The sequence below is a fragment of the Salvelinus sp. IW2-2015 genome, unplaced genomic scaffold, assembly GCF_002910315.2.
Source record: "Salvelinus sp. IW2-2015 unplaced genomic scaffold, ASM291031v2 Un_scaffold358, whole genome shotgun sequence".
In the NCBI taxonomy this organism is placed as follows: Eukaryota; Metazoa; Chordata; class Actinopteri; order Salmoniformes; family Salmonidae; genus Salvelinus; species Salvelinus sp. IW2-2015.
Genome location: NW_019942548.1, coordinates 278849 through 350937, shown reverse-complemented (window position 1 = coordinate 350937; position 72089 = coordinate 278849). Strand labels below are relative to the sequence as shown.

At 43.0% G+C, this 72089-nt stretch overlaps 2 protein-coding genes across 2 annotated transcripts; one reads left to right on the top strand and one right to left on the bottom strand.

Moving 5' to 3' along the window:
- The first annotated feature begins 15506 nt into the window (after positions 1 to 15506).
- On the top strand, positions 15507 to 20854 carry LOC112068300 (transcriptional repressor protein YY1). Its single transcript, XM_024135401.2, has 5 exons — positions 15507 to 16109; positions 17120 to 17282; positions 17706 to 17766; positions 18945 to 19103; positions 20094 to 20854. The coding sequence occupies exons 1-5, from the start codon at positions 15608 to 15610 to the stop codon at positions 20274 to 20276; spliced, it is 1068 nt and encodes a 355-aa protein (XP_023991169.1). The 5' UTR covers positions 15507 to 15607; the 3' UTR covers positions 20277 to 20854.
- A 16649-nt stretch (positions 20855 to 37503) lies between these two features.
- Positions 37504 to 47024, bottom strand: tpp1 (tripeptidyl peptidase I). The gene is made up of 13 exons (XM_024135400.2): positions 46908 to 47024; positions 46430 to 46501; positions 46181 to 46320; positions 45888 to 46038; positions 44285 to 44406; positions 43960 to 44138; positions 43424 to 43622; positions 41372 to 41560; positions 40786 to 40858; positions 40300 to 40420; positions 39817 to 39975; positions 39231 to 39356; positions 37504 to 38451 (listed from the first exon to the last, which is right to left on the bottom strand). The coding sequence occupies exons 1-13, from the start codon at positions 46931 to 46933 to the stop codon at positions 38308 to 38310; spliced, it is 1701 nt and encodes a 566-aa protein (XP_023991168.1). The 5' UTR covers positions 46934 to 47024; the 3' UTR covers positions 37504 to 38307.
- Between the last annotated feature and the right edge of the window lie 25065 nt (positions 47025 to 72089).

Genomic DNA, 72089 nt, shown 5'->3' with positions numbered 1-72089 from the left:
GTCCAGAGTAGTGATGCTAGTCGGGCGGCCGGGTGCGGGCAGCGAACGGTTGAAAAGCATGCATTTGGTTTTGCTAGCGTTTAAGAGCAGTTGGAGGCCACAGAAGGAGTGTTGTATGGCATTGAAGCTCGTTTGGAGGTTAGTTAACACAGTGACCAAAGGGCCACAGAATGGTGTCGTCTGCGTAGAGGTGGATCGGGGAATCACCCGCAGCAAGAGCGACATCATTGATATATACAGAGAAAAGAGTCGGCAAGAGAATTGAAACCTGAAATCCCCATAGAAACTGCCAGAGGTCCGGACAACAGGCCCTCCGATTTTACACTGAACTCTATCTGCGAARTAGTTGGTGAACCAGGGAAGTSYTTACTTACAAGCCCTTAACCAACAATGCTTTAAGAAGTTAAGAAAATAAAAAAGTGTTAAGTAAAAAATTGAAAATAACAAATAATTAGACAGCAGCAGTAAAATAACAAACAAGGCTATATACAGGGGGTACCGGTACAAAGTCAATGTGAGGGGGCACCGGTTAGTTGAGAGTAGCAGCAGCGTAAAAGAGGGGTCTGGGTAGCCCTTTGATTAGCTGTTCAGGAGTATTATGGCTTGGGGGTAGAAGCTGTTTAGAAGCGCTTTGGACCTCGACTTGGCACTCCGGTACCACTTGCTGTGCGGTAGCAGAGAGAACAGTCTATGACTAGGGTGTCTGGAGTCTTTGACCGTTTTTAGGGCCTTCCTCTGACACCGCCTGATATAGAGGTCCTGGGTGGCAGAAAGCTTGGCCCCACTGATGTACTGGGATGTACGCACTACCCTCTGTAGTGCCTTGCGGTCGGAGGCCGAGCAGTTGCCATACCAGGCAGTGATGCAACCAGTCAGGATGCTCTTGATGGTGCAGCTGTAGAACCTTTTGAGGATCTGAGGACCCATGCCAAATCTTTTCAGTCTCCTGAGGGGGAATAGGCTTTGTCGTGCCTCTTCACGACTGTCTTCGTGTGTTTGGACCATGATAGTTTGTTGGTGATGTGGACACCAAGGAACTTGAAGCTCTCAACCTGTTCCACTACAGCCCCGTCAATGAGAATGGGGACGTGCTCGGTCCTCCTTTTCCTGTAGTCCACAATCATCTCTTTTGTCTTGATCACGTTGAGGGAGAGGTTGTTGTCCTGGCACCACATGACCAGGTCTCTGACCTCCTCCCTATAGGCTGTCTCATCGTTGTCAGTGATTAGGCCTACCACTGTTGTGTCATCGGCAAACTTGATGATGGTGTTGGAGTTGTGCCTGGCCATGCAGTCATGAGTGAACAGGGAGTACAGGAGGGGAATGAGTACACACCTCTGAGGTCCCCAGTGTTGAGGATCAGCGTGGCGGATGTGTTGTTCCCAACCCTTACCACCTGTGGGGCGGCCCATCAGTAAGTCCAGGATCCAGTTGCAGAGGGAGGTGTTTAGTCCCAGGGTCCTTAGCTTAGTGATGAGCTTTGAGGGCACTATGGTGTTCAATGCTGAGCTGTAGTCAATGAATAGCATTCTCACATAGGTGTTCCTTTTGTCCAGGGGGGAAAGGGCAGTGTTACCTACCAGAGATTTACCCCAATGCTTCCAATGGCTTGCGGCTATCAAGAATGATGCGCCTTACGGTGACCAAAGATTATCAGAGTGATTTTCAGGCTGAACTAATGTGATGGGGAATCCATTTAGACAAGAAGGGATCTGATRCCATAATTTTTTTCCCCTTCACAACAAAACAGAAGATTCTTGATTACAGGTAACCTAACATTAGGTAGCATGCTGGACTAGCTACTAGGTAAGTTAGCTAGCTAGCTAACGTTACAGTCCTGTCTTGAACTCTGAAAGCCATCAGCTAAATCATATAGCATTCTTTTTTTATTTACACACTGTCAATCAATTTCACCTATGCCATAGTAGTCACAGCTAGACTGGTAGCTAGCAGCCTTCAGCAGCAGAGTCAACATATTTGTCCATTCCATCTTTGACTGACATTAGTTATTGTAAGCTAGCTAATGTTAGCAAAGAAGAGCAGCTCAATCTGGTAGCCACCTATTCCACCCGCCTTGTCTGGAAAACAGTCCGTTAGTAAAAATAGAATTGTTGATTACAGATAACTCACTCTCTGTTTGTGTGTTGCTAGCAATGATGAGTGTGTATAAATCGACTATGGTTGGTTAGTTGGTTCTCAGCCAGTCTCAGCTGGCTAGCAATCTTGCTGCCGATTAGTGATGCTAGTTAGCTAACAGCAAGCTGAAAATATTGAAATGTCCATGTTAGGTGTGCTAAGCTAGCCAGTCTAATAGAGATCAATACAATTAGTGGGGTGTTTAAATTGTATATTGTTGTGTATTTTGTTGTAGATGGTACCAACATGTGCTTCCAGCCCCTAGCTCTGCACAAGATGAAGGTAAATTGTCAAAAATATTTACAAGATAGCTCAATTTACACTAAGCTTGGCATAAACATGAATTGGTTAGTGTTTGCATGGTTTTTGTTATGGGGTTACAGGTAGTTAAAGGTAGCCTGGGGACCACAGAGTACCTTCCAGACCATGCAATCAATTTAGTCTACCCCTCTTCTCTTTTTACCTTAGCCATCAAAACACAATATGGGTTTCAGTAGATAAACGAAAATTAGGTGGCTTGCAGGAAAAATAACTGACTCAACTAGGCAACGTATTTGTCATCTGCCCTGTTGGTGCTGGCATCGGCTTTGTGCTTCTAATGTCAGCTAAATCCAACTCTTTGTTTCAAATCCTCTTCGGTATATTCCGATTTAAACAAGTATGGCTGAATGTCATCATGTATCTAATAGAACATCAAAAAATTATCCATCGCCAAATTCGTGCTGATGAGAGGAAACACTTGAAGCCATTGCTTCTGGTCAGTACTTTCAGTTTTGCCTAAACGATTTAGTTGTTAGTGTCTGCCTCCTTTTCAAAAAAGCCTGCCTTGGGGGAGGAACATCGCTGAAAGATGCCCAATGGCTCTATCGAACAAGGACAACCATATCTAAACGTTCAAAAACAAAATTATGTGTGAAACACATCTCACTGCCCTTGAAATGCCTTGGACATGATGAAAATAAGCCCAGATTCCCCCAGGGTAAAATTCCCCTTAAAGAGCCCCCACGCTTGGTCTAAACTTTAACATGCATCGCTTGCGGTATGGTTTTGGAAGCGGTATGGTTTTCAAAAAACAAAAGGCTAAATTGGTACACACCTTTTGTAAAATCACTTGGAAAACCAAGCCAGGGGAAAAAAATGCATATTACAACCTATGTGTTTTGATAATTACGTTGTTTCTTCTATAACCTGTTAGTTCATATGCCTTGTCACCGTGAAACTGTATATACAGTTGAAGTCGGAAGTTTACATACACCTTAGCCAAATACATATAAACTCAGTTTTTCACAATTCATGACATTTAATCCTATTAAAAATTCCCTGTCTTTGGTCAGTTAGGATCACCACTTTATTTTAAGAGTGTGAAATGTCAGAATAATAGTAGAGAGAATGATTTATTTCAGCTTTTATTTCTTTCATCACATTCCCAGTAGGTCAGAAGTTTACATACACTCAATTCGTATTTGGTAGTATTGCCTTTAAATTGTTTAACTTGGGTCAAACGTTTTGGGTAGCCTTCCACAAGCTTCCCGCAAAACGTTGGGTGAATTTTGACCCATTCCTCCTGACAGAGCTAGTGTAACTGAGTCAGGTTTGTGGGCTCCTTGCTCGCACATGCTTTTTCAGTTCTGCCCACAGTTTTCTATAGGATTGAGGTCAGGGCTTTGTGATGGCCACTCCAATACCTTGACTGTGTTGTCCTTAAGCCATTTTGCCACAACTTTGGAGAATGCTTGGGGTCATTGTCCATTTGGAAGACATTTGCGACAAAGCTTTAACTTCTTGACTGATGTCTTGAGATGTTGCTTCAATATATCCACATAATTTTCCTCCCTCATGATGCATCTATTTTATGAGTGCACCAGTCCCTCCTGCAGCAAAGCACCCCCGTGCGTCACGGTTGGGATGGTGTTCTTCGGCTTGCAAGCCTCCCCCTTTTTCCTCCAAACATAACAATGGTCATTATGGCCAAACTGTTCTATTTGTGTTTCATCAGACCAGAGGACATTTCTCCAAAAGTACAATCTTTGTCCCCATGTGCCGTTGCAAACCGTAGTCTGGCTTTTTTATGGGGTTTTGGAGCAGTGGCTTCTTCCTTGCTGAGCGGCCTTTCAGGTTATGTCGATATAGGACTCATTTTACTGTGGATATAGATACTTTGGTAACTGTTTCCTCCAGCATCTTCACAAGGTCCTTTGCTGTTGTTCTGGGATTGATTTGCACTTTTCGCACCAAAGTACATTCATCTCTAGGAGACAGAACGCGTCTCCCTCCTTAGCAGTATGAGGGCTGCGTGGTCCATGGTGTTTTATACTTGTGTACTATTGTTTGTACAGATGAACATGGTACCTTCAGGCATTTGAAATTGCTCCCAAGGATGAACCAGACTTGTGGAGGTCTATACTTTTTCTTCTGAGGTCTTGGCTGATTTCCCCCTGATGTCAAGCAAAGAGGCACTGAGTTTGAAGCTAGGCCTTGAAATACATCCACGGGTACACCTCCAATTGACTCAAAATATGTCAATTAACCTATCAGAACCTTCTAAAGCCATAACATCATTTTCTGGAATTTTCCAAGCTGTTTAAAGGCACAGTCAACTTAGTGTATGTTAACTTCTTATCCACTGGAATTGTGATCCAGTGAATTATAAGTGAAATAATCTGTCTGTAAACAATTGTTGGAAAAATGACTTGTGTCATGCACAAAATAGATGTCCTAACCGACTTGCCAAAACTATAGTTTGTTTAACAAGAAATGTGTGGAGTGGTTGAAAAACGAGTTTTAATGACTCCAACCTGAGTGTATGTAAACTTCCGACTTCAACAATAGGCCTAAGGCCGAGACAATAAGAAGACACAGTTGCAGAATAAATTCAACCACACCTTATCACAAAACAAGTCACCTTGGTCTAATACAGTAACAACTAAAAGATGCCAGACACAATTTAGTCCAATCAACATAAGCTAAATATAATGTTGCTGTCTTTGGTTCTGATTTCTCTATGTGTGTGTGTGTGTGCGTGTGTGTGTGCGTGCGTGCGTGTGTGCAAATAGAAAAAACATGTTAACTCATCCTACACTACCAGTCAAAAGTTTGGACACACATACTCATTCAAGGGTTTTTGTTTATTCATGACATCAAAACTATGAAATAACACATATGGAATCATGTAGTAACCAAAAAAGTGTTAAACAAATTAAAATATATTTTATATTTCAGATTCTTCAAAGTAGCCACCCTTTGCCTTGATGGCAGCTTTGTACATTCTTGGAATTCTCTCAACCAGCTTTATGAGGTAGTCACCTGGAATGCTTTTCCAACAGAAGGAGCTCCCACATATGCTGAGCACTTGGTTGGCTGCTTTTCCTTCACTGCGGTCCAACTCATCCCAAACCATCTCAATTGGGTTGAGGTCGGGTGATTGTGAAGGCCAGGTCATCTGATGCAGCACTCCATCACTCTTCTTCTTGGTCAAATAGCCCTTACACAGCCTGGAGGTGTGTTGGGTCATTGTCCTGTTGAAAAACAAATGATAGTCCCATTAAGCGCAAACCAGCTTGGATGGCGTATCACTCCAGAATGCTGTGGTTGCCATGCTGGTTAAGTGTGCCTTGAATTCTAAATAAATCACAGACAGTGTCACCAGCAAAGCACCCACACACCATCACACGTCCATGCTTCACGGTAGAGACCACACACCCGTTCACCTACTCTGTGCCTCACCACGACACGTTGGTTGGAACAATGGACAGATTTCCACCAGTCTAATGTCCATTGCTCGTGTTTCTTGGCCCAAGCAAGTCTCTTCTTATTATTGGTGTCCTCTAGTAGTGGTTTCTTTGCAGCAATTCGACCATGAAGGCCTGATTCACGCAGTCTCCTCTGAACAGTTGATGTTGAGATTTGTCTGTTACTTGAACCCTGTGAAGCATTTATTTGGGCTGCAATCTGAGGTGCAGTTAATTGTCGATTTCTGAGGCTGGTAACTCCAATGAAGTTATCCTCTGCAGCAGAGGTAACTCTAGGTCTTCATTTCCTGTGGCAGTCCTTGTGAGAGCCAGTTTCATCATAGCGCTTGATGGATTTTGCAACTGCACTTGAAGAAACCTCCTTCAGTTCTAGATATGATAGAATATTGTTGCATTAACACAGGCCTAAGTAGGCCTATGTAAATTAATCTCAACCAGATGCATTGTTGAAAGAACCATGAGTTGATTATTAGAGTTTGATTTAAGTTTCATTGAATGCCTTTTCACAAATTCTTTATACAACAAACACAAAACTAGGCTACACAATATATTGACATTATCGATATTGTTACAATTAAACCATTGATTCTCAACTGGTGGGGCGCTAATYAGAGCATTGGTTCCCAAACTTTTTATAGTTCTGTACCCCTTCAAACATTCAACCTCCAGCTGCGTACCCCCTCTAGCACCAGGGTCAGCACACTCTCAAATGTTGTCTTTTGCCATCATTGTAAGCCTGCCTGCCACACACACATTTATGAAACATAAGAATGAGTGTGAGTTTTTGTCACAACACAGCTCGTGGGCACAAATAATAATATAATAGTAATCAATTATGTTGCTCTTTATTTAACCATTTTACATATAAAACCTTATTTGTTCATCAAAAATTKTGAATAACTCATCACAGATTAATGAGAAGGGTGTGCTTGAAAGGATGCACATACCTCTGCAATGTTGGGTTGTATTGGAGAGAGTCTCAGTCTAAAATAATTTTCCACACACAGTCTGTGCCTGTATTTAGTTTCCATGCTAGTGAGGGCCGAGAATCTACTCTCACATAGGTATGTGGTTTTAAAGGGCATCAGTGTCTTWACAGCTCGATTTCCCAAAGCAGGATACTCTGAGCGCAGCCCAATCCAGAAATCTGGCAGTGAATTCTGATTAAATTCAATTTTCACAGAACCACTTGTTGCAAATTCGATGAAGCTCTCTTGTTCTAATATCGGTAAGTGGACTGGAGGCAGGGCATGAAACGAATCCAGTTGTTTGTGTCATTCGTTTCGGGAAAGTACCTGCGTAACTGCGCACCCAGCTCACTCAGGTGCTTCCCTATATCACATTTGACATTGTCCGTAAGCTTGAGTTCATTTGCACACAAAAAATCATATAATAATGGAAAGACCTGTGTGTTGTCCTTGTTAATGCAGGCAGAGAAGAGCTCCAACTTCTTAATCATAGCCACAATTTTGTCCCACACATTGAATATAGTTGCGGAGAGTCCCTGTAATCCTAGATTCAGATCATTCATGCGAGAAAAAACATCACCCAGATAGGCCAGTCGTGTGAGAAACTCGTCATCATGCAAGTGGTCAGACAAGTGAAAATTATGGTCAGTAAAGAAAACTTTAAGCTCGTCTCTCAATTTTTTTTAAATTGTCAAAACTTTCCCCTTTGATAACCAGCGCACTTCTGTATGTTGTAAAAGCATTACATGGTCACTGCCCATATCATTGCATAGTGCAGAAAATAGACAAGAGTTCTGGTGCTTAGTTAACCATTTTCACTGGAGTGTCCAACATGTCTTTCAAGCTGTCAGGCATTCCCTTGGCAGCAAGAGCCTCTCGGTGGATGCTGCAGTGTACCCAAGTGGCGTCGGGATCAACTGCTTGCACGCGTGTTACCACTCCACCATGTCTCCCTGTCATGGCTTTTGCACCATCTGTACAGATACCAACACATCTTGACCACCAAAGTCCATTTGATGTCACAAAGCTGTCCAGTACTCTCCTGTTGTCCTGGTTTCCAGATGAGGATGTCTTCCTTAATTGACCCCCCATAAACATAATGGACATATACCATATACCACCACGTCTGTTGACTCATCCAGCTGTAACGCATAGAATTCACTGCCTTGTATGCGAAGCGGTAATTGTTTCAAAACATCTCCTGCTATGTCACTGATGCGTCGGGAAACAGTGTTGTTTGATGGAGGCATTGTCTGTATCGTTTTTTTTTTACCTATTCCCCCAGCATTGTCCCAGCCATATCAGCGGCAGCAGGAAGAATTAAGTCTTCCACAATAGTATGGRGCTTGCCTGTCCTAGCCACTCGGTAGCTCACCATATAAGACGCTTCTAGCCCCTTCATATTAATGGTATCTGTTGCTTTATACATTTCTTACTACTCAAAAGTCATGACCATCGTTATGTTTGGAGGAAAAAGGGGGAGGCTTGCAAGCCGAAGAACACCATCCCAACCGTGAAGCACGGGGGTGGCAGCATCATGTTGTGGGGGTGCTTTGCCTGCAGGAGGGACTGGTGCACTTCACAAAATAGATGGCATCATGAGGGAGGAAAATGATGTGGATATATTGAAGCAACATCTCAAGACATCAGTCAAGAAGTTTAAGCTTGTCGCAAATGGGTCTTCCAAATGGACAATGACCCCAAGCATACTTCCAAAGTTGTGGCAAAATGACTTAAGGACAACACAGTCAAGGTATTGGAGTGGCCATCACAAAGCCCTGACCTCAATCCTATAGAAAATGTGTGGGCAGAACTGAAAAAGCGGTGTGCGAGCAAGGAGGCCTACAAACCTGACTCAGTTACACCAGCTCTCAGGAGGAATGGGCCAGGAAATCACCCAACTTATTGTGGGAAGCTTGTGGAAGGCTACCCAAAACGTTTGACCCAAGTTAAACAATTTAAAGGCAATGCTACCAAATACTAATTGAGTGTATGTAAACTTCTGACCCACTGAATGTGATGAAAGAAATAAAAGCTGAAATAAATAATTCTCTCTACTATTATTCTGACATTTCACATTCTTAAAATAAAGTGGTGATCCTAACTGACCAAAGACAGGTAATGTTTACTTGGATTAAATGTCAGGAATTGTAAAAAACTGAGTTTAAAGGTATTTGGCTAAGGTGTATGTATGACTTCAACTGCATATAGCATTAAAGCATACTTTCCCAGATATTTTTGTGTTTTTTTTGCAATGCAAATATTGGGCCACGAGTAGCGACTGAGCCAACCAGTTTAATTTGGGTCGAGGGGCAAAACCAGTTGAGAACGACTGAATTAATAGCTATAATATAGCCTAGTGCAAGGGCCACTCACCAAAAMTGTATTGTTCTGTGACCCAGAAAACGGAACTGCAAAAATTCAGCAACAACTGTGTGATTCAAAACTGTGTGATTCAAAATTTTCATTATCTTATTTGTGCATTCTGTGTTCGTCCTTGTATCAGTTCAAATAACTGGTTACTGATCCATATGAACCTCAAAACGAGGAAATATGTTTCAACCATTATACTATGGTTTTCTCACTTAATATAAGACCTTTGGATTAAAACAGGACAACAAACAGCTCTCAAAACAAGCAAGGTCCTGCTGTTATGGCATCTGAGAAAAATCTGCAGTGCCTTCAGAAAGTATTCAGACCCCTTGACTTTTTACACATTTTGTTACGTTACAGCCTTATTCTAAAATKTATTAAATAAATAAAAATCCTCAGCAATCTACACACACAGGTTTTTGCAAACGTATTAAAAATAAAAAGCATTAAAAAAACAAATATTCAGACCCTCTGCTATGAGACTCGAAATTGAGCTCAGGTGCATCCTGTTTCCATTAACTGTCCTTGAGATGTTTCTACAACTTTATTGGAGTCCACCTGGGGTAAATTCAATTGATTGAACATGATTTTGGATATACGATCCCACAGTTAACAGTGCATGTCAGAGCAAAAACCAAGCCACTCMTCAGTAAAAGGCACCTAAAGACTCTCAGACCATGAGAAACAAGATTCTCTGGTCTGATGAAACCAAGATTGAACTTTTTGGCCTGAATGCCAAGTGTCACATCTGGAGGAAACTTGGCACCATCCCTACGGTGAAGCATGGTGGTGGCAGTATCATGCTGTGGGGATGTTTTTCAGCGGCAGGATCGAGGGAAAGATGAACAAAGTAAACTACAGAAAGATCCTTGATGAAAACCTGCTCGAGCGCTCAGGACCTCAGACTGGGGAGAAGGTTCACCTTCCAACACAACAACAACCCTAAGTACACTGTAATGAATACTCAGGGAGAAAAATGTGTAGATTCCCACGCAGAGTGCAGCAGGTGTTTATTTCGCCTTCACAGAAGGCAGGAATCGTGGTCACAGGTAGGCAAACAGGCAGGTGAAACAAAACTAGGACTGAAGACTATAACTGGTTCTCACAAACGATTTAGGAAAAGGCTGAGTAGAGTCAAAACGAACAATACCTCAAAAAGGCACAACATAATGAACTGAACTAAATAAGGAGCTGATGAGACCAGGTGAGGAACTAACACAGGTGAACTCAATGAACAAAAATGATAGACAGGGCTACGTTCAAGAACACAAAGAAACAGGGCTACATTCAAGAACACAATGAAACAGAACACAAGGTTGACTAAGAAAATAAATACAGAACCTTACACACACAGCCAAGATAACGCAGGAGTGGCTTTGGGACAAGTCTCTGAATGTCCTTTTTTCCTTCTTTTTTTTTAACCTTTATCCAACCTGACAAAGCTTGAGAGGATCTGCAGAGAAGAATGGGAGAAACTACCCAAATACAGGTGTGCCAAGCTTGTAGCGGCATACTCGAAGCTGTAATCGCTGCCAAAGGTGCTTCAACAAAGTACTGAGTAAAGGATCTGAATACTTGTGTAAATGTAATATTTCCGTTTTTTTTTAAATATACATTTGCTAACATTTCCAAAAACCTGTTTTTGCTTTGTTATTATGGGGTATTGTGTGTAGATTGCTGAGGGGGAAAAAACAACTTAATCCATTTTAGAATAAGGCTGTAATGTAACAAAATGTGGAAAAAGTAAAGCTGTCTGAATACTTTCCGAATGCACTGTAATTTAGCACGTTCCAACAGCTTCTTATCTTGTATTGTTTCGGGATTCCTTCAGTCCGGTAGCCTGCAGGGATGCTATAACTCTGGAAATTCCTTCTGTTTTTACTGAGTTAGGTAAATCAGTTTTAGTTTTTTTGTACCATATTTATGGAACAATCTAATAAATATTCTCGTATTGGATGTTTTGGTGCCTCTAGGGCAATTCAGAGAGCTGATCGGGGACCTTATTATGAATGTGTCTGTTTTTTATGTTTTCTTTCTGCTTGCATTTAGTAGGCCTATTTGTATTTTGATGTTTCTATTTCTGTAATTTCTTTAATTCAGGGCTCATCTGTAAAAGAGACCTTGGTCTTAGTATGACTCCCTAAAAATATGTAACATGGCAACCTCAATGTTGCTAATGGAAATTATCCAAAATGCCCCAAAAATGTGCAAAAGTTACGTTTTTACCTACACAGTATTCATATTCATAAATTATCTACATAATGATGTTGGAACGTTGCATTGTTGCCTGTTTTGGTGGGTGGCCCGTGTGTCTAGGTCACAGAGATAGGCTGCAATAAGAATGGTCTAAGCGCTGTCTCTTATACACATCTAGATGTGTATAAGAGACAGGTGTGTGTGTGTGTGTGTGTGTGTGTGTGTGTGTGTGTGTGTGTAAAACACAAGTTTTGCGAGACTACGTAGCCAAAGCGAGACCCATGAAATCAGCAACATTAACTGGGTCATGGCTAGAAGGGTTCCAGGGCTTCAAAATTGCTCAAAAAGCTTCAAGTTAAAAGTCCTACGTTTACTTGAACAAGATCACAAATCGTAGTATATTTTTCCTGTTTCAAGATACATTCTATTTCTCTTATCCTATCCACTCCCTTTGATGCCATGTTAGGAGGCATTGAGGCATATTGTTGAGTTCTAGTGGTTAGTTGTAGTCTGCTCCCAGTCAGGGGTCTGAGGATTCAGAAACCAAATAGTTTATGCTCTTGAAACATTTGTGCATTGCTAGATGTGCTGTACATTGTTATGAACAGTTATGTTACACTATTATTGACTGTTATAGACACGTATAACATTATACATTGGTATTATATTGTTAAAACAACAGACCTACAAAGACCTGTAAAGGTCTTTAACTTTCTCAAATGAATATCTGTGTGGAAAGTTTACATCAATTGGAAAGGCAGCACATGTACAGTGCCTTCAGAAAGTATTCACACTCCTTGACTTTTTCCACATTTTGTTGTGCTACCGCCTGAATTTAAAATGAATAAAATTTAGATTTTACAAATTAATTAAAAATGAAAAGAAGCTAGAAAGCTGAAATGTCTTGAGTCAATAAGTATTCAACCCCTTTGTTATGGATAGCCAAAATAAGTTCAGAGGTAAACATGTGTTTAATAAGTCACATACTAAGTTGTATGGACTCACTCTCTGTGCAATAATAGTGTGTAACATGATTTTATCTGTAAGGTCCCTCAGCCGAGCAGTGAATTTCAAACACACATTCAACAACAAAAAGATCATGGAGGTTTTCCAATGCCTCGCAAAGAAGGGCACCTGTTGGTAGATGGGTAAAAATTTAAAAAGCAGACATTGAATATCCCTTTGACCATGGTGAAGTTATTAATTACACTTTGGATGGTGTATCAATACACCCAGTCACTACAAAGACTAACTCAGTTGCCAGAGAGGAAGGAAATCCTTCAGGGATTTCACCATGAGGCCAATGGTCTCTTTGTGACCTGCACTTTTGGAGCTCGGAGCTTAAGAATTTTACTGTACCTTGCAATTACATCTGCGACCCTGTGCATGTGACTAATAAACAAATCTAATCTAACTTTAAAACAGTTACAGATTTAATGGCTGCGTTAGGAGAAAACAGAGGATGGTCAACAACATTGTAGTTACGCCACAATTCTAACCTAATTGATAGAGTGAAATGAAGGAAGCCTGTACAGAATAAAAAAATATCACAAAACATACATCCTGTTTGCAACAAGGCACTAAAGTAATACTGCAAAAAATGTGGCAAAGCAATTAACATTTTGTCCTGAATACAAAGTGTTTGGGGCAAATCCAATACAACACATTACTGAGTACCACTCTCCATATTTTCAAGCATAGTGGTGGCTGCATCATGTAATGGGTATAATCATTAAGTAATCATTAAGGACTGGGGAGTATTTCAGGATAAAAACAAACGTAATGGAACTAAGAACAGGCTAAATCATAGTGGGAAACCTGGTTCAGTCAGCTTTCCACCAGACACCGGTGTTACAGCTCTCGTTGGTGGTAGGAAGAGTGGACCAAAGCGCAGCGTGGAAAGTGTTCATGATTATTTTATTTCAAAAAACACTCAAACAAAATAACAAACATGAAAATGAACGCGCACAGTTCTGTCAGGCAGAAACATTAAACAGAAAACAAGATCCCACAAAACCCAAAAGGAAAATGACAACTTATATATGATCCCCAATCAGAGACAACAATAGACAGCTGCCTCTGATTGGGAACCACACGCGGCCAAAAACAAAGAAATAGAAAACATAGACTTTCCCACCCGAGTCACACCCTGACCTAACCAAACATAGAGAATAATAAGGATCTCTAAGGTCAGGGCGTGACAGTACCCCCCCACCCCCAAAGGTGCGGACTCCGGCCGCAAACCTGAACCTATAGGGGAGGGTCCGGGTGGGCATCTACTCTCGGTGGAGGCTTCGGTGCAGGACGCAGACCCCGCTCCACTTGAGGCTCCCCCCACTTCGGTGGCTCCTCTGGTGCAGGGATTGTCGCCGGGACCTCCGGATCGTAGATCATCGTCGGGGGCTCCAGGCTAGGAACCCCCCCTGTAAGCTCCGGACTGGGGACCCTCGCTGGAGGCTCCGGACTGGGGACCGTCGCTGCAGGCCCCGGACTGGGGACCGTCGCTGCAGGCTCCTTGCCATGGATCGTCACTACAGGCTCCGGGCCATGGATCATCACTGGAGGCTTTGTGCCCTGGATTTTCACTGCAGGCTCCGGGCCATGGATCATCACTGGAGGCTTCGTGCCATGGATTATTAGCGAACTTAATTAGCGAACTTAATTCATCAATTAAGTACAACGGAGGAGCGGAAATCCGCAGACACTCGGCACTCCGTGGAGTGAGTTTGACACGTGATTTAGAGGTTGAAACAGCAGGTCAGAGAGAGAGAGAGAGAGCAGCTGTTCTGGGACACGGTAGCACACCCATTGAATCAGGTCAGGGTTCCACAGCTGCAGAACTGTATCAGCATCACAACTGGGTAGACTGGGGACAGGGACAGTCAGGAGTCGTCAGGCGAAGTAGAGGCATGTTCCTAGGGCTCAGGTCCTCTGGGAGGGGAGACAAAGAGAGAAAGGGAGAGAGTGAAATTAGAGAGAGCATGCCTAAGATCACACAGTACACCAGATAAAACAGACTGACCGTAGCCTCCCGGCACGGGGCTGTGGGAGGACACTGTGCCCCATCCAAAGGAATGGACCAATTTGAAAATGTTATCTTCAAGGCATGATTAAATCATGTTCTGTTACGAGTTGACACCTCCGGCAACAGTGTTGGTATTGTGTGGTTATTGTTTTGTTTTTTTACAGGGGACTATAACGACCAACATCATCATTATATACTGAACAAAAATATAAATGCAACATGCAACAAATTCTCATCATGGTATTTTTCTGCAATGAAATTGCCATCAATAAAATGCAATTGTTTTCGTTGTCCGTAGCTTATGCCTGCCCATACCATAACCCCACCGCCACCATGTGGCATTCATGACATCAACAAACCGCTCGCCCACACGACATTGACATCAACAAACCACTCGCTCACACGAGACCATACACGTTGTCTGCGGTTGTGAGGCCGGTTGGACATACTGCCAAATTCTCTAAAACAACATTGGCGGCGGCTTATGGTCAAGAAATTAACATAATATTCTCTGGCAACAGCTCTGTTGGACATTCCGGCAGTCAGCATGTCAATTGCACGCTCCCTCAAAACTTGAGACATCTATGGCATTGTATTGTGTGGCTAACTACACATTTTAGAGTGGCCTTTTATCGTCCCCAGCACAAGGTGCACTTGTGTAATGATCTTGCTGTTTAATAAGATTCTTGAAATGCCACACCTGTCAGGTGGATGGATTATCTTGGCAATGGAGAAAGGTTCATTAACAGGATGTAAACAAATTTGTGCACAACATTTTAAAGAAATAACCTTTTTGTGCATATGGAAAATTTCTGGAATCTTTTATTTCAGCTCATGAAACATGGGACCAACACTTTACATGTTGCGTATATTTTTCAGTGTAGTTAAAATACAGTAAATAGATCTTTGATAATTGATTTCAAAAATCTATTGTTCGTTTTTTCAATAAATGTATGTTTAAGTAACTAAACTATATTTGTTGTGATTTTAATTTAGTAAAATTATTTCAGGGGGACTTTTATTTTGAAAAGTAGCCGTATAATCACGTGACTTTAAAGTCGCTAGTTACACAATGCTGTGGAGACGGTAGTAGAACAGAGTTGAGTAGGTTGAAGGCAGTAAAAAACATAACAAGTGTGAGGAATTCAGGGGTTTCCAACATGGCATCATGCGATACCCTGTACATCGAAACGGACGGCTCAGAGATGCCAGCTGAGATAGTGGAACTCCATGAAATCGAAGTGGAGACCATAGAGACAACAGTTGTTGGAGAGGACGACGATGAACAGCCCATGATCGCTTTACAGCCCCTTGACTCAGATGATCCACACTCAATGCATCACCATCATCAGGAGGTAATATTAGTGCAAACAAGAGAAGAGGTGGTTGGTGAAGATGATTCGGACATGCACGGGGATGATGATTACGAGGACCAAATTCTTATACCTCTCCCAGTCCCTGCCGCTGAAGAGGAATATATCGAACAAACTCTAGTGACTGTCGCCGGGAAGAGTTCGGGGCGGATGAAGAAGGGGGGAAGCGTGAAGAGAAATAAAAAGAGTTACTTGGGTGGACCTGAGGCCAGTGGTAGAAAATGGGAACAGAAACAAGTCCAGATAAAGACTTTGGAAGGAGAGTTTTCGGTGACCATGTGGGCATCGGGTAAGTTTAACGTTAGAGCTCTGTTGAAAGTGTGTTCTTTCAAATTTGCCAGCTGTGTTGTTCTTGCTTTGTGTGCGCTGTAACTGGGCCTCTTACGGGCGTTGTTCTCTGGCTAATTTTAGCAGAATTCTTAACTGTTTTTCAAGTCCGAATTGCATGCCGTGTATTTGAAATGTTTTTGTTTTTATGGGAAGCCATGTTTTATGTGTTGATGGGCGCCGCCATGTTCCCCTGGAACAGTATGGCGGACCGAAAAAATGGCGTTGATTTGGCCGGGGAAAGATGGCGGCGGTTGGGAGCGAGCGCGCTGTTGCTGGCTCCAGGAGTAGGCCGCTGTGGCGCAGTTCAGCACAGGTAGCCTCTGTTCGAAACTCGTGAAGAGCGGGGGAGGGTAGATGTCAGACTGGATGTGCTACAGCTAGCCACCGTGCTAACCGCCACAGTCGACAAGAATGGAATCTCAATTGTTTATATTTGTGTTTTTTTATTTTTTTACTAAATTGTGCAAAGTCTGCCTTGTTGGCTTTTTGAGACCGATTGACCTGAGTGAGACGTCGTTCGATTATTTGACTCTGGTCAGACAGTTCGCTAGCTAGCAAACTTTAATCCTAGTAACAAACTAATGTGTGTTTACAGACTTGAATCGGCAGCCAGTTAGCTAGCTACGTTGATTAGAGTTTTTCCAAATCCCGATGTTAGTCTGTCTGAATTGTTGCAAGTATAGCTATGTCTATTCACTAAGTCGTACCATTTAAAAACTAGGGCCATTCAAATGGAACTAAAATGTGCATTCACTTGCAGTTCAACTGTGCAGACCAAATACTGCTTTCAACTGTAAAATATGAGATTGTATATCATTTACACAATTATGCTCCCCAGTTTTTAGGCTATACATTTTCCAGGTGCTGGGAATAGTGATTGGTATTTTAATTGACCATTTGGGTCAGACATCAAATGCAAATCTCATCCCTGTGCACCTGTTTTAACTCTGCTCTTTTGCTCGGACTCAGATGACAAGAAGGAAATTGACCATGACACTATGGTGGAGGAGCATGTCATCGGGGAGAGTTCCCCTCCCGATTACTCCGAGTATATGACAGGGAAGAAGCTCCCGCCTGGGGGCATCCCAGGGATTGACCTGTCAGACCCTAAACAGCTGGCAGAGTTCGCCAGGTGAGCTAGTGACACAAGGACATGTTCATTAGGCACCTAACAGAGGGAAACTGGGAGGGACTTGAACATTTAGAAACCCTTGTTTTCATTTTCTGTTGCAAAACAGTTCCTGTTTTTATTTACCTCTATTTAACTAGGCTAGTCAGTTAAGAACAAATTCTTATTTTCAATGAGGGGTTAACTGCCTTGTTCAGGGGCAGAACGACAGATTTTTACCTTGACAGATTTGTACCATGTCAGCTCGGGGATTCGATCTTGCAACCTTTTGGTTACTAGTCTTAACRCTCTAACCACTAGGCTACCTGCCGCATGATATAATAAATAAAACCATATGTAGGCTTATGTACTGTTACAACGTTCCCCTCTTGAACTCTCCTCAAGTGTAGTGGATACAAGTTATTTGACCTATCATGTTTTTTGCAGGATGAAGCCACGGAAAATAAAGGAGGACGACTCTCCCAGGACGATAGCCTGCCCCCACAAAGTAAGCGTGCTCTACTAGTCTTAAGGACTAGATTCTATTAAATCAGAATTAGCCAAAATCTGCATAGCGGTTGTTTTGGTTAAAGTGAAACTGCGTTAGCGTTGTCAAATCCACAAGTGGTACCTTGCGTTACCTTATCGCAGACACTGCCATTGGATACAACAAAACCACACCCGACTTTATGTCTRACAAAATCCCCTGTAGCCACGTAAGTTCAAACATTCGAATGCGTGATGTTCTATTGTCTACAGCTCGATTAGACTGATAAGATATAGCCCCCCCCACCATCCAAATTTACATGAAAACATGCATATAAGCCTATCATTATTTCTATCATTGATAGAGCCTAGATTTTCTAGTGCCGTTTTTGAACTTCTAACTTGGTAGGGATAATAGGAAGAGAGTGGCGTTTGACACGCGCAGACGCTCACCGATTTTGTCAGCTCATACCGCAGTTGCGCCGTCAAAATATTGCTATGCCAATGTCGGCCTAACTAGTATTGGAGAATGGTAACGCAGCCACTAGAGCAGTGTTTGGGTAAATAATGGTAGTCACCTAGCCGGTATGCTCTGTGATTGCTCTATAAAATCCGCATTGCGGACGGGATCCAGAACTAATGCATCAGTTATTTGTATTTTTATGCAACTTTCTGAAACGCAGAGGAATGCCTTTGTGTGTGTGGTGCGCGCATGTGTACACGTTGTGTAGCCATTAGCGAGGATGCTAATGATAACTTTCGTCTGGTGGAGATGGAAAGGCGTTCCCAAAAAACCTTCTCAGTTAAATGTTAACTACAAAGTAGCCCATGGCTACCTGTCAGAATGATATGATTATTTGTATCTGTCCAGTGGCCATTTTGTTTAACAAACTCTGCAATCACATGAGCGCTACAGCAACACTGCTCAACCAAACCGTCTCTTCCTGGTGAGCACTTGCGTTAAAGGGTAACAACACCCTAAAATAAGTTTCTTACATTTTTCCCAGACGCCAAGAATAGTCTCCTGATGTGGTTTAAACATTGTTGAGGACATAGATGCATTTTTTAGTATCTATTAAAAAAGTATGCTTTTGGGAAACCAGAAACCTGGAGAAAGGTTTTAAGTGCTCTGATGTGGACCTTTTGGTCTTGTCATTTCTGAAGTTACACAATAATTAATTGCTACCTTTGCCTCTGCAGGGGTGCACTAAAATGTTCAGGGATAACTCGGCGATGAGGAAGCATTTGCACACCCACGGACCGCGTGTTCACGTCTGCGCCGAATGTGGAAAGGCCTTTGTTGAAAGCTCTAAACTGAAGAGGCATCAACTTGTTCATACCGGAGAGAAGCCTTTCCAGGTATGTTTCCCCCAGCCCCTTCAAAATGGCTTCATATTGAGAGATCTACTTCTTGTCTAACAATTACAGTTTCACAGGGATGCCATCTCTACACTTTTCGGCGATATTTGCCGTTTTGATCTCAATAGGTAATCCACATGAATAGTGTAGAGCTGTAAAAATCGGGCGGCGGTGCTAGAAAAGAGAGGCATGAACAGATCTCCCTGGAAGAATCTCAATTGCATACTCCTCGTGTCCTCTCTCAAAACTCATTGGATGAGAAAGCCAGAGGATGCGAGGAGTATGCAATTGAGTCTCACCCTGTGTGATCATGCACCCCACGCAACTGGGACATTTGGAATGCAACTGCAGGTAAGCAACCTGTGTTTGAAATAGTGCTGTGACTATAGTTGCAGTTTTGAAAGCACAAATTATTACACACAAAGTTATTACGTTAGCAAGCTGACCTTAGCGAGCTAGCTGACGTTAGCATCTTAAGTTGGCAAGCTAACATTACCGTATCTTTTCTTTTTGCATGTAAGAACAAGCAGGCCAGTCTGACTAATTTGCTGTCTCACTGCCATAGAGGAAAAATGGAGCACAGTGACAGTCATGCTTGCGCCTTTACATCACTGAAAACCGTCAGTTTCTAGCCCAAACCACTCAAAAGTTATGCCCCATATTACCGGAGCTACCTTCTCCGCTTTCTACTGCAATACTGCTCTGTGTCGTGATCCTTTTCCCGGTGTCATAATGTTAGTAAAATGTTGGTATTCTGAAAACCCCATTCTAGCAGTTTACACTTTTTTTCTTGTTTTCCATGCGCATTTTTTTTGTCTTTTTTGGGCCCTCACCAGTATGCATCCCTGTGTATGGTATACATTTAGTTTGATTTGCAACAGTTCCAACTTAACTTATACATGGCATGTATAGCCATACACCCATAGGTGCCCAGATTGTCAACCAGCATTGTAGCCTCATAATAAAATCTACTCTCTCCTTCTCTTTAAGTGCACGTTTGAGGGCTGCGGAAAGCGGTTCTCTTTGGACTTTAACTTACGCACGCACGTGCGGATTCACACTGGAGACCGACCCTACGTCTGTCCGTTCGACGGCTGCAACAAGAAGTTTGCCCAATCTACCAACCTCAAGTCTCACATCCTCACACATGCTAAAGCTAAAAACAATCAGTGACTGTGAATCAACCAACCACTGTGAGGATACGCCCCCCCCCCATATCTTCCCCTCGGCGGCAGCACCTTGTGCCACCTAGGAGCTAGAAAATGTACAGAGAAGAAAACAACAAACTCTAAAGATGATGCTTAACACCTACCCTGTCACCTTGGCACGATCTCGAAAGAAAAGCATAATGTTTCTTCTTGTGAAGATAGGAAGTTCTTGGACCTGCAACCGAAAAGACAAGTTATTTATACTGCAGTGCCCAAAGAGAAAGAATTGACATTTTAAAGTTATGTTCTCCATCAGCATAGCAAAATAATTGCTTTTAAATTTTGTATCYTTTTTTAAGTGTGCATATTGTACACTTTCTCTGGCTTAGTGGTATTATGCATGTTTGTTTTCCCTGAGAATTGAAATCTATGATAGCTCTTCTTGGAGGAGAATTTGCAGTTTATTCTACTTCCCTGCTTCCCCCCCCCCCCCCCCCCAGTAAAATGTTTATTTGGGTGGGTAGGGGTGTTCTTTACAGATTTTCATTTTGTATAATTGTAACGTACAGATATATTGGAATCATGTAAATAATAGCAATGTGATTTAAGTAGTGTTTTTTTCCCCCTGCACTGCCAGAGAGCAAAAACATGTCATATCCATCAAATCCTTTCTGTTTAGTTGAACACACAATACAACCAGAACTGGTGATCAGTTGTGTTATTGAATTCTTTTTTACAGGCACAATTAACTTTAGCTAATATTGACCTCCCCAATAAGCGGCCAATAACCTGTCCATAAGCAAGCAATTATTAGTTTGTTTCAGACAATTCCTACATTAGATTGTTTTTTTGTTTTTTTTACCAGGTAAGACCCATTGAGGTTAAACTTCTTTTGCGAGGGTGACCTGGCAAGAAGGCAAATAAGGAAATAGCAGCGTGTACATGAAATATTAATAAMAATTCTAAATACAAACAAGACAGTGTCAAAGCTGGATACAATTAAAGATTAGAAACAACTGAAGCTATTGCAAACAGTGTCGATCAGTCTTAAAAACAGGCAAGGACACGAAGTCCCCTAACTTTATCTTTAGGAGCATGTTCTAGGCTGRAGGGGCATTATGGGAGAAAAATCCCCATCTCAGTTCTAGCCTTAGGAACAGACAAGGACAGCAGTGACTGAACGAAGACTTTGAGTGACTGATCTGGTCAGTAAGGAACAGAGCTACAAAGGGAGTTGCCCTATCAATGTTTGTACGCAACTGTACCAGTGGTTTAGAGAGAGGTCCATTGCACCATAGCAAACAGATCACAGTGATGGGTGAGTGATCTAGCATTTGTAATGAATCTTAACACCATGATACACTGTGTCTAGAGTTTAAGGTACTTGCTGAGGCCTGCATATAGACTATCCCCATAATCCGGCACTGATAAAGTGCTTTGAACAAGATCCTTGCCTAACATTGAAAAGCAATATTTGTTCCTAAAATAGACAGCCAATTTCAGTTTCTCGATCAAGTTGTGTGCTGTTTAAAATTCAGCTTTTCATCTAACCACTTCCCAAGATACTTATAGGTGACCCTATCAATTTGCTGGCCTTTTATAGTTAAAATCTGCACGTGACTCCATCTGTTTACTTTCAGGGAAGAGAATCATAAGTTTCAATTCGAAAAGCTACCTTTGAATAACATCAAAAGCCAACTAAGTCCTGAAAAGCCTCAATGTTAGATGCGCTAGAATAAATAATTGTGTAATTAGCATACAGATGGAGATTTACATAGTCAACTTTCTTCCCTATATCATTTATATACAGTGTAAAAAGGATCCGACCTAAAATTGAGCCTTGGGGAACTCCTTTTGTAAGCCTTCGATACTCAGATTTCATCCTGTGCTACACACTGTTCTGTCAGGAAGGTAGTTTTGGAACCAATCCATCAGCGCTTTTAAACCAACATTTTTTAGTCTATACAACAGCAAGGCATAGTCAAGTGTCGAAGGCCTTCGATAAGTCAATAAAATGTGAAACACAGTGATTTTTCTTGTCATGAGTATCTAGAATATCACCTACAACCTTACCTACTGCAGTAATTGTACAATGCTTGGCTCTGAAACCCAACTGGAATTGAGATAACTGAGTTATTATGAACAAAGTAAGATCACCAGGTTTTCCATATCTTTTGCCAGTGCCAGCAGTTTAGATGTGGGATCTATTTATTTTATTTCACTTTTATTTAACCAGGTAGGCCAGTTGAGAACAAGTTCTCATTTACAACTGTGACCTGGCCAAGATAAAGCAAAGCAGGGCTACAAAAATAACACAGTTACACATAAACAAATAGTCAATAACACAAAAGAAAAATAGAAAAATCTATGTACAGTGTGTGCAAATGTAGAAGAGTAGGGAGGTAGGCAATAAATAGGCCCTAGAGGCGAAAAATAATTACAATTTAGCATTAATACTGGAGTAATAGATGTGCAGATGATGTGCAAGAGGGTAAGTAATAATATGGGGATGAGGTAGTCTGGTGTGCTATTTACAGATTGGCTGTGTACAGGTACAGTGATCGGTAAGCTGCTCAGACAGCTGATGCTTAAAGTTAGTGAGGGAGATATGACTCCAGCTTCAGAGATTTCTGCAATTCGTTCCAGTCATTGGCAGCAGAGAACTGGAAGGAAAGGCGGCCAGAGGAAGTGTTGGCTTTGGGGATGACCAGTGCAATACACCTGCTGGAGCATGTGCTATGGGTGGGTGTTGCTATGGTGACCAGTGAGCTGAGATAAGGTGGGGCTTTACCTAGCAAAGACTTATAGATGACCTGGAGCCAGTGGGTTTGGCGACGAATATGAAGTGAGGGCCAGCCAACAAGAGCATACAGGTCATGGTGGTGGGTAGTATATGGGGCTTTGGTGATAAAACGGATGGCGCTGTGATAGACTACATCCAGTTTGCTAAGTAGAGTGTTGGGGGCTATTTTGTAAATGACATCGCAGAAGTCAAGGATTTGTATGATAGTCAGTTTTACGAGGGTATGTTTGGCGGCATTGTTGCGAAATAGGAAGCCGATTCTAGATTTAATTTTGGATTGGAGATGCTTAATGTGAGTCTGGAAGGAGAGTTTACAGTCTAACCAGACACCTAGGTATTGCCAGAGGTCCGGACAACAGGCCCTCCGATTTGACACACTGAACTCTATCTGAGAAGTAGTTGGTGAACCAGGTGAGGCAGTCATTTGATAAGCCAAGGCTATTGAATCTGCCGATAAGAATGCAGTGATTGACAGTGTCGAAAGCCTTGGCCAGGTCGATGAAGACGGCTGCACAGTACTGTCTTTTATCGATGGTGGTTATGATATCGTTTAGGACCTTGAGCATGGCTGAGGTGCACCCATGACCAGCTCGGAAACCAGTTTGCATAGTGGAGAGGGTACGGTGGGATTCGAAATGGTCGGTGATCTGTTTATTAACTTGGCTTTCGAAGATTTTAGAGAGGCAGGGCAGGATGGATATAGGTCTATAACAGTTTGGGTCTAGAGTGTCTTCCCGTTTGAAGAGGGGGATGACCGCGGCAGCTTTCCAATCTTTGGGGATCTCAGACGATACGAAAGAGAGGTTGAATAGGCTATTAATAGGAGTTGCAACAATTTTTGCGGGTTGGGCAAGTTGCTGCAGGGGGTGTTGAGATGTTGGCAGTCAGGTGGAAAGCATGGCCAGCTGTGGGAAAATGCTTATTGAAATGATCGATTATCGTAGATTTATTGGTGGTGACAGTGTTTCCTGTCCTCAGTGCAGTGGGCAGCTGGGAGGAGGTGCGCTTATTCTCCATGGACTTTACAGTGTCCAAAAACTTTTTGGAATTAGTGCTACAGGAAGCAAATTTCTGTTTGAAAAAGCTAGCCTTAGCTTTCCTAACTGACTGAGTTAATTGGTTCCTGGCTTCCCTGAAAAGTTGCATATCGTGGGGGCTATTCGATGCTAATGCAGAACGCCACAGGATGTTTCTGTGCTAGCTAGTCAAGTCTGGGGTGAATCGAGGGCTATGTTCTTAGTTCTACATTTTTTAATGGGGCATGCTTATTTAAGATGGAAAGGAAAGCACTTTTGAAGAGCAACCAGTCATCCTCTCGTTCGGAACAGAGAGTAAAAGGAGCAGGTTTCTGGGTGCGGAAGAATAGATTCAAGGCATAATATACAGACAAGGGTATGGTAGGATGTGAATACAGTGGAGGTAAGCCTAGGCATTGAGGCACCCTTATGTAAAGTTGTGACAGGCTGCTATCCAGACTTTTTAAATAAAGTCTGGAAATATTTAATATGAAAGTGAGAGGGGCAGCAATGATATCCACACCAATTTTTAGAAAATAAAGGTTTAATTCATCCTGGCCAGCTGCTTTCTTAATATCAATAGATGTGAGTGCCTTTTACAACTTCTGAAAGCTCAATCTCGGTAAAATGGATTTAATGGTTTTCCATAATTTCGTCGGGTTATTGAGGTTTGCCATGGTAGATTTGTAATAGAAGCTAGATTTGYATTTCCGTGTTAACAAGGTGCACTAATTTCTCAGTGCCCTGAATAACTGCCATTCAGCCTGAGAATTACCCTTTCTGGCTTTGGCCCATTGTGTATTTTGTTTATGGATCAAGTCAGATAATTCTCCTGTAAACCAGGCTAACATATTATCTTGAATGAAGTGTCTGATCTGCAAATTGAGTACCAATTAAATCTGATTCCCTCCCTCTCGCAAAAATTTGAGGCCGACAACTGATTAAATATTTTTWAACATATCTTTGGGTTAATGTAAAAATACCTATCACATTTAGTAATGACAGAATGCATTTGAAACTTCACACGCGTTATAACTTGTTCGACTTAATACATTTCTTTATCGATAGTCGGCTGGAAAAGGTGCTTGTGCATTCATAAGCAGGTGGCAGGTAGCCTAGCAGTTAAGAGCGTTAGGCCAGTAACCAAAAGGTTGTTGGTTCAATTGCTGAGCCGGCAAGGTTGAAAAACCTGCAGTTCTGCCCATGAGCAACGCAGTTAACCCCCCCCCCCCCAACAACTGCTCCATGGGCGCCGATGACATCGATTAAAGCCTCGATCACATCAACTGTGAGTTGCATTTTGGTACACCAGAAGTACAATCATTTCCAATAGAACCCTGCATTTTCCTTGCAGCATTACGTTGCAGATGCAGTACGTTCTGTGGTGCATACGTTGGATTTAACAAACTATGCGTGGACGGTTTGACAGAAATGTTAGCAGAAGGTGAATGTTGGACTTTTGTTACACACAAATCCAGATGATGCTGTGTACTATTTTGCGTAAGACACTGTCGGTATGGTCAAGGCATAAGGCAGCCCCCGCACCTCTCTGATTCCACCCCATACAATCATATGATCGACAACTATCATCAGAAATCAAGCGATATGAATCAGACAGTGGGGCGCCGCCTGACCCACTTCATTCAAAATCAATGTTTCGTTTTGTGGTGTAGATGTACTGTGTTGACAATGACACAATAACGCGAGATCACGTTATAAAATGTTCATTAATAAATAAGTGCATTGCATTTGTAGCTCCTAAATTAATAGAAATATTTAAAACGTAGTTTTAAACTTCACCTCTGAACGAGCTCCGGCAACTCGTGACCCAGCTGGTTAGCTTAACTGACATTGCTAGCCCGTGGTCTCGTTGCTAGACCGCGGGAGCGTTCCAGGTTGCAGGTCGACACGGGTGCGTTCATTGCTAGGCTGTGGTTGCGTTGCTAGCCCACGGGTTGGTTCAAATTGCTGAGCCGGCAAGGGGGAAAAACCTACACGGGTGCGTTCCAGATGGTCTTAATTGCTTCATAATTTCTAGGTGTATTACGACGGATAGTTAACATAACAGATTCGAATTATTGGTTCAGATGATTTATTGGCCTCGTTTTTATTTTTTTCACAAATCCCAAATCCGAAAACCATATATCCTGAGGCTGCGTTTATTGTAGCTGGGGATTTTAACAAAGGTAATTTGAGAACAAGACCTCCTAAATTCTACCAGCATTGACTGTTGTACCCGCTCTAGCAGAAACAGTGGACCACTGCTACTCTTACTTCCGCGATGCATACAAGGCCCTTCCCCGCCATCCCTTCGGCAAATCCGACCACGACTCCATCTTGCTTGTGCCGTCCTATAGGCAGAAACTCAAACAGGATGTACCCGTGACAAGAACCATTCAACACTGGTCTGACCAATCGGAATCCACGCTTCAAGATTGTTTCGATCACGTGGACTGGAAAATGTTCCGGGAAGCATCAGACAATAACATCTAACCGTAGATAGAAGGCGACATTCGCGCAAAACTGAAAGAGCGAACCACCTCATTCAACCATGGAAAGAGGTTGGGGGAATATGGCCGATTATAAACAGTGTAGTTATTCCCTCCGCAAGGCAATCAAACAAGCGAAATGTTGGTATAGGAACAAAATGTCACAATTCAACGGCCCAGACACGAGATGTATGTGGCAGGGTCTACAGGCAATTATGGACTACAAAAAGAAAACCAGCCACATCACGGACACCAATGTCTTGCTTCCAGACAAGCTAAACACCTTCTTTGCCCGCTTTGAGGATAATACAGTGCCACCGACGCGGCCCGCTACGAAGGACTGCAGGCTCTCCTTCTCCGTGGCTGAAGTGAGTAAGACATTTAAATATGTTAACCCTTGCAAGGCTGCTGTCCCAGACGGCAGCTCATCCATATATTTATATGTACATATTCTTATTCCATCCCTTTACATTTGTGTGTGTATAAGGTAGTTGTTGTGAATTTGTTAGATTACTTGTTAGATATTACTGCACTGTCGGAACTAGCAGCACAAGCATTTCGCTACACTCGCATTAACATCTGCTAACCATGTGTATGTGACCAATAAAATATGATTTGATTTGAAGATCATCAAGGACATCAACCACCCGAGACATGGCCTGGTTACCCCGCTATCATCCAGAAGGGCGAGGTCAGTACAGGTGCATCAAAGCTGGGACCGAGAGACTGGAAAACAGCTTCTATCGCAAGGCCATCAGACTGTTAAATAGCCATCACTAGCCAGTACCCTGCCCTGAACTTAGTCACTTTCACTAGTTGGCTACCACCCGGTTCCTCATCCCTGCACCTTAGAGGCTGCTGCCCTAGGGTTTAAGTATCAGTGCTTGTGTCTGAATTACAGCTGTATTGACCCTTTGGGAAGAATTGAACTTAATTCAGCTTCTCTATGTATGTGGACATGGAACACTGGTCACTTTAATAATGRCTACATTTTGTTTTACTCATTTCATATGTATATACTGTATTCTAGTCAATGCCACTCTGACATTGCTCATCCTAATATTTATATGTTTCTTAATTCCATTCTTTTACTTTTAGATTTGTGTGTTGTGCGCTGTTGGAGCTAGTAACACAAGCTTTTCGCTACACTCGCAATAACATCTGCTAAATATGTGTATGCAACCAATACAATTTTATTTGAATATATCATAGAATCATGTAGACGTTAAATGTATCTTTACCAGTATAGTCTTGATAGTGTAGGAAATAGTTGGAATGGCTTTGTCCTAGCAGGTGGAACTGAGAAGCTGTGAACTGTCAGTGCTCTCTGAGTGGTGCTGGATCTTTCGTGTCTTTGAGGAGTAACATTATGGCTTCCTATCTACGTTCCGTTAAAGTCACCATCCATGGCCAAAAACGTGAGGGTAGAGCTGGGGAGCAGAGTGGCAAAATATACCCATCTGCATTGTACTCGCTTCAAGCTCCTTCTCTAGCTCTTTGGTGCTACTGACAAGCTGAACATCACCATACTCCAGCACAGCATACTTGAATACATGAGCCCTTGTAATATTTATGTACTGTATATCAGCACCATGTCACCAGGTCAAATTCCTGGTACATGTAAATGTTCTTGGTATAGCTTGTTCTGATTTTACAGCCCATTGTTACAAAATGATTTACAAACAGTAGCAAAATCATCATTACAATAACAACACAGTAACATAACAATAGTGTACCGGTTCAGCCAACATATAATGGAAACAACCTCGCTAGTGTTCTGACTTTATTTTCATTAATCTGATGACTGTTATTTATTTAATCCACTAACTGCTTAATTGTTACCTGATTAAATTAATCATGTAACAATTAACTCATTAGGATTTGGGACACCACGGAGGAGGTTGTTTAAAGAGTTACCATCTCCTGGATTAACCTCTATAAGGTATATATATATGTATTTCATCGATAAATAGTCATCTTATTAATCATTACCTCTTATCATATCATCATTCTGAACAGTCGTAACCTCATGCATCTGCAAAAAACCCAGCCGTGAGGTCATGGCAGCTTAAGGGAGAAATAAAAGTGTATGGCCCGTATCACTAGTGTCCTGCCTAGCAGTAAAGAACGATGTTTGTACAGATGGGTAGGAGAAGACTCAGCCTAGGAGAAAGGGTTTAAATATCAGTGCTTGTGTGAAATGTCTTTTGTCTGAATTACAGCTGTATTGACCCTTTGGGAAGAATTGAACTTAATTCAGCTTCTCTAGTGTCTGTGTTATTTACTCAAAATGATAACCTAACAATGGTATGGCAACTGCTCGGCCTCTGACTGAAAGGCACTACAGAGGGTAGTGCCTACGGCCCAGTACAAGTACAAGCTTCCTGCGATCCATGACCTCTATACCAGGCGGTGTCAGAGGAAGGCCCTAAAAATTGTCAAAGACTCCAGCCACCCTAGTCATAGACTGTTCTCTCTGCTACCGCATGGCAAGTGGTACCGTAGTGCCAAGTCTAGGTCCCAGAGGCTTCTAAACAGCTTCTACCCCCAAGCCATAAGACTTCTGAACAGCTAATCAAATGGCTACCCAGACTATTTGCATTGCCCCCACCCTCTTCTACACTGCTACTATTCTCTGTTATTATCTATGCATTGTCACTTTAATAACTCTACCTACATGTACACTACCATTCAAAGGTTTGGTGTCACTTAGAAATGTCCTAAAGAATAGCAATTTTTTTGTCCATTAAAATAACATCAAATTGATCAGCAATACAGTGTAGACATTATTAATGTTGTAAATGACTATTATAGCTGGAAACGGCAGATTTTTTTATGGAAAATCTACATAGGTGTACAGAGGCACTTCTGTGTTCCAATGTCACGTTGTGTTTGCTAATCCAAGTTTATAATTTTAAAAGGCTAATTGGTCATTAGAAAACCCTTTTGCAATTATCTTAGCACAGCTGAAAACTGTTGTCCTGATTAAAGAAGCAATAAACTGCCCTTCTTTAGACTAGTTGAGTATCTGGAGCATCAGCATTTGTGGGTTTGATTACAGGCTCAAAATGGCCAGAAACAAAGACCTTTCTTCTGAAACTCGTCAGTCTATTCTTGTTCTGAGAAATGAAGGCTATTCCATGCGAGAAATTGCCAAGAAACTGAACATCTCACACAACGCTGTGTACTACTCCCTTCACAGAACAGCGTAAACTGGCTCTAACCAGAATAGAAAGAGGAGTGGGAGGCCCCGGTGCACAACTGAGTAAGAGGACAAGTACATTAGAGTGTCTAGTTTGAGAAACAGATGCCTCACAAGTCCTCAACTGGCAGCTTCATTAAATAGTAACTGCAAAACACCAGTATCAATGTCAACAGTGAAGAGGCGACTCCGGGATGCTGGCCTTCCAGGCAGAGTTCCTCTGTCCAGTGTCTGTGTTCTTTTGCCCATCTTTTCTTTTTATTGGCCAGTCTGCGATATGGCTTTTTCTTTGCAACTCTGCGTAGAAGGCCAGCATCCCAGAGTCGCCTGTCAGAGAGTGATGGAGGTGAGGGTCATTCTGTTTTGTATTCTGTGAACATAAGAAATGGTTTTGTCTTTTTTGTAATATCTCCGTGGGTTCTGGGCAAAACATTTGGCTTAGGACTACTTCCTTTGGCCTCACCTTTTTAAATAAGACATTCATTGAAAGAATCCTAACGTTCTGCTTCCTTGGGTGGTATGGTTCGGCAGTGCCAAGTCTCAAAGCATCCCATCACTCTACAAATCAAGAACCATCCATAAATCCAGACAATTTTACTAAGACACACCCACTATATGACAGTACCAACTGCTGCTGTCAGGTCTCCATACCCCTGCCCCTTGGCTAGCTATCAGAGGGTTATGACTTCAAATTCATGAAAAAAGAACATTCAAATCCTGGATCCTATCCTCTGCTGTTGTGATAATAATGGTAATTCTCAAGTTRTTTAAACTTTTCCCATGGCTATTTGTGTTTTGCCTCTAGTTTATATAAGCGCTCCTTTTTCACATCATCTGCTCGGTAAAAAGCTGAGTTGGTGGAGCAATATTTTTGTCTACTCTTTTAATAAAGTATTATGTGCAATTGCTCTGATTTGAAAATGTGATTCAGTATTATTGACTATTGTGTTATCTTCCTATTGTTTCCTCTAGAATTGGTTAGGGAATGAAAGAAGAAAATTGGCCCAGAGTCTGTCCCTCAAATAAAACGAAGCTCTACACATGTAACGTGTCAGCTTACAACCTGTTTATGAGGGATCACCCTAAAGCAAAAGGTTTGTGCAGTCTTTATTTTATATTTTACCCCCTTTGTCGATCTTGTCTCATCGCTTCAACTCCCCAACGGGCTCGGGAGGCGAAGGTCAAGTCATGCGTCCTCCGAAACATGACCCGCCAAACCGCGTCTCTTAACACCTGGTACCCAGAGCAAATGGCAGGCATTGGCAGGCATTACCACCTGCCACAAAAGCCCATTACAGTGAGGAGGCCTGCAAGCTACAGGCAGGAGGTCAGGAGTTGCAGGGGAAGGCATTAAAAGTAAAATTTTATTTAAGACAGTTGAAATCAATGGTGGCAACATATAGGGTCACAATAGTAAGTCATGAAATGTTGACATTTTTACCTCAAAAGTATTTGGATTTGGTAGATGGAGTTAGATTTGAGACACAGATTTAAAATACCGAGAACAGGCATTTTTCTTATGGAAGGATTTCAGTCTTTTCAACAACACTTTTCCTATAAGGATTTTTAGGTATTGTATTTTTTGACATTAATTTCATTTATTATTTATCTTGTCTATTTCTACCTAATTTTTTGTTAGGTTATTGAGTTGGAAGGTATGGGGGTCGACACAGCATTCATTGTTCACAATCCCGACGACCCCATACCAGTCAGCACAGCCTCATCTGGAAGGGGAAAGGAATTTGTTCAGGGCCAGGATCTGATCGGCAAGTTTTCTGTACACTTTTTTGGTACACATTTAAAAAATCAGACTTGATTTTCCCTTGTGAAATATGTAGCAACCCTGACAAAAATGCCAATTTATTATTAGCCACATAACAATTCACATTTCCTGTTACTGCACGATTATTTTCCTGCCGTAGCAAACGGGGCGGCAGGGTAGCCTAGTGGTTAGAGCGTTGGACTAGTAACCGAAAGGTTGCAAGTTCAAATCCCCGAGCTGATAAGGTACAAATCTGTCGTTCTGCCCCTGAACAGGCAGTTAACCCACTGTTCCTAGGCCGTCATTGAAAATAAGAATTTGTTCTTAACTGACTTGCCTAGTTAAATAAAGGTTAAATTTTTTTTTTTTTAAATGACTCAAATTAAGATCCTACATCTAAATTATACATCTATAATGCCTTTAAACACACTCATACGGTACTGTGCCTCTTTTTGTTACATCTAGTCAAACCTGCAGCTTTACAGTCAAAGTTTAAGGGTTTGACAAGGCTAGGGTGCAAGGAGTACAAGCCTTATTCAACCAGAAGTATAGTATGTATAATTTTATTTGACTATTAAAATGTACTGTAGATCTGTGATTCATCAATTAAATAACGGTCCTGCTCCGCTTTTAAGCAAGCTTAAAAAAATTCTCAGGCAGAGAGGGCTGACATTTGATTTATAAAAACATATGTGGTAGCTGTGCCTTGTTGGTTTATATTGTTGATATTCAAGTAAGCAGATTTCTGGATCACTGGTAGAAGCTTGGAATAATGTGTACACTTGATTTTCCTTCACTAAAGCCTTATTTCTGTTTCTGTTTAGATGAAGYAAGTGGACATGGCAGAGTTCCATATGGCTGTGGCTGCCAAGAAGGTGGTCATTGAAGTAGAGGGCATGCCAGGTGGAATAGAGTTTTAAAAAAAGCCCTCCCACTATGGCATGGACCAACTATCTACCATTTTGGAGGCAGGCCGTGGCATCAAGTTCACAATAAGTAAGATGCAACACTCTCTACAATGTTTCAATGCAGAATTGTAATGTCTTGGTCATTGAGATGAACAACATTGACATGTACAGTACAGGCAGTGGCTTGACCCATTACTTTAGACAATCATGACATTCCCTTTGAACAGATACCCATTGTGGCCACTGCTCTCGCTAAAGGGCAACGGTGGGCTTTGCTATATATGGCCATCTACCACTTATTATTTTCTGGGCCAATATGTCTGCTGATTATGAAAAGATGGAGCAAATGTTTGATTTTTAGAATATCTGTTTTCAGCTGGGGGTGGTGCTGGGCCTAGAGCTGGAGATGGGAGTTGAGCTGGGCCTGGAGATGGGAGTGGAGCTGGGCCTGGAACAGGGAAAATGACATCCAGCCAACTTGACACAACTGTGGGAAGCATTGGAGTCGACATAGGCCAGCATCCCTGTTGAACGCTTTCAACACATTGTAGAGTCAAATCAAATTGTATTTTTCACATGTGCCGAATACAATAGGTGTAGACTTTACCGTGAAATGCTTACTGACAAGCCCTTAACCAACAATGCTGTTAATAAAATATTTACTAAATAAAGTAAAAAAAAGTAGCAATAAAATAACGAGGCTATATACAGGAGGTACTGGTATCGAGTCAATGTGCAGGGGTACAGGTCCATGCCCCGATGAATTGAGGCTGTTCTGAGGGCAGGTGTTCCTAATGTTTGGAATACTCAGTGTATAGTTTGTCCCTATAGAACTCACACGCAAACACAGACAGACATTAATTCCTCAATCTTCTGAATCACTGTCCTCCTCTACATCTGTGCTGACCGAGCCATCACTAGCCAACATTGAAAATGCTTGCTGGAGCTTTAATATGTTCTGCATTTTATTTCGGAGCAGCACAGAGTTACCCAGGTGAAAGCGTGTTGGCTCAGCCTCACACTGCCCAAGAGAAGCAAGGGCCTTTTCAAAAAGCCCCAACTCTCTCTGGCAATAAAAAAAAGGCAATTTTGTAGGTCTGCTTGTATAAGGTGCTTCTCCTTTGCTGCCCTAAGGCACATGTTATGCAGCATCACTGCACGCTGCTTTGCCCAGAGCAGACTGTCCCCCAAGTTGTTGGACACCTTGGACCAGACTGTATGGTCTTTCTGGAGAACATCCACGTACTCCAGTCTTGGGTGGAATTGAGGTGACTTGTTCCTTCAATTGTAGGCGTTGATCTGCTGTTTTATACTCTCATGTCCACTTGATTTTTCTGGAGAGCCACAGCAACGGTTTGTCCATCTGAAAAACAATTTTAAGAAATGTTAATAAAAATCTTGAATTATGATAGAAATCTTTCATATAGTTCAAAGCACCTGGGTGAATGAGATTTAGATAACAGCAGTGATATGCTAGGGTGTGATGCAGTGTTCAACAACACTGAATTGACTGCAGTACCTGCATACTTTCTGACCAGGCCACAATAGAAAGAGCGCTACAGGACCAGCCTATGGATTGCAGCCAGTAGACAGAGTCATCTTAGTCTGCAGACTTTCCAAAATCGCTGCACAGTGTTGAAAAAAACAGCGTACAATCCAGTTTCTCTTCTTCATGGCCTTCAACCTTTTCTCCAGGCTGAAAGGTGAACATTTATGTTTAAAACCTCCATTGACTAACCCCAATACAGTGGGACAAATATGATGGAGACATACTAAAAAAAGCGATTTACCTTTCAAGCCGAGTAGTCAACTGAGCGTTCCTATCATCAGTGATTGACGGGGACATAATGTCAGACCTAGAAAATATTATACAAATATATAAGCGAAAATATAACAGTATGAAAGCATCAACATAAAACTATCCAGTTAGGAAGGCTAAATCCATTTGAGTGGATTATGTAGTGTGAAGTGTTGGCACACAGGTCAGAAGACTTCATGTACAGTCGTGGCCAAAAAGTTTGAGAATGACACAAATATTAATTTTCACAAGGTCTGCTGCCTCAGTTTGTATTATGGCAATTTGCATATACTCCAGAATGTTATGAAGAGTGATCAGATGAATTGCAATTARTTGCCAAGTCCCTCTTTGCCATGCAAATGAACTGAATCCCCCAAAAACATTTCCACTGCATTTCAGCCCTGCCACAAAAGGACCAGCTGACATGTCAGTGATTCTCTCGTTAACACAGGTGTGAGTGTTGAAGAGGACAAGGCTGGAGATCACTCTGTCATGCTGATTGAGTTTGAATAACAGACTGGAAGCTTCAAAAGGAGGGTGGTGCTTGGAGTCATTGTTCTTCCTCTGTCAACCATGGTTACCTGCAAGGAAACACGTGCCGTCATCATTGCTTTGCACAAAAAGGGCTTCACAGGCAAGGATATTGCTGCCACTAAGATTGCACCTAAAATCAACCATTTGTCAGATCATCAAGAACTTCAAGGAGAGTGGTTCAATTGTTGTGAAGAAGGCTTCAGGGTGCCCAAGAAAGTCCAGCAAGCGCCAGGACCGTCTCCTAACGTTGATTCAGCTGCGGGATTGGGGCACCACCAGTACAGAGCTTGCTCAGGAATGGAAGCAGGCAGGTGTGAGTGCATCTGCACGCACAGTGAGGCGAAGACTTTTGGAGGATGGCCTGGTGTCAAGAAGGGCAGCAAAGAAGCCACTTCTCTCCAGGACAAATATCAGGGACAGACTGGTATTCTGCAAAAGGTACAGGGATTGGACTGCTGAGGACTGGGGTAAAGTAATTTTCTCTGATTCTCCCCTTTCCGATTGTTTGGGGCATCCAGAAAAAAGCTTGTCCGGAGAAGACAAGGTGAGCGCTACCATCAGTCCTGTGTCATGCCAACTGTAAAGCATCCTGAGACCATTCATGTGTGGGGTTGCTTCTCAGCCAAGGGAGTGGGCTCACTCACAATTTTGCCTAAGAACACAGCCATGAATAAAGAATGGTACCAACACATCCTCCGAGAGCAACTTCTCCCATACATCCAGGAACAGTTTGGTGACGAACAATGCCTCTTCCAGCATGATGGAGCACCTTGCCATAAGGCAAAACTAAGTGGCTCGGGGAACAAAACATCAATATTTTGGGTCCATGGCCCAAGGAAACTCCCCAGACCTTAATCCCATTGAGAACTTGTGGTCAATCCTCAAGAGGCGGGTGGACAAATAAAACCCCACAAATTCTGACAAACTCCAAGCATTGATTATGCAAGAATGGGCTGCCATCAGTCAGGATGTGGCCCAGAAGTTAATTGACAGCATGCCAGGGCAGATTGTAGAGGTCTTGAAAAAGAAGGGTCAACACTGCAAATATTGACTCTTTGCATCAACTTCATGTAATTGTCAATAAAATCCTTTGACACTCATGAAATGCTTGTAATTATACTTCAGTATTCCATAGTAACATCTGACAAATATCTAGACACTGACGCAGCAAACTTTTATATTTGTGTAATTCTCAAAACTTTTGGCCACAACTGTAGAATAGATTAAGCAGGGGAGGGGGAACTCATGTTTCTGGGATATGTAGTGGAAAGGGTCAGGTGACAGCAGGAGGTGGTGATAAGTGTATAAAGTAACAGGGAGTAGCTATGCAGAGCCAAGAGATTGAGGGACCAGGACACAGCAAGGTATAGGAACGTGGCAGTCATTACTGGTAGGGCTAAGCCAGACAGAAAGGGGTGTTTAGAGATGGGATAAAACCTTAGGTCAGAGATGCAGCAACTACTTACGCGACTTACTGTTGTTCTGCGAGAGTTTCCACGTATCTCTAGCAGGTATGGAACAACATCCTCTTGCCTGTGAGGGTCTCCTTTATCTGACAGGTCCAAACTTCCACGTCCAACTGTGCTGCCTACAACATAATTAAGGGCCTAATTAAATCTATTGCAGAACAAAATAAACCACACTGGCAGTTGTGCTAAGTTTTACATTTGCAATGCTCACAAGTTAGAGATCATCAAATCAAAWGTATTTTATAAAGCCCTTTTTACATCAGTTGTAAAACTGCATCACAAAGAGCTTTACAGACACCCTGCCTAAAACCCCAACGAGCAAGCAATGCAGAAGCACAATGAAAGCGGTTCATGGCGTGCATGTTTGTCAGACCAATGGATAAATCTGAACAGAAAAACACTTTCAAACGTTCTTAGATTTGGGTTTTTAAAGACCAAAATGGCTATAGAGGGTGCAAACATTTCAAGACGCTAGGGTCAGATGGCTTTCATGTTTAAGGGTGGGGTGGGTTGTCGGGGCTAGTACCTTTAAGACAGACAGGAGATGCAGCCAAATAAATTAAGACGCAGCCTAGCTCTGAAAACAGGAAATGACACCATGCCATGGTTCCCGTGAAATTTAAACCAAAAGGACTGCTATTGCAAATCCTTTTAAAATGGAGGTGTGTATATATATATATATATATATATATATACATACAGATTGAATTGCACTCAAGAAATCTTCTGCCCTACTATTGGTCATATTAGCAGGCTATCCCGTGGTAAAAAAAGTGTCAGGCAGCGCCCCACTGATTCATAGACTGATTGGTTCTGTACAGGGTGCTGATTCAGAGTGGTTGGGTTAAATACGGAAGACACATTTCAGTTGAATGCATTCAATTGACTTTCCCAAAGACTGCATTAACGATGAGTAATAAAATAAAGGCACTTCTTAAAGCCTATTTCACACCACAGCCTGCTGAATTTGCAAGAAAACCTTTAATTTCAATGTTTTACAATGTTAAAACGTATTTATAACATGTCTTTTCAATTAAATGGTCAGAATGCCACATTTAATTTTTTTTCCCTTTCTCTGCCACACATCTGATTTTGCGCTGCAGTTTGATACTCAGACAGTGACCTATGGATAGTCATCCTGTTCTTATATCCATTTGTGGTTGATTGTCACTATTCAGTCTAATTACAGATACACAGAATGAAATACAATTTCACCACCAGTAAGTACACAGTTTAATTCCTAAAGGCAAAAACTCAAGTTAACAAGCATGTTTACAATCAATGTGACATATGCAGTCTTTAATACATTGCATGGACCATTTCCCCCAAAATCTATTAAAAAGTAAAAACAAGTGCAACAATTCTGGTGGATAGAGATTAGCAGAATTAATTTGTTCAATGAGCACATCAAGATTTAAATCGGTAAGTATTTGGTATAGGCCTCTGTGTGCAAGCACAGCAGAACATATTTTAAAATCAGTAACGCCATGGTGGTAAATGTTGCTTCTCTCCTCATACAAAACTTTGTCCCAAGATTCAGATAAATGTATAGCATGGGCCTAACTTTACCMCCCTTTGAGCAGAAATATTTATCAGAACACGCATGCATAAACAAGATAAACAGGTGTTTGTTGTTTTATCCCCCCGGCCTACGTACCAAGTCATTGATTACCCCACCTGATCTGGTTACAATCATATGGCTGACTGATGAACTTGTAACAGTGAGAATGTACATTTTACATCACTGACCACATTAAATGAGTCCATCCTTCAAAAAATATCAAACAACCTGAGACGAAGGATACGCCAAAATTGCATTTTCCATTTAAAAATAAAGTATCTGTCCAGTGTAATTTACAATGGAAGGGGACATTGCTAGACACCATATAAGCAGGCAGCTGAAATAYTTCAAAATTGTCAGGGGTGTATTCTGAGGTGAAACGTTCAGAATGTTGCAGCTAGAAATGTAACAAATAAGTAGGATTGTATCAATCCCTACTCTACACCGCAGACAAAAGATTGTTCCACACACTACCTTCGTTACATTTCCACTTTCTGAACAGAGCCCCAGGCGTTCATTTCTCCAACACTAGCGCAGCCAGCAGAGCAGGGTAGTTGGGCGTTCCCCATCCGGTGACTGGGTCCCACGACGGTGCCGCGCAGAAACCCTGCCCCTGGACCTGCTCGTCCAGACAGCTCAGGTGACAACCATCAGTCACCTTGGGGGTAGGAACAGAAAGCAGTCAGTAAATGCAATGACAGGAGCAACGCAATGACTCTTCTCTACTGCCATCTTTTGGTGGTGTTCAGAATACAAAAAACACTAAATCAGAGGTTCTCAAATTATATACATTAATCTGGCTGCAGATCCCCTGCAGTACATCCGCAGAACTCTAGGACCCCTACACAAGATGCTCCATTGCTGTGAATCAGATGGTGTAAAGTACTTAAGTMGTTTTTTTGGGCATCTGTAGTTTACTATTTATGTTTGACAACTTTTCATTTACTACATTCCTCAAGAAAATAATGTACTTTTTACTCTATACATTTTCCCTGGCACCCAAAAGTACTCGTTACATTTTGAATGCTTAGTAGGACAGGAAAATTGTTAAATTCATCCACTTATCAAAAGAACATCACAGGTCATCCCTACTGCTTCTGATCTGGCGGACTCAMTAAACACAAATGCTTCATTTGTAAAGATGTCTAAGTGTTACAGTGTGCCCCTAGCTATCCATAAGTAAATGCTGTGTGGTTAGGAGTGATTAATACGCAAAGATATTTTAGAAATTACATTTATTTTTGATTCTTAAGTATATTTTAAACCAAATACTTTTACTCTAGTTTTGATTAGAGTATATTTACTTTAACTCAAGTATGACTATTGGGTAGTTTTTACACCACTGCTGTGAATATACACAAAGATAAATACATGACACTACCATACACAACAAGAAACTAGTCTTACTTTCTCCATATCTAATGATCAGTGACTTACATCAAAGAGTCCCTGGCCCTGCAGCTGATACAGGCGGGGATTGAGGAAGCCCAGAGAAGGCAGGCCTTTCAGAAAGCGCTGGTCATTGATCAGAGAGAGGATTCCTCCAACCACAGGGGTGGAGGCCTAAACAACAACATGGGAGTAAATATTAATTGTTAATACATTACATGATCAAGAGTCGACAGGTAGCTTAATGGTTAAGAGCATTGGGCCAGTAACCGAAAGTTTGCTGGTTCGAATCCCCGAGCCGACTGTGAAACATGTGTGATGTGCCCTTGAGCAAGGCACTTAACCCTAATTGCTCCTGTAAGTCGCTCTGGATAAGAGAGTCTAAAATAACTAAAAATGTAAATATAATATTTCACAGATAGTTAAACTTTTGTATTTGGGAGATAAGAAAAAAAAGTCTATAGGGGAATCTAAAAAAGTCTTGAGTTCATTCTTTGCCTCCTTCTCAAAGTATATTGGGGGTTTGAGAGAAGGAACCTCGGATCTTCTCCAATCTGTTGAGGTTGTGAGAGGACATGAGGAATCAACTAAATATACTTTTGGAGATTCACCCTATGAGATACTATTTTCTTACCGAAGTACCAGACACCCAGGGGACGGGTACCCTGTCGGTGACCACCCAGTAGTTGTCTGAGAGAGCGGCTATGTCTGGGTAGGCCCGTCCACTGGTGTTGAAGTACGTCTTTGGAGGGAGACCCGACACTGCTTTCAGATAACCCTCCACAGCACCGACCTGTGGCAAAAAGTGACAGGCTATCAGATGATTGAACAAACAATCAACGTGTTGGTATCAGTCTCTAACCAAATAAACCATACGGAAATAAATACTTCACACATTATTTAGTGTGCATCAGTGATGGCTAATTCTACCAGTAGACAGGACCTCATTTGTTGAGAACCTTTGTGTACCTAACCTGATAGTGAATACATGTTAGTCTTTTTACTCAGTTAAGTTCATATAGTTTTTCAAATTCTAAAGATCACTATAAAAAAGCAGATTTGGGAAAACCTATGGCAGTATCCGTGGGTTTATGTCCTGTATAGACACTCTTAATACCTGGTAGTCCGGCATCTTAAAAACATTGCTGAAGCCGCCGCCACTGATGTAGTCAGTGACCTCATAGGTGACCTTGAATGGATTCTTGAATGAAGTTCCCCCCACTGTCGTCACGTATGGGCTGAAAGCATATAAACTTAACTTCAGAGAACAGATTTGGTATGGACTGGAAAACCGACCCCACAAAGACACTGGTTTTCTTCTATTGATTTCAGATTACAAAATAGACTATTGTTGACTAGTTTAGAGACAAGACTAAGTATTTCACCTCAGATGGGCACACATCATTGCACTGCAGCATTTAAAGGCTGTTGCCACATTAAACACTGCACATGTGAAATCAATCGAAATTCCCTTTAAAAACCGCAACGCCTATAACCCGCATCTGGATTGAATACTTTTCACACTTCATGGATTCAAATAAAACAATGAATACCCAAATAATGCAAGTGCCATTAGTTTATTTCGACAGTGGAAATGACTCACCTTGATGCAGGAAAGCTTGGTCGGAAAGAATTCTCTCCTTTGGTCAAGTGTCTGCAGCCAGCTCCACTATCACCTGAGGCAAGACAGTTCAAGTATGAAAGCGAACGTCAAGGAAATCATCATCTTACTCAAGATAATTTATGGATTACAAAAAAAAAAAAACTTGTCCACAATTTTAGTAGTCAATTTACTCAATTATACATGGTGACTTGTTCATGTCAGGCCTGCCTGACTCATCTGATATTACACACACATTTCCAGAGTAACTAAATGGCAGCATCACAAAAACCAAGGCCACCTCACTTCTTACAACATCCACAACACCTGCTTGAGTTTGAACTATTCAAATAGTCTACATCATATTAAAATCTGCTGTCACCGACTACTAGATCAAGATCGTAAACACTTCTAAGTAAGAAGTCAAACAGAAAATGTCATCATTTTTTTAAAGTGGCACTGACTTAGCCTGGTTCCAGAACTAGTTGTGCACTTTTGCCAACACCATTGGTCATCGTCACGTGAAATGCTTGACAATGACAATTGGTGTTGGCATAACAGATTTGGGCCCAGGCTAGCACAGACTAACCTGAGGCAAACAGTATAGAAATGCCCCGTACGCCAGCCTTCATGAACTCAGTGTTGATGCGCATCATGTAGGCGGAGGACAAGCTGTCCTCATCGTCCCCGTAGCTGATGGTGTGGACCCAAGGGATGTCTGTCATGTTGCTCAGCAGCATCATCCACTGGAGGAATGGCTCCTGGGTCTCATGCCGACCTGAGGAGCAGTCAAGCAGTATCCCATTACCAAACYACTATCAGAAAAAGGCTGTTTCAACAGCATACTACCTACCTGTACTAAGAGTGCAACCCCAATACATTGCTTCATTCTAAAGTGGTATATTAGTATGAACATACAGTACCAGTCAAAAGTTTGGACACACCTGCCCATTCCAGGGTTCTTCCTTTATTATTCTACATTGTAGAAAATAGTAAAAMATTGTGTAGACATTAAAACTATGAAATAATGTAGTAAAAAACAAAGTGCTAAATCAAAATATAGTTTATATTTCAATTTCTAGTAGCCACACCATGCCTGGATGGCAGCTTTGCACACTCTTCTTTCAACCAGTTTCAGGAGGTAGTCACCTGGAATACATTTCAATTAACAGGTGTGCCTTGTTAAAAGTTAATTTGTGGAATTTCTTTCCTTCTTAATGCGTTTGAGCCAATCAGTTCTGACAAGGTAGGGGTGGTATACAGAAGATAGCCCTATTTGGTAAAAGACCAAGTCCATATTATGGCAAGAACAGCTCAAATAAGCAAAAGAGATACGACAGTCCATCATTACTTTAAGACATGGTCAGCCAATTTGGAAAATTTCTTCAAGTGCAGTTGCCAAAACCATCTAGCGCTATGATGAAACTGGCTCTCATGAGGACCGCCATAGGAAAGGAAGACGCAGAGTTACCTCTGCTGCAAAGGATAAATTCATTAGAGTTAACAGCCTCAGAAATTGCAGCCCAAATAAATGCTTCAGAGTTCAAGACACATTTCAACATCAACTGTTCAGAGGAGACTGTGTGAATCAAGCCTTCATGGTTGAATTGCTGCAAAGAAGCCACTACTAACAGACACCAATAAGAAGAGACTTGCTTGGGCCAAAAAACACGAGCAATGGACATTAGACCGGTGTAAATCTGTCCTTTGGTCTGATGAGTCCAAATTTTAGATTTTTRGTTTCAACCGCCGTACCTTTGTGAGACGCTGAGTAGGTGAACGGATGATATCCGCATGTGTGGTTCCCACCGTGAAGCATGGAAGAGGTGTGACGATGCTTTGCTGGTGACACTGATTTATTAAGAATAAGGCACACTTAACCAGCATGGCTACCACAGCAATCTGCAGTGATACGCCATCCCATCTGGTTTGCGCTTAGTGGGACTATCATTTTTTTTTCAACAGGACAATGATCCAACACACCTCCAGGCTGTGGACGGGCTAATTGACTAAGGAKAGTGACCTGGCCTCCACAATCACCTTACTTCAACCCAATTGAGATAGTTTGGGATGTGATGGACTGCAGAATGAAGGAAAAGCAGCCAAGAAGTACCATATTTGGGAAATCCTTCAAGACTATAGGAAAAGCCTTCCAGGTGAAGCTAGTTGAGAGAATGCAAAGTGTGCAAAGCCATCAAGTCAAAGGGTGGCAAATGTGAAGAATCTAAAACACTTTTTTGGTTACTACATGATTCCATGTGTGTCGTCTCAGTTTTGATGTCTTCAGTATTATTCTACAATATAGTAAAAATAAAGAAAAACCCTTGAATGAGTAGGTGTCCAAACTTTTGACTGGTAATATAATGAGACATAGCTGAAGATACAGTTGGAAGAGGCAACAAAAAAAAWATATACCACTGGGTATTTGACCTCACTAGCATTGTGGCCGTTGCGAGGAGCTTTTTTGGAAAGGTTTTAGCCTACTTGCGACAATGATGATATGCGGTCATCTCAAATTCCTTAGTTCAATTAACTTATTAAGTCACGTCTGCAAAATGATTAAAATGAAAATAAACCTTTTTTTGCACAGGCCACGTGACTAAGGCTACATTCACACTCTGGTTTGTCATTGTTAGTATACCTGGATTGGTGAAGACCCATGTAGATATGTTGGCCCCTGTGCTCATGATGTACTCTACATCCAGGCTGGCCTCCAGACCGGCCTTCCCTGCTCCCTGAACACCCACCACCCGGTCAATCTTAGACAGGTGCTGGAAACTCCGTCCAAACAGAGTCATGAACTCAGCCAGGTCAGCAGGGTGGTAGAACTGCTCCAAGAACTGGACAGATGATAAGATGACAGCTATGTTGGAATTCAATCAAACCATATCCACCATACAAATTTCACCCTTTGTGAGGGGGGGTCTACCTGGCAGTAGTTTTAGGTTTGTATACAGTACCAAAGATCAGTTTAGTATTTCATTTGACCATGGGAAAAAGAGCTACTGAGCAAAGTGGGCTGATTGAATTGAGCCTTTAGATTCCCATTTCACATTATGCCAGACAGGCAAGTTCATTGTTAGAATGAGGCAAAACGTTTGCCCCCTGTATTTTCTATCAGCTGTTCTAGTCTGACACAGCTGTCCCATTGTATTGACGAAACAAGTGGCCAAATACCTGAGCCACGGCTTGACTGTTGTTCTGAGCTGAACCCACGTCCGCTGCGGTCAGATTGTAGCGAGACCTGAGGGTGGCGGGTGTGTTTCCAAGATGAAACTTCGCTCCAGACCGTCTCCTCTTTGTCAAGACTTCATTGAGGCCCTGCCCCTTGGGTGGAAAGCGGTGAACACCTCCAACTATGGGTGGAAAAACAAATCACATCCATAACATTGTTTGTCATACTCTTAACTTATTTGTTGTTATACTATTACAAGMCGAGCTATAAGATAACAGCATTACTGTCGATAACCTCAGAAATAGTCAAGATGAACTTGCTGCTCACCAAAGTCAAGATGTTGGAGAACATCCTCATGCACCTGGTATGCAGATGACGACCTCACCAGGAAGATGCCATCTCTTACGTAGCGGTGAAACTCAATGCCTGGAAGCAGGGCCTCTGCCACTCTGAAACAGGAGAAGTAGAAAGCCTCACTCTCAGGGACTGTGTTCATAAAGCATCTCAAAGGAATGCTGATCTAGGATTTGTTTTTCTTGGGCCCAGACATGGGTGGTAAAACCTGTGCCAGCAGTGAACAGCGTTGTGGAACGTTCAGATATAAATATATTATGTAGAGTTAATATACATCTGACATGTAGTCAGGAATCAGCTCTATTCATTACATTTCTATCTGTAATGCTCCACTACTGAATGTGGCACTGACTTTGTTACCAACAATAATGACTTCACCCAATAATTTAAGAATTTGTATGGAGACACACTGAGAAACTGTGTGAAGTAGCTTATGTCAGTGAGCGAGTCAACATCAGCAAATGGTACTGGAGCCTCGGCTCTCGGACCAACAGGTTTCAAGACAGCTTCTACCCMAAGCCATAAGACTGCTAAATAGTTAATTAAATGGTTACCCGGACTGACTGTGTAACGGATGTGAAATGGCTAGCTAGTTAGCGGGTACGCGCTAATAGCGTTTCAATCGGTTACATCACTTGCTCCGAGACTTGTAGTAGGGTTTCCGTTTGCTCTGCAAGGGCCGCGGCTTTTGTGGAGCGATGGGTAACGACGCTTCGTGGGTGACTGTTGTTGATGTGTGCAGAAGGTCCCTGGTTCACGCCCGTGTCGGGGCGACRGTCTAAAATTATACTGTTACATATGCACACTCACAAGACATACACACTTCACCATCTGACAGACAAATCTGGGTTTTGTGGATGCCAAGAAGGCTACCTACCCAAATTCATAGTGCAAACTGTAAAGTTTGGTGGAGGAGGAATAATGGTCTGGGGCTGTTTATCATGGTTCGGGCTAGGCCCCTTAGTTCCAGTGAAGGGAACTCTTAATGCTACAGCATACAATGACATACAAATTTGTTCTTAACTGACTTGCCTAGTTATATAAAGGTTAAAAAAAAATACAATTCTTCCAACTTGGTGGCAACAGTTTGGAGAAGGCCCTTTCCCGTTTCAGCATGGTTTGTTGAGATCGGTGTGGAAGAACTTGACTGGCCTGCACAGAGCCCTGAACCTCAACCCCATCGAACACCTTTGGGATGATTTGGAATGCCGACTGCGAACCAGGCCTAATCACCCAACCTCACTAATGCTCGTGGACGAATGGAAACAAGTCCCCGCAGCAATGTTCCAACATCTAGTGAAAAACCTTCCCAGAAGAGTGGAGGCTGTTATAGCAGCAAAGGGGGGACGCAATGTTAATGTCCATGACTTTGGAATGAGATGTTCAATAAGCAGGCCTCAAATCCACATTGATCTGGTACTCCCTGTATATAGCTTTATTCTTATATACTTTATTCCTCGTGTTACTATTATATATATTTTTTTACTTTGCATCATTGGGAAGGGCTTCTAAGCAAGAATTTCCCAGTAAAGTCTACACTTGTAGTCGGCGCATGTGATTTGAGAGAGGCCCTTACTGCGTGTTCATGGTGCATTGGAGGAAGTCCTGAGTGAGGATGGTCTGGCAGTCTGTGACCCCGTGACTCTGCAGCCAGTGACGAACCACTTTCTGGGTCAGCTGGGATGGACGTACGAGAGCGGCCACCTCCTCTAGAGTCAGATGCTTGCCTAAAACAGACAGAATTGACAGTGCATTAAAGGAGTACATGGTAATGCAAAATCAATTATCAGAGGGGATAAAAGTCAGGAAGTTTAATCGCTTCAAAATCAAATGGCTTAAAATGTTTGCCGCATGATCAATTATTTCTACCATATTGTGCCGACCCAGGGTCCGAAACCAGTAGCAGCAGGTGTTCCAGTTGATCCACATTCTGCTGCCTCAAAGCAAAGGTCAGCTCCAACTTCTCTGTGGGGTCGATCCTGCCTACACGAGTCCAGTCTACTGGTATCCTGAAAATACATTATGTTAAGTAGCTTCAAATGATGGTAAAAAAAAAAAAATCACACATTGTAGCAGTTCATTTTCAAAAGCTTTACAATGTTAGGGTTGTTTTCTCACAAGATGTCCTGATCAGCCTCAAGATGTTGACTCAAAATCAATGAGCTGCATATGAGGACACAGAAGGCCAACCTAAAATAAAACATTTWWAAAAAAAGAGGGTGTTTAAAAAAACAAAATCAGAGAAAACCATTCATAAATGTCTTAAATTGCGCGAGAGCATTATACATCTGGTAAATTAAAGTACAACATTCTGAAAACGTTTGAACTCTGGGCCAAACAAAGGATCTGCGCTACTGCTTATACAAGGTTGCAGAGATTCTCGACAACTCCCTCAGTTGAAATCGTGAACAAAACAAAATCTCCAGAATAGTTTAGTTAAGAAGGAAGTAACGTTATAGCTCAAAGGTCTTCATGTAAAATAGGTCAACAATTTAGCCTTTTAGCTAGAAGCAAAAACCACAAGGACTTCAGTAGTTATTATTGTCCTATTCTAAACAATCAAACATGTGGAGAATTATATCATGGAAATACTTACAGAATCCTCATTTTGGTGACATTCATTGACTCTCAACGCAAGGAACGACTTTGTTTTCGAATTGTTGTTTGCTGGATAATATTAGTGGCGATTCCTCATCACATGACTATATGAGCTGTAGCCTGTCACGTGACTAGTTAACGRCATAAAGGACAAATGCTGTAAACGCTCAAGTCCCATGATGTTGCCATCAGCTTTTTGCAGTACATAGTGCTTCTTCTTACTTTCGAATTTCCAAAATAAATGACTCATTAGAATCCACATTTGTATGAGTGGTGCAATGAACAAGATTTGTGAAACTTATGCTTTAAAAAACCTCTTAAGGATCCGCCCCTTTTTTTTTTTTTTTCGCCTAAAATGACGTACCCAAATCTGTAGCACAGGACATGAAGCAAGGATATGCATATTCTTGATACCATTTGAAAGGAAGTTGTGAAAATGTGAAATGTAGAATATAACACATTCGATCTGGTAAAAGATAATACAAAGAAAAAAACATGCATTTGTATTTTTTTGTACCATCATCTTTGAAATGCAAGAGAAAGGCCATAATGTATTATTCCAACCCAGGCCCAATTTATATTTTGGCCACTAGATGGCAGCAGTGTATGGGCAACGTTTAAGACTGATCCAATGAACCATTGCATTTATGTTCACATTTTTTTAAATCAAAACTGCCCAAATGTGCCTAATTGGTTTATTAAATAAAAACACTTTAAAGTACTACATAAGTGTTTTTTTTGGGGTATCTGTACTTTTCTATTTTACTTCACTACATTCCTAACAAAAATAATGTACTTTTGACTCCATGCATTTTCCCTGACACCAAAAAGTACTCATTACATTTTGAATGGTTAACAGGTCAGGAAAATAGTCAAATTCACACACTTATCAAGAGAACATCCCAGGTCATGGCGGACTCACTAAACACAAATGTTTAGTTTGTAAATTATGTGTGAGTGTTGGAGAGTGCCCCTGGCTTTCTGTAAATGGTGCTTAATAACATTAGGAATTTGAAATGATTTATACTATTACTTAAGTATATTTTAGCAATTAGATTTACTCTTGATACTTAAGTATATTTAAAACCAAATCCTTTCAGACTAGTAGCATTTTACTGGGTGACATTTTCTATTAAGTTTTACTTTACTTTTACTCAAGTATGACAATTGGGTACTTTTTCCACCACTGAGCATTACAGCATACTAGAGAAGGTACCATCTTGGCCTGTATTCGGTGAAAAAGTATTGGAAACAACCACGATGAACAAAATTGTCTTAACATTTATTGCAAAAACATTTGCCTTTTGTGGCACAATATAAACAACTTTGCCTTCATTGGCACAATATTACAAACAAAACATTTTAAGCAACAGCAGTGAGGATTGAATCAAATAACCTAATTGACGTAACTATACAGTCTATATGTATCTATTGAGAATCTTGGAGTATTTCACTTCCTCATTTTAAAAATAAATCATCCGAACAAGGGGTAGTGCAAACCGTAGCAAAACGTTTTGCAACGACAACGAGCGTTTTCTATTGTACACATTCAGGTAGGTGCCTCCCCGTTTCAGCCCGTTTGCCTCTGATGTCTACTGAATACACCAATGGTGAATCTGTAGCTCAGTTGTCATCCATGAAATAATAGTCCCCTTCTTCCCCACTGAATGGTCATCCTTATCAGGGAACATTTCCCACACCACAAAAGAAGAATTATTCTCAGCTGAAAGACAAGTAAACACATTATTGAATGAATAAGGTTTCCAAATTCTCAAGTTCAGCAAAAGTGTCAAATACAAATTTTAATTCAAAAATAACACTTACCGATATTGCATCTCTTCAAAACATGTTTGGCTGATGGAGTTGGCATGTACTAGATGGGAAGACACAGAATTTATTTTTATAACATTCTGTATACATCCTGTAACTACATCCTGTAAACTCCTGACTAGCACATTTTCTCCAGAGCACTGCACTAGGCAGTTGTTCATGTCATCTTTGAGACAGCTTCACTTTCACAATGGCCCAAGACATACTGTACATGACTGAACAAAGCCTGAACAAAGCCATAATTTTGTCGATAAGTTCTTCAGAAATATTCCAACCAAAACATACATTTGAAGCGGCCCCCAATTTATGCAGTTTCGCTTGGCTTTTTTTCATTCTTTTTTGAAGTTGGTAGGCATACTTGTCATCGTCAAAAACGGCAACATTGTTGAGACGTTGCACCCCAGGTGGAAACAACACACCTTGACCCACTTGTTCTGCATGGGCGAGCTGTTATTAAAGATGTCATTGTGGTTGTCCTTGGGCATGTGGTCCAGGAGGTTCCTCACCTGCTGCTTCCGCTTCAGTGTGCCCTTTCTCGCGATTATACGGGGTGGTTCCATCACTAAAGGTAAAATATAATATGACATTGTCACATAAATTCTCTGTAGTTCTTATTGACGTACAGTGTATAGATTGTGATTGAATAAAAAAAAAAAAAATGTTTAACATTAAAATAAAATTGCAATCAGTGAGAGCTCAATGTGTTCGGTCATTGAGTTAATTAATTAATAAAAGACCAACACTACGGTAAAACACTGGTAAAAGCCACAAACAATCACAGATGCTAAGTATGGGTTGTCTTGATTAGAGCTTGTATGGGAGACCTTCAATAAGACATATCAGGTTCCTTGATGCATATCTTATGGATAAAAATGCTACATAATGTAGATCCATTTATGCTTTTTCTTATGGATAAAATGCTAGATAAAGTAACTTGCATAGCTCCTTCTTTTGGGGCACTTCCTTTTTCTTCGTGGACTTGGTGGGGGCCTGGGCGTTGTACTGCTCCTGGCACTCCTCGGCTGAACGGGTGCCCACCATGTGGATAAAAAAAAAAGTAGACTGGACAACTGTAGGAACTCACTCATGTAGTCTCTGAAGTGCCACCTCTGTCCATTGATCTGCATTTTCTTCCTTTTTTCCCTGCTGAACCCTGGTGAATTTGCCCCCTTTTTCTCTTGGTCTCTGTGGGCCAGCCCTTTTCGTCAATTCCCTCTTACAGTCATCAAGAAAAGTCGACGAGTGACTCGTCGCTGATTCGGAACCTTCAGACTGGGACTCCTCTGCAGTACCACTACCACTGTCCTGAACGTTCCAACTCCTACCCATGGCAGCTGACCCGGTCTTTGTGGGCGCACGACTCCGAGTCTTTCCCCTCCATCTCGATGTCCTCATGGAGCTTCGCTGGGAGCTTCTTCTGACAACTAACCATTTTCTTTGGCATTTCAAGCACTTTCCGGTTTGCTTTATCTGAACCCTTAATCGGTTTCCCTGGCAACAGCTCTGAGGATGTATTGGTGTTGTCCGAGTTGTCTTGGCTGCTCTGTTTATCGGCGCCCTGGAGGGAGCGACATGGAGGGGTCAGGGATTGTGGGGCAGGGTCTGCATATGCGGCCAGCGCTGCTGCCCTCGGAGATCTTAGGCTGGTCTTCTTGGGCTCTCCCAGGTGCTTAGGAGTCACTTCAGACTTGGACCTCAGAGATGCTGGGCTGGCCCTCTTGGGTTTTAAAGGGYCTCTGGTGGAGAGGTTCTCAGGCTTAGACCACTGAAAGTTTGGACTAGTCTTCTTGGGTATTCTGTGGCCCCTGTGAGCGAGGTTGTCCTCAGCTTTACACCTCTGAGGCTTGGGGGCCCCGGGAGAGGGGTTCTTCTCTGGCTTCGACCTCTGATAGGCCTTCACTTTTCTCAGTGGCACTGCCTCCTCGCTCTGTAGAACACAACATAACACTATCAAATAAACTGCAGTCGCCATCTTTGTTGGAGCTGGGATACGACGATAAAGTCATTCCCAAGCTAATGTATAGRAAAAAAAAACCTTACAGGCTACAGGTGTACTTATTTGATGAGAAAGAAGGGAAATAACATAGTTTAATGCAGCAATGCAACAACTCACTCTACAACAGTGTTTCCCAAACCTCCCAGCAACCCCCAGTCATTCCACATATTGAATGTATTCCAGAACTAGCACACCTAATTCAACAAATGAAGGGCTTGGTGATTAGTTGATTCAGGCGTTTTAAAAGTGGAATACATTACATAAGTGGGGTACACTGCTCTACAATAAAGAGGGGGGAAAAATGGAGCAGAAGCTTACCAATTGAAGGATAGACGACTCGTCATAACCCCCATGAATGGTGACGTTCATGTCACAATCCAAGATGACTCTGGCCCCTTTCCAGTACTCCAGAGGGGTCTTGTGAAGGCGGCCACTCTGGGAAAAACTGAAAAAAAACTGGAAAAAAATGCGAGCCTCAGAGGTGGCACTGCAAGGGGCAGCTGTTGGATGATAAATATTGAATTAACATATAATTAAAACAAGAGACATGAGTACTACCAGTATAAATACAGTGAGYATTTGTGGAGCCAACTTTTGGACTTACGTCTCTTAGTGGCCTTTAGCTTCAGGGATGTGGCAGACTGCTGGAGAGGTGGAGAGGTGGTTTTGGTTCTGAGGCATTACCAGGTCCTTGCTCCTCTTTGGACCTTTACTGTTGTCAGCTTCTGAACTGCATTTGTCATTACAAACAATTGACAAAACAGAAGCACGAGATGTTAACACAAACAGATATGACTACAACACTTGTTAAAGCTGAACAGCCGAAGAGACAGATAAAGACCTATTGAAATCAGAGGATTTTATACGTTGCCTTTATTTATCCGTCGTTGAAATTAACACATTCTCTTTTAACGAGCTGACCTGGGGCAGTATGCGTCAAGCCTTTCAGAATAAGAGTGCTGATTTCAAATCAGTTTTGCCTTTTCGGTCACTGGCTGCGTTTACACAGACAGCCAAATGATGATCTATTGCACAGTTATTGGCAAAAGAGCTGATCTTATTGGTTGAAAAGGTTTTTGAATTGGGCTGCCTGTGTAAACACAGCCTATGAATAGCAACACATAGACACGGGGGACTTGATTCTAGATCAGCATAGCACTCCTACGCAGACTCTTGACACAAATTGCCCGACCTCAGAAACAACTTACCCTTTCGGCTCTGACAAAAAGCACTCAAGGTATTCCTTCCAATTCTTTGGGAACCCAAAGAGAAACTTCTTCAACGGCCATATTGGGAGTTCTTGTCGAGGAGAAAAGGCACAAAAACAAGAAGAAAGCATCTATTACGGCTGTGCATGATTAACACATTCCAAAATGGCAGATCCTTTCTGACTTACGAGTTCCGCTGAGATCCGGCGCCATTTTCCCCACCAGGTGTAAGTGCTGCCAGTTGTGGTCTTCAGGATGTTTCTTGACATTCGCTCTGCGATGATGTGGCTATGCCAGAGCATTTTGTTGTCCCTTGGTGGAACATCATAGAGATAGTGAATCAACGTTTGTGTTTACCGAAAGAATGACGTGCTATTGAACCTGTGGTACAACTTTAGTATATGATTCAGAGAAATAATCAATTCTACTTACACACGGAAACCTTCCACATACAAGCTGCCGCTCCTACTCTTCAGGATCCAGTGCCWAAAGTGAATCCCTGTAGCCTATGAAGCAATAGACATAAATAGTTATATAGGTAGATATCGATCACGTACACTGAACAAATATATAAACGCAACATGTAAAGTGTTGGTCCCATGTGTCATGAGCTGAAATAAAATATAGAAAATAAAAAGGAAAACGGTGCACACTGCTGCTCATGTTCCCTGGTGATTTTATAATAACAACTTTGACCCTTAGGTCTTCATCAGGCCTAAGGGTCCCAGGTGTGGGTGGAAGGTCCTATATATAAGGGCAGTACTCAGTGACATCACTTCCTGAAACAGGAGGTAAAAATATAACATAGGTTCACAATATCAACATTCAATGTATCAAAATATATGACCATACACAAGGAATGTGATCAATATCTACACACAATATTCAAATTAGGATAAAAAAAACGAAATAATAACATTTTGGAACTATAAAAACATTAAGCAGAACTCCTCATTAAGGCCAAGAGGAGACCGTGTGTTGAGCCTGTGGGTCCAGAAAGATTCCCTTTGAAGAAGTTTCCTCTCATTGTCCCCTCCCCTGTGTGATACCTTGACCATTTCCATACATATTCCAATGTATCTCAGAGAACTAATAGGATCTCCATCCTATACAAAATTAACAGCAACTGTTTTTTTTTGTCTCACCTGTCCGTATATTGAGACCAGCCACCTGGACAGCTGATGAAACTGTGGGTTTACACAACCAAAGAATTTCTGCACAAACTGTCAGAAACCGTCACAGGGAAGCTCATCTGCGTGCTCGTCATCCTCACCAGAGTCTTGTCCTGACTGCAGTCCGGCATCGTAAACGACTTTAGTCGGCAAATGCTCAGCTTCGATGGCCACTGGCATGCTGGAGAAGTGTGCTCTTCACAAATGAATCTCGGTTTCAACTGTGCTGGGCAGTATGACGTCGTGTGGGCGAATGGTTTGCTGATGTCAACATTGTGAACAGAGTGCCTCATGGTGGAGGTGGGGTTATGGCATGGGAATGCATAAACTACGGACAACGAACACAATTGCATTTTATCAGGGGCAATTTGAATGCACGGAGACACCGTGAGGAGATCCTGAGGTCCATTGTCGTGCCATTCATCCGCCACCATCACCTCATGTTTCAGCATAATAATACACGGCCCCATGTCTCAAGGATCTGTACACAATTCCTGGAAGCTGAAAATGTCCCAGTTCTTCCATGGCCTGCATACTTACCAGACATGTCACCCATTGAGCATGTTTGGGATGCTCTGGATCTGATARCAACTTCGCACAGCCATTGAAGAGAAGTGGGACAACATTCCACAGGCCACAATCAACAGCCTGATCAACTCTATATGAAGGAGATGTGTCACGCTGCATGAGGCAAATGTTGGTGGTCACACTAGACACCATACAAGAGAACATCATTTCCCGGCAAAAATGCAAAGCTAACAGCAACTCAGAGGAAACAGCACCAGTCATCAGCCTATACATCCAAAGGAAGCAGCATCATCAAGACCATCTACTTACATTGGATCCATTGGACTCGGCTATCTGCTTGGATTGGAATACAGCCACTCGCTTCTTGGGGATGGAGATCTTTGGTGAGACCTGCAGGAGGGGGTTGTGCACCAGATCTGGGAAGGGCCTAGGGAGAGGCTTGTCACAGTAGTACCCACACTGGCTGGGGTTGGGCTCTGGACTCGAGGGAATGCTGGTCTCTGATAGGCTAGTGGGCACTGCGGCGACACCACAGGTCACTTTCACACTGACGTCCGCTTTGTTACCCCCAGTGACATGTGCTGGGGTCGACATGCTGCACACACGGGCACATCCTGTGAAGAGCAGAGAAAGGTGTTTTGTTGTGAAAGATTATTTTTTTTTTGAGTCGAAATCAGATGCTCTACATTTCTAATTCTAAATTTCTCTCACCTCCATTCATGGGATCCTGCAGGCTGCTCACTTGATAACTGTCTTTTTTGGTCCCTTTTTTGCATTCTCTCTAACAAGAGAGAAAACATATTTGCTGGAGATTCCATAGAGTGCAGTCTATCCAAAGCAACGACACCCTGTACAGAATWATTTTTTTTTTCTTCAAACACTTTAAAAAAATTAAATTAAAGTATTTCTGACAACCTAGCAACCTTAGTTGATTGACAAAATAATTGAGTATAAGATAAACATCACAACTTACTGAAAACTGATGGATCTTGTACAATGTCATGTGGCCCAAATGCAGTTTTTCCATTGCAATCTTCAGTTGACTTCGACCTTTGCGTTGACCTTTTCACTGGTGTAGTTCTGTCGGTTGTTTGGAAGGACCTTTTGAAGTCTTTGGGGGGGTGTTGGTTGTTGGATGTCATTTGAGCTGAGTTGAGTGTACAGGTATGACAAGGCTTTCCTTGGGGATTGTGTTGAGAAAGCATCCAGAGTTAAGCCTTTCTTTTGTGTATTTCTGTTGGTTGGCTTAAATGCACTACGCATGTCTTTCAAGGGGGAAGGTATTTGAAGGTCTTGTGTGTGGACCAAGTGCGTATGTGTCAAACTCTTCCTTGGTGATTGAACTGGTGAAAGGGTCAGAGCCTCAGCCTCATCAGTGAAGTCAAAGGTCTGGCTTTCCTTGGGATGAGACAACGCTTTCGTTGGAGACCGTGCTACTGAGATAACATCCAGGGGTGGGCCTTTAATGGGTGTATTTCTGTTGGTTGGCTTCAACGCACTACCCATGTCTTTCTGGGGTGATGGTCATTGAAGGTCTTGTTTGTGGACAACAAAGTATGGATGAGTCAAGCCCTTCCTTGGTGATTGACCTGGAGAAAGGGTCAGAGCCTCTGCCTCATTAGTGAATTCAAGGTCCTCGTTTTTCTTTTGTTCATAGTTCACCCAAGGCTGATGTTTTTTTCTTGGCGAGCTCATTACTCTGCCATGTTTTTCTTCAACCAGCTTTTCTCTGACATGTTTTTCTCTAACTCGTTTTTCTTGGATAAGCTTAGGTGTTTTGGTCCCCTCATTCTCAACCGCTTTTCTCTCTGTCTGAACTCCAGCTTTCATCCACGCAAAAACCTTGGCTGGGGTTTCAACGAGTCGCCTGGGTATTGGGTCGCTTGTCCTCAAAGCCTTCAACGTGGGGAAAATAATTGACTCTCCACCAAATGGATTTTCTTCATTAAAATAAGCAGATTCTCTGTTTTGTCTTGACGGACAAACATGTTTTTCACGATTTTGAACGAGACGTAGCGGAATGTCAATTGGAGCTACTCACGTCAACGTTAGTTAGCTAGGTATATGCAACGTGATGTTCCTTATCTCAGTGGTTCATTGCTTGCTGAGTTCTCAGAGGCGAATGGAACAGACAATTATTAGATGGAATCTGGTTAGATTAGGCTAGTTCGTAGCGTTGACTTAGCTAGTAGCTACGTGGTAGCAAAGTGACCAGGCGGCTAGCTAACCAAATCATTGTTATTGTAATCACTCGATTTCTAATGATATAAATTATTCCAGCAAGCTGCTAACGTTAGCTAAAAACACAAAGGAAACGACTGGATAGCCAGCTACAGTAGCTGTGACATGCAATGGCATCTGCCGATTTAAAGGTAAAGCATTTGCGCTTATCCCTGGTTTACATCTAAATAGTAATTTTATATTACATACTATTGTGAATGCAAGCATTAATTATAAACCTTTAAACGGTAAAAGAGCAAACATTTAGCTAACTTCCCTCACCGCGGAGATCCGCTGTATTTTTTACTTCGAAAGTCGTGATTGGACGGCGATGCACTGTGCTCCAAGAGCAGATATTATTAGTGCTGTCTCAAGGCTCTCCCATCTGGCATCTCTCTTTTAAAGAGGAGTCACAGGCTGTCACAGGCTGGAAAGACGAGTCACAGGCTACTTAAAGAAGTGGCTCGGAGTTCCACAATGCCTTACCACCATAGGCCTCTATGGAGATGGTGTCCTCAAGCTGCCCCTCACCAGTCTAACAGAGGAATTCAAGTGTGCAAAAACCAGGCTCCAGATGACACTGAATGAATCTCGAGACCCAGTGGTGAGCAACAACGCRCCGACCTTGGCAACTGGGCGCAAATGGAGGCCAGGAAAAGCAGTCCAGGAAGCAACAGCAGCCCTCAGACATGCTGACATTGTGGTTCATGTTCAGCAAGGGAGAGGAGGCCTTGGGCTAACTAGCCGTGCTGCTTGGAGTAAGGCCACTGCACCAGAGCGGYGGAAGATGGTAGTGCAGGAAGTACGCCATCAGGAGGAGGCTGCAAGGTGGGCCAAGGCAGTCTCTCTTGCCAAACAGGGACAGTGGACTCGATGGGACAGTGTGGAGAAGAGGAAGATCAGCTGGAAGGATCTGTGGGCCATGGAAACGAGGCGGTTGAGCTTTTCCATCAGAGCAACATATGACGTCCTTCCAACACCAGTTAATCTTCACCAATGGTATGGTGAAGATCCGGACTGTGCCCTCTGTTCCATGCCAGCCAACCTCAGGCACATTCTCACAGGGTGTAAAACAAGCCTCACCCAAGGACGCTACACTTGGYGTCACAACCAAGTCCTTAAAAACCTTGCGTCCGCCCTGGAGGACMAGCGAGCTGCCACCAACTCCCTACCACCCCCAGCAGCATCACACCCCTTACGGATGACCTTTGTCCGCGAAGGGGCTAAACCACGGAAGAGCGGCTCTACACCATTAGAGCGAGACCAGCTGCGCTTGGCCCGCGACTGGAAAATGCTAGCTGACATTGGCCGGCAACTTGTGTTTCCTCCGGAGATCGCAACCACCACCCTAAGACCTGACATGGTGCTCTGGTCCCATTCGCTCAAGAAGGTCTTCATCATTGAGCTCACAGTACCCTGGGAGGACTCAGTAGATGAGGCTTATGAGCGAAAACATCTGCGCTATGCCGATCTAGCTGCCGAAGCACGGCATCATGGCTGGAACACAGAAGTCCGACCAGTGGAGGTGGGCTGCAGAGGTTTTGTGGCATCATCTACAACCAGACTGCTTAGAGACCTGGGAATTAAGGGCCAGAGCCAGCGTTCGGCAATCAAAGCTGTATCAGAGGCGGCAGAAGGCAGCAGTCAATGGCCCTGGATGAAGAGGAAAGACCCCCAGCTGGGCCCCGAAGTGAGAGGGCCAGGAGGTATGCGGTCAACAATGCTTGACTCAGGGAGGAAGACGCCCCTGCCATGCATAGTCCCATGGGATGTTGGCTATCAACAACAAGGCAACTCCTATGACTAATTGGGAAACACCCTAGGAACCAAAGGTACACTACTGACGATGCGCTCCCCAAATTTCACCAGGCTCACTGTTCATGAACTCTTGGAAGTGCTTGCACAAAGGATAGTAACATCTCATCCTGTGTTCTTGGAATCTTTATCACGGAGGCAATCATCCTAACCCAAGACAGACATTCCACATAATGCTAAACCGCTTGCCACATCTGAAGCATCAGTCTTTGAAAATGGGAACAGAACATGGCTCTCTCACAGATTATTATTTTAATCTTTTGTTAAGAGAATTATGTTCTCAATGTTCATAAACTGAACTTCAATTAAACTACTCGGTCTGTTACCAAGAATTTGTAAGGTTTTTGTTGAAATGAAACAGACAGAGGCCAGTCTACAATAGTCAGAATGTTTATTTAGGAGAGCTCTGCCCATCCTTACATGTACATTGGTTTATATACCTCTCATTTCGTCATAACTGTCCCTCCTCCTCTAAGACAATGACAACATAGTTCACAAGTCTTCTCCTTCTCATACATTGCCTGCCACCTGTTATACAATCTACTACAAGCCCAAGGTTTCTCCCCTCCCTGGGTGGGGAGACTTCCTTCCCTGTTATCAGTTCCACAGTGGTCAMAMGTTGTCTGCCACAGTTCCTTTCCTGCTAACAGTCCCTCTTTCTTATGGACAAACATTATTTATCATTATACAGAGACAGGGTAGAATTCTGTTAGTTATAGTTCTACGTTAAATGTATACATCATTTAGTCATTATTCATAAAATTTCCAATAAACATCTTTCTAAAACAATAAATGGCTCTCCAGGTAAGGCTCACAGTTACAACCCAAGACAACAGCCATTGATTGTACAGAGTTTATTTTTCTACTCATACAAAGCATTGGTGGTACAATGAATGATAAGCCTAAACTACCACTTGGTTTCCACTAGCTGATCACTTCATAGGCCTATGTTTGGTTTAGTGTCCATGTTGAAATATTGGTATGTATGTCATTGTCTGTAGTAACCTACAGTATACATTCATAAATTGCATGTTATTCAAATCAAATCAAATCAAGTTTATTTTATATAGCCCTTCGTACATCAGCTAATATCTCGAAGTGCTGTACAGAAACCCAGCCTAAAACCCCAAACAGCAAGCAATGCAGGTGTAGAAGCACGGTGGCTAGGAAAAACTCCCTAGAAAGCCAAAACCTAGGAAGAAACCTAGAGAGGAACCAGGCTATGAGGGGTGGCCAGTCCTCTTCTGGCTGTGCCGGTGGAGATTATAACAGAACTATGCCAAGATGTTCAAAATATTCATAAGTGACAAGCATGGTCAAATAATAATCATGAATAATTTTCAGTTGGCTTTTCATAGCCGATCATTAAGAGTTGAAAATAGCAGGTCTGGGACAGGTGGCGGTTCCATAACCGCAGGCAGAACAGTTGAAACTGGAATAGCAGCAAGGCCAGGTGGACTGGGGACAGCAAGGAGTCATCATGCCTGGTAGTCCTGGTAGTTATTCAACTCAGTCTTTAGAAGAGCCGCATGTCAGGCAACCTTGCTTGACCAGTCTGGAGCTTCTTGACTACATGGACCCCACCTTATCTGAAGAGACAGGCTGTGCAGAGAGGGCAGGCACTTCATTATCTGTGGACTACAGAGACCTAGCCATGGAGCCAAGAAAGTGCCACCTGAAAACATGGCTGATGGAACTCCCTCAACTGGCAGTTCTCAACATTGCAAGTGAATATGTGATTCGCCAGCTGGTAAACCAGCACTTTGCATGTCATGCACAGTTGGTGGGGTTATGGGGCAGCAGTACGGAGTCTGACAGTTCTGTGCATTTATGCATCCCTTGTCCTATGGTATCTATTGGGGATGTCCTATGTCTGACTGTTCATGTTTTCTAGAATGCCATCCCGTCAGTGCTTATGCACACTCCATTCGTGGAACAGTTGTCAGTTTGACTCTGCGGCGGGTGACGATGGAGCTGGAGGGCTTGAAGACTCTAGGGAAGCAGGTTCCAGGCCTCTTGCATCTGCACTTTGATCCATGTAGCTATAATGGAGGTAGGGCTGACCCCATTTAGTCGCTTGTTTGGTTGATAGGCGGTTGGTCGACCAAGATTTCTTTAGTCGAGCAGTAGCAAGACAAAACAAAAATAATAGTGTACAAGACACCTGTCAGATACGCGTCTGTCTGAGTGGACTAATCCATTGTGGAGGCCTTGGGGATGGCACAGTCCATCACTCTCTAAGGCATGTGCTACTGAAATTGTATATGGTTAAGGACAATGGTGCAACACTAATAAAAAGTATTATTTTATAACAAATGCGCTTTCTCCCGTATTTGATAGCGGTCGCTGTCCGTGGTTCTGAAAAACCCGTGCCCTGTTGAATTGGTGCCTTTTCCTAGACCATGTTGTTATGTGGATAATAGCAAAGTTAACCAGAATATTGGTGTTGAGAACAATGTGGAGAAGGCAGCAGCAGCAGAGGAGACGAGAAAACAACCCTTACCTTAATTGTCTAAGAAAAGTGAGGAGAGAGGAAACTCCAACTTAATTAGGTCTGTAATCAATAGCCTAACTATTAAATGTGCCTGGCTTTATAAATGTTATACATATAGAGAAATAAGACAGGTCCTGCTTGTGTTACCTGTTTGAGTGTTTTGTTTTTAATCTTTGCAATGCTGTAGCAAAAGTTTTGTTTTTGTTAGAACAGCCTCTGGTATTACTTATTGTTATTTTTTAATTATAGAATTTTACCCCTTTTTCGTGGTAACTCCTGTACGGACTCGGGAGAGGCGAAGGTCGAGAGCCGTGCGTCCTCCGAAACAAAACCCAACCAAGCCGCACTGCTTCTTGACACAATGCAGGACCACACAATGCAGACAAGTGCAGTGCGCCCGGCCCGCCACAGGAGTCGCTAGTGCGCGATGGGACAAGGACATCCCTGCCGGCCAAACCCTCCCCTAACCCGGACGACGCTGGGCCAATTGTGCGCCGCCCCATGGGTCTCCCGGTCACAAAGCCGGCTGCACCAGAGCCTAGACTCAAACCCAGAATCTTTAGTGGCACAGCTAGCACTGCGATGCAGTGCCTTTAGACCACTGCGCCACTCGGAGGCCCACCCTCGCTTTTTCTTGTTCTCCTTCTTATTGTTATTATTTACTATGTTATTATGACCATCATTATAATAATAAGTAATGTCATTATCATTAGTAGGCTTAGTAGTCTAATAGCAGCCTTGTGTTAACCACATCGAGCTTTAGGCCTAAGAGCGCATCCTGTTTAGTCTTAATACCGTAACTTACTTAGCCTATATTTCAATACGTATATAGGCTACTGTATCAATCATTCATTCGTTCATGTCATCGCACAATTTGATCATATTACTCCAGTGCTAGCCTCCCTACACTGGCTTCATGCTAAGGCAAGGACTGATTTCAAGGTTTTACTGCTAACCTACAAAGCATTACATGGGCTTGCTCCTACCTATCTTTACGATTTGGTCCTGCCACACATACCTACACGTTACGCTACGGTCACAAGGGACGCAGGCCTCCTAATGTCCCTAAAATTTCTAAGCAAACAGCTGGAGCAGGGCTTTCTCCTATAGAGCTCCATTTTTATGGAATGATCTGCCTACCCATGTGAGAGACGCAGACTCGGTCTCAACCTTTAAGTCTTTACTGAAGACTCATCTCTTCAGTATCATATGATTGAGTGTAGTTGGCCCAGGAGTGTGAAGGTGAACGAAAGGCTCTGGAGCAACGAACCGCCTTGCTGTCTCTGCCTGGCGGTTCCCCTCTCTCACTGGGAGTCTCTGCCTCTAACCCTATTACAGGGGCTGATTCACTGGCTTACTGTGCTCTTGCATGCCGTCCCTAGGAGGGTGCGTCACTTGAGTGGGTTGAGTCGCTATGACGTGATCTTCCTGTTTGGGTTGGCGCCCCCCCTTGGGTTGTGCCGTGCGGAGATCTTTGTGGGCTATACTCGGCCTTGTCTCAGGATGGTAAGTTGTGGTTGAAGATATCCCTCTAGTGGTTGTGGGGGCTGTGCTTTGGCAAAGTGGTGGGTTTTATCCTGCCTGCTTGGCCCTGTCCGGGGTATCATCGGATGGGGCCACAGTGTCTCCTGACCCCTCCTGTCTCAGCCTCCAGTATTTATGCTGCAGTAGTTTATGTGCAGGGGGCTAGGGTCAGTCTGTTATATCTGGAGTACTTCTCCTGTCTTATCCGGTGTCCTGTGTGAATTTAAGTATGCTCTCTCTAATTCTCTGTTTCTCTCTTTCTTTCTCTCTCTCGGAGGACCTGAGCCCTAGGACCATGCCTCAGGACTACCTGGCATGATGAAGCCTTGCTGTCCCCAGTCCACCTGGCCGTGCTGCTGCTCCAGTTTCAACTGTTCTGCCTGCGGCTATGGAACCCTGACCTATTCACCGGACGTGCTACCTGTCCCAGACCTGCTGTTTTCTCTAGAGACAGCAGGAGCGGTAGAGATACTCTCAATGATCGGCTATGAAAAGCCAACTGACATTTACTCCTGAGGTTCTGACTTGTTGCACCCTCGACAACTACTGTGATTATTATTATTTGACCATGCTGGTCATTTATGAACATTTGAACATCTTGGCCATGTTCTGTTATAATCTCCACCCGGCACAGCCAGAAGGGGACTGGCCACCCCTCATAGCCTGGTTCCTCTCTAGGTTTCTTCCTAGGTTTTGGCCTTCCTAGGGAGTTTTTCCTAGCCACCGTGCTTCTACACCTGCATTGCTTGCTGTTTGGGGTTTTAGGCTGTGTTTCTGTACAGTAAGAAGGGCTATATAAATACATTTGATTTTGATTTGATCACACAGCATACGAGTCATTCATGATTTGAAATGCAATCAAGCATTTTAGTTTTTAAATAAAATAACAAAGCAAACCTTGAATAATTAGCGTAAACAATATGTATACCATTCCATTTGGGCAATTGCATTCACAAATTCATAAGACTGTCTTTGCTGTAATAAAGGGTTTACATTCTTTTTTTTACCATTAAACAGACCTGGGTACGCTTTTAATTTATTTTGTGTTGTTCCAAACGGTCAGAAACAGCACCTGTTTGGCACACACAATATGCACACAGCGCTTGCTCCTTACCTTCTTTTTCTTGATCTCCAGTATTTTCCACAACTAGTCTAATTTATTCCACACATCTGACTTCCCCTTTACCTCCTGAGCAACCAGTAAACATTCCCCCGTTTCGAGTTTCTGTCACATCCTCTGCATCCATTTTGCTGTGACATATGTTAGGGTGTTCTGAGTTTGTTGAAACCAATTTATTGATGTGATTATAATATGCTATTGGTCATCTGCATGTGATGCATAATGTTTCACGTAAAGAGAGCAAGGGTTGAGGGAATAGGGAATATTTTTCCTAAACAAATTAGGAATTTCTGTAAAAAACTTTTTTCTGAAAATGGCTGTAATTATGTTGCAGTTTCAGCAACACGGACAGCGCGATAAAAACTGTTGATGTTCTGTGGTGGTCTCTGCAGTAGGGAGGAGAGAGAGACAACGGATGCTAGTCACTGTCACGACCGTGTGGAAGAGATTCGGACCAAAACGCAGCATGAGGAAAATAAGCCATCTTCTTTTTATTATTGAAGAAGGCAAAACGAAACAAAACACTTACAAACTACCAAAACAACAAACGATCGTGAAGCTAAATAACGTAGTGCGCACACACACAGGCTACAAACGTTCTACATAGACAATTCCCCACAACAAACTAAAGCCTATGGCTACCTTAAATATGGCTCCCAATCAGAGACAACAGAAACCAGCTGTCTCTAATTGGGAACCCATTCAGGCAACCATAGACTTTCCTAGACAACTACACACAACATAGACACAGCTAGACAACTATACTAAACATAAAGCCAACTACTCTAAATAAACCCCCTAAACCTTACAATCACCCTGGACACTACAAAACCCACATAAATACCCATGTCACACCCTGACCTAACTAAAATAATAAAGAAAACAAAGAATACTAAGGCCAGGGCGTGACAGTCACAGAGTCACTCGCTGTCATTTTTTTTTTTTACACAGCGCAGCAAGTCTGAGCCCGGCCTGGCACAATCAAAACAATTGTGGTCGGACTCCCTAAACCATTAGTCATTTTTGTGTCTTAATTATTTCATCAAACAGAGCGCTTAAAGCATCAGACAAGCTCAGTGCATATAGTTGATTTGATAAAAATACATAGGCTGTGTCTATATATGGAAAAATGCACGTCGACCAAGATTTTATTTTGTTGGGGACACCCCTAAATGGCGGTAGCAGGATCGGAGACATCCCCAAACTATTCCCCCAGCTCAGGACCCTTAAAATGCTGTGAGATATTAAAGGCCCAGTGCAGTCAAAAACATGATTTCTGTCTTTTAGTCATATATTGTGAGGGATCAGCCGGATCAATTGGTTCGACTGCGCCCTTTCCATATATAGACACAGCCTATGTATTTTTATCAAATCAACTATATGCACTGAGCTTGTCTGATGCCAAATTCCGGGACAGTAGGATTCCCTGTTATAGATTCGGCTCAAGCTGTTGGAGTGGCGTTGGGTACCAACTGTTCGTTTTTTTTTTGTTTTTTTTTTGGATAGCCATTACCCTGGCCTTTGTTTGTACGGTCCCAGGGACAGTTGAAAGAAGAACTCCCAATACAGTTTCCTTCTTTTTGTTGAAGTCACGTATCTGCGTCTCTTTTCACGCTGTCCCGCCTAGGATTCCAAATGCATTGTAAACAATAGGTGTAGACTAACAGTGGAATGCTTACTTACGGGCCCTTCCCAACAATGAAGAGAGAAAAAAAAGAGAGTAGAAAAACAAATATATAACGAATAAAAAAAAGGATAACACAATAAATAAATATACAATGAGTAATGATAACTTGGCTATATACACAGGGTACCAGTGCCAAGAGGTAATTGAGGTAGGTATGTACATATAGGTATGAATAAAGTGACTAGGCAACGGGATAGATAATAAACAGTAACAGCAGCCTATGTGATGAGTCAAAAAAGATTAGTGCAAAAAGGGTCAATGCAGATATTCCAGGATAGTGAACGGTTAACTATTTAACTAACTATTTAGCAGTCTTATATCTTGGGGTAGAAGCTGTTCAGAGTCCTGTTGGATCTAGACTTGGTGAATTGGTACTTCTTGTCATGCGGTAGCAGAGAGAACAGTGAATGACTTGAATTGCTAGAGTCTTTGACAATTTATTCCACAGGGCCTTTCTCTGATATCGCCTTGTATAGAGGTCCTGGATGGCAGGAAGCTTGGCCCCAGTGACGTACTGGGCCGTACGTACTATCCTCTRTAGCGCCTTGCGGTCGGATGCCAAACAGTTGCCATACCAAGAGGTGATGCAGCCAGTTGCCTACCCTCACCACACAGGTTGGAATAATGTGAAATTGTGATTATGATAATGCCCTTTTAGTGTCAGAACTGTTGAAAAAATAATACCAATACTGCCTGAAACTTCAGCCTGTTGGTGGGATGGAGTTGTGACCTGCCTGGTGACTTCACCAGGTGGTGCATTAGCTATTTTACCAATGAGAAAGATCCAAACCTCTCTGCCATTAAGAACTAAGTGCTAAGTTTCAGTTTTCAGTCTTAAACAAAAAAAGTCTTAAACAGCTATTTTTGTTCATTTTTTACCATTTTGATTGAAAACTATCCTAGTAAGGTACTTTGATATTGAGATAATTGACAAAACCGTCACTGATGTACTGTTGTGGTACCAACCCAGTGGTAGGAATAAACTGAGTTCCTAGTATAATCCTAATTAAGTGTTTTGTGTGTAATGTACACTTGTTCCAAAGGTTTGACAAATTAATCAAAGCCAGGCAGATATACTGATATGCTTTTCTATTCCACTCTTTCAGATACTACAATGTACCAGAGAGGGAGTTCTTGAGCCTCCAACAGTTGAAGCATTTGGAGCGTTTGGCGATCCTGGATGCACACAGTCCTAGTCCTCACCTTCTGCAGCTGATCCACAAGCTGCAGGTCCTGACCAACCATGGAGCCCAAATCATCCATTCTCTAGGCCCTAGAGATCCCACAGCCTGCTACTGTACTCACGACTAATCAGAGGAAGTGAACCTGTGACTGTGGCCAACATTTGCAACAGCATGTGTTCAACATGTGATATGATACGAAACTGCTTGCTCATCATTTGAGGAACAAAATATTTCTTCAGTCCAAAAATGGTTTGTTTGCGACGCCAACTTGGCTGATGCAAAATACGGAAACTGCCAAAAAGCATGTGTATTAAATAAATATCTCTGTAAAGGTCAAAGTGGTCAACTACAGGCTATCTGTGTATAGAACAAGGCAACAAACAGTTGATACAACTGGAACAACCTAAGAATTTCAAATGTTATGTGATATTGCGGTTGTGAGGCTGGTTGAACTTACTTCCTAATTWAAAAAAMAACAACGTTGGAGGTGGCTTATGGTAGAGAAATTAACATTGAATTATCTGGCAACAGCTCTGGTGGACAGTCCTGCAGTCAACATGCCAATTGCACACTCCCTGAAAACTTGAGACATCTGTGGCATTGTGTTGTGTGACAACTGCACATTTTAGAGTGGTCTTTCATTATCCCCAGCATAAGGTGCACCTGTGTAATGATCATGCTGTTTAATCAGCTTCTTGATATGCCACACCTGTCAGATGGATGGATTATTTTGGGAAAGGAGAAATGCTCACTAACAGGATGTAAACAAATTTGTGCACAAAATTTGAGAGAAATAAGCTTTTTGTGCTTATTGAAAATTTCTGGGATCTTTTATTTCAACTCATGAAACATGGGACCAACAYTTTAYATGTTCTATTTATATTTTTGTTCTGTTACCTGTCCAAAATTGTAATCAGTAATGTTACTTTTGAATTACACAAACTCATGCTTAGATTTCGTTTTTGCATCTTTTACTTTCAATTTATACACCAGCTTCAAACAGCTGAAAATACAATATTTTTGGTTATTGCAAATATATTTCACAGGGTTTTAGATGGTACAATAACTCTCTACATAAACCGAAATTAGGTGAACTAATAGAATATTTGCAACCAGGAAATGGCGGAGCAATTTCAGCATATTGCACCTTTTAAGAGGCACAGTTTAGTAGCTGGCACAAAAACATCCTGTGGCGTTCTGCATTAGCATCAAACAGCCCCCGTGAAATGCAACTTTTTAGGGAAGTTAAAAACCAATATACACAGGCAATTAGAAAAGACAAAGCTAGCTTTATCAAGCAGAAATTTGCTTCCTGCAACACAAACTCAAAAAAGTTCTGGGACATTGTAAAGTCCATGGAGAATAAGATCACCTCCTCCCAGCTGCCCACTGCACTGAGGATAGGAAACTCTGTCACCACCGATAAATCCACTATAATTGAGAATTTCAATAAGCATTTTTCTACGGCTGGCCATGCTTTCCACCTGGCCCCGCCTACCCTTGTCAACAGCACTGCACCCCCCACAGCAACTCGCCCAAGCCCCATTTCTCCTTCTCCCAAATCCAGTCAGCTGATGTTCTGAAAGAGCTGCAAAATCTGGACCCCTACAAATCAGCCGGGCTAGACAATCTGGACCCTTTCTTTCTAAAATGATCTGCCGAAATTGTTGCAACCCCTATTACAAGCCTGTTAATTAAACCTCTCTTTCGTGTCGTCTGAGATTCCCAAAGATTGGAAAGCAGCTGCGGTCATCCCCCTCTTCAAAGGGGGGGACACTCTTGACCCAAACTGCTACAGACCTATATCTATCCTACCCTGCCTTTCTAAGGTCTTCGAGAGCCAAGTTAACAAACAGATCACCGACCATTTCGAATCCTACCGTACCTTCTCCGCTATGCAATCTGGTTTCAGAGCTGGTCATGGGTGCACCTCAGCCACGCTCAAGTTTCTAAACGATATCTTAACCGCCATCGATAAGAAACAATACTGTGCAGCCGTATTCATTGACCTGGCCAAGGCTTTCGACTCTGTCAATCACCACATCCTCATCGGCAGACTCAACAGCCTTGGTTTCTCAAATGATTGCCTCGCCTGGTTCACCAACTACTTCTCCGACAGAGTTCAGTGTGTCAAATCTGAGGGCCTGTTGTCTGGGTCTCTGGCAGTCTCTATGGGGGTGCCACAGGGTTCAATTCTTGGGCCGACTCTTCTCTGTATATATCAATGATGTCGCTCTTGCTGCTGGTGAGTCTCTGATACACCTCTACGCAGACGACACCATTCTGTATACTTCTGGCCCTTCTTTGGACACTGTTTTAACAACCCTCCTAACTAGCTTCAATGCCATACAACTCTCCTTCCGTGGCCTCCAACTGCTCTTAAATACAAGTAAAACTAAATGCATGCTCKTCAACCGATCGCTGCCTGCACCTGCCCGCCCGTCCAGCATCACTACTCTGGACGGTTCTGACTTAGAATATGTGGACAACTACAAATACCTAGGTGTCTGGTTAGACTGTAAACTCTCCTTCCAGACTCACATAAAACATCTCCAATCCAAAGTTAAATCTAGAATTGGCTTCATATTTCGCAACAAAGCATCCTTCACTCATGCTGCCAAACATACCCTCGTAAAACTGACCATCTTACCGATCCTCGACTTTGGCGATGTCATTTATAAAATAGCCTCCAACACCCTACTCAACAAATTGGATGCAGTCTATCACAGTGCCATCCGGTTTTTCACCAAAGCCCCATATACTACCCATCACTGCGACCTGTACGCTCTCGTTGGCTGGCCCTCGCTTCATACTCGTCGCCAAACCCACTGGCTCCAGGTCATCTACAAGACCCTGCTAGGTAAAGTCCCGCCTTATCTCTGCTTGCTGGTCACGATAGCTGCACCCACCCGTAGCACGCGTTCCAGCAGGTATATCTCACTTGTCACCCCGAAAGCCAATTCCTCCTTTGGCCGCCTCTCCTTCCAGTTCTCTGCTGCCAATGACTGGAACGAACTACAAAAATCTCTGAAACTGGAAACACTTATCTCCCTCACTAGCTTTAAGCACCATCTGTCAGAGCAGCTCACAGATCACTGCACCTGTACATAGCCCATCTATAAATAGCCCAAACAACTACCTCCTCCCCTACTGTATTTATTTATTTAGCTCCTTTGCACCCCAGTATTTCTACTTTGCACACTCATCTACTGTCAAATCTACCATTCCAGTGTTTTAATTGCTATATTGTATTTACTTCGCCACCATGGCCTATTTATTGCCTTTACCTCCCTTATCTCACCTCATTTTCTCACATTGTATATAGACTTATTTTTCTACTGTATTATTGACTGTATGTTTGTTTTACTCCATGTGTAATTCTGTGTTGTTATATGTGTCGAGCTGCTTTGCTTTATCTTGGCCAGGTCGCAGTTGTAAATGAGAACTTGTTCTCAACTTGCCTACCTGATTAAATAAAGGTAAAATTAAAATAAATACATAAAAGTAAGGATATTTTCCTGTATTGCAAACGGTTTAATGCAGACTTACTTTCTACAAGAGACTCATGCTTGTTCTTCCTGTCAGAGCTTCTAGGAGTACTGGGTGGAGGAGTCAAGCGCAGAGAGCAGGTTAGTTCAGGACGTGGATTTTTATTCCTGTCGACAGTAACAACGGTCATGCCCAACACAACGGGCGCATGAAAAATCCCAGTCCAAACACACAGGACTAAACTGTCCGGAAAATAGCTTCCACTTAAATACCAACACCAAATAACAGAAAACAAGCCCGCACAAAAGCCGGCGGGCCTACTGCCCTTAAATAGCCTACCCACAAAACTAAACTCAAAACAGGTGCACCCAATCAGCCCAAACTAACAGAAACAAAAAGAAGRGAATCGATGGCAGCTAGTAGGCCGGTGACGACGACCGCCGAGCGCCGCCCGAACAGGAAGGGGCACGATCTTCGGCGGGATTCGTGACAGTACCCCCCCCCTCTGACGCGCGGCTCCCGCAGCGCGCCGACCCCGGCCTCGAGGACGACCCGGAGGGCGAGGCGCAGGGCAATCCGGGTGGCGGCGGTGGAAATCACTCAAGAGGGAAGGATCTAAAATGTCCCTCCCCGGTACCCAGCACCTCTCCTCCGGACCGTACCCCTCCCAGTCMACGAGGTACTGCAGGCCCCTCACCCGGCGTCTCGAGTCCAGAATAGCTCGTACTGTGTACGCCGGGGACCCCTCGATRTCCAGAGGGGGCGGAGGGACCTCCGGTACCTCACCTTCCTGAAGGGGACCAGCTACCACCGGCCTGAGGAGAGACACATGAAACGAGGGGTTAATGCGATAGTAAGAAGGGAGTTGCAATCTATAACACACCTCGTTTATCCTCCTCAGGACTTTAAATGGCCCCACACACTGCGGCCCCAGCTTCCGGCAGGGCAGGCGGAGGGGCAGGTTTCGGGYCGAGAGCCAGACCCTGTCCCCTGGTGCGAACACAGGGGCCTCACTGCGGTGGCGGTCAGCGCTCCTTTTCTGCCGTTCACTGGCCTGTCTGAGAGAGTCCTGGACTGCCCGCCAGGTCTCTCTAGAGCGCTGTACCCACTCCTCCACCGCAGGAGCTTCGGTCTGGCTCTGATGCCACGGAGCCAGGACCGGCTGGTACCCCAGTACGCATTCAAATGGCGACATGTTAGTTGATGAGTGGCGGAGTGAGTTCTGGGCCAACTCTGCCCACGGGACGTACCTCACCCATTCTCCTGGCCGGTCCTGGCAATACGACCTGCAAGAAACCTACCCACTTCCTGGTTCACTCTCTCCACTGCCCATTATTTCGGGGTGATACCAGAGTAAGGCTGACGGGACCCCGACGCTCCATAAACGCCCTCCCACCCGGGACGTAACTGGGACCTCGATCAGATACGATGTCCTCCGGCACCCGTAGTGCGCGAAGACGTGGGTAATAGAGCCTCCGCAGTCTGTAGGCCGTAGGGAGACCAGGCAATGGGAGGAGACGACAGGATTTAGAGAACCGATCACAACGACAGAACTAGTGTTCCCTGAGATGGGGGAAGATCAGTCAGAAAATCTACCGATAGATGAGACCATGGCCGTTGTGGAACCGGAGGGTTTGTAACTCCCTCTCGGGCAGGTGCCTAGGAGCCTTACTCTGTGCGCATACCGAACAGGAGGAGACATAGAGCCTCCGTCCTTAGCCAAGGTGGGCCACCAGAGTTTCCCCTAAGACCCCGCACTGTCTCTCAATCCCCGGATGACCCGAAGAAGGTAGTGTGTGAGCCACCGAATCAAACGATCACGACACCAAGCGGTACGTACCTAAGGCCAGTCGGACACTGGGAAGGCGCAGGTTCTACCCTCACACGCCCGCTCGATGTCCGCGTCACCTCCCATACCACCGGGCGCACCAGACAAGAGGCTGGAAGATGGAGTCGGATCGATGGCCGGTCCTCCGTGTCATATAGACGGGACAGCGCGTCGCCCCTAGTGTTGAGGAACCTGGCTTAAGAGATCGTAAATCAAAGCGTGTAAAGAACATGGCCACCTAGCCTGACGCGGATTCAGTCTCTTCGCCGCTCGGATATACTCCAGATTGCGGTGGTCTGTCCAGATGAGAAAGGGTATTTAGCCCCTCAAGCCAGTGTCTCCAACCTTCAGGGCTTTTACCATGCATGTAACTCCCGTCCCCCACATCATAGTTCGCTCCGCCGGACCCAGCTTCTTAGAAAAGAAAGCTCAGGGACGGAGCTTCGTGGCGTGCCCGAGCGATGTGATAGACGGCTCCAACACCAGCCCGGACGCATCCACCTCACTATGAACGCTAACGAAGGCTCGGATGCGCAACACGGGAGCCTCAGTAAACCGTGCCTTCCAACTGGTTGAAGGCTCCATCTGCCTCAGCCGACCACCGTAGACGCACCCTTCAGCAGTGAGGTAATGGGCGCCGCCACTTGACCAAACCCCGGATAAACCTCCGGTAGTAATTGGCAAACCCTAAAAACCGCTGCACTTCCTTTTACTGTGGTCGGAGTCGGCAAATTACGCACGCGTTAATGCGGTCACACTCCATCACCACCCCGAGGTGGAAATGCGATAACCCAGGAAGGAAACGGCTTGTTTGGAGAACACACATTTCTCAGCCTTGACGTATAGGTCATGCTCCACGCAGTCGCCCAAGGACCCTGCGCACCAGGGAGACATGCGCGGCGTCGTGGGCAGAATAGATCAAGATGTCATCAATATATACTACCACACCCTGCCCCTGCAAGTCCCTGAATCTCATCTACAAAGGATGGAAGACGGCTGGAGCATTCTTCAACCCATACGGCATGACGAGGTACTCATAGTGGCCTGATGTGGTACTAAACGCTGTTTTCCACTCGTCTCCCCCG

Coding starts and splice junctions, on each gene's coding strand:
- LOC112068300 (XM_024135401.2), top strand. CDS start 15,608: ATGGCATCATGCGATACCCTGTACATCGAAACGGACGGCTCAGAGATG. Junction 16,110..17,119: donor GGTGACCATGTGGGCATCGG/GTAAGTTTAACG, acceptor GCTCGGACTCAG/ATGACAAGAAGGAAATTGAC. Junction 17,767..18,944: donor CGATAGCCTGCCCCCACAAA/GTAAGCGTGCTC, acceptor TTGCCTCTGCAG/GGGTGCACTAAAATGTTCAG.
- tpp1 (XM_024135400.2), bottom strand. CDS start 46,933: ATGAATGTCACCAAAATGAGGATTCT. Junction 46,502..46,907: donor GTCACCAAAATGAGGATTCT/GTAAGTATTTCC, acceptor GTTTTATTTTAG/GTTGGCCTTCTGTGTCCTCA. Junction 39,357..39,816: donor CCTGGGTGTCTGGTACTTCG/GTAAGAAAATAG, acceptor GTTGTTGTTTAG/GCCTCCACCCCTGTGGTTGG.